The sequence below is a fragment of the Mauremys reevesii genome, linkage group 8 (genome assembly GCF_016161935.1).
Source record: "Mauremys reevesii isolate NIE-2019 linkage group 8, ASM1616193v1, whole genome shotgun sequence".
Lineage (NCBI taxonomy): Eukaryota > Metazoa > Chordata > Testudines > Geoemydidae > Mauremys > Mauremys reevesii.
In genome coordinates this window covers 25,099,292-25,171,380 of record NC_052630.1, presented here as the reverse complement: position 1 = coordinate 25,171,380, position 72,089 = coordinate 25,099,292, and the positions used below count along the sequence as shown (strand labels likewise).

The 72,089-nt window shown below is 40.8% G+C and overlaps 1 long non-coding RNA gene across 1 annotated transcript; it reads right to left on the bottom strand.

Moving 5' to 3' along the window:
- Positions 1–33,176: 33,176 nt before the first annotated feature.
- On the bottom strand, positions 33,177–44,854 carry LOC120370801. The gene is made up of 5 exons (XR_005583947.1): positions 44,801–44,854; positions 39,239–39,354; positions 37,427–37,569; positions 34,596–34,688; positions 33,177–33,818 (listed from the first exon to the last, which is right to left on the bottom strand). It is a non-coding gene; the product is annotated as an uncharacterized LOC120370801 (long non-coding RNA).
- Between the last annotated feature and the right edge of the window lie 27,235 nt (positions 44,855–72,089).

Below are 72,089 nucleotides of genomic sequence, written 5' to 3'. Positions count from 1 at the left end.
ACAAGATAAAGAGCGGATGCTTCTTGAATGCCAGCAGTCGCCGGGACCATACGCTGCTATGCTTTGCCACGCAATGATACCTGATTACTTGCTACATGCATGGCATGGTAAAGTGTCCTACCATGGTGGGCGGAACAAGGATGCCTTGCCCAGAAACCTTCTGCAAAGGCTTCTGGAGTACCTACAGGAGCGCTTCATCGAGATGTCCCTGGAGGATTTCCTCTCAATCCCCGGACATGTTAACAAACTTTTCTAAGTAACTATACTGTCTGCGAATGCATCCCAAGTCCTCAGGGCAAATCAATCATTAAAAAAGGCTTGCTTAAAAAACAATGTTTGCTATTTGCAAAGGTACACTCACCAGAGCTCCCTTCCATGGCGTCATTGTCTGGAATAGTTGCTTGTGAGGGCTGGGAGCAGGGTAATTCCGTCAGGGTGATAAAAAGCTCCTGGCTGCTGGGGGTCACGGAGTGCTGTGTGCTCTCTGCTAGGTCTTCCTCTTCTTCTTCATCTTCATCTTCCCCGTCTGCATAATCCTCAGACATGGCAGAGATTACAACCCCCACCTCGGAATCCACGGTCAGGGGTGGGGTACTTGTGGCACAGCCCCCTAAAATTGCATGCAGCTCAGCATAGAAGCGGCATGTTTTTCGACCTGCCCCGGACCGTCCGTTTGCTTCTTTGGTTTTCTGGTAGGCTTGTCTGAGCTCCTTAACTTTCACTCTGCACTGCACTGAGTCCCTGCAGTGGCCTTTATCCGTCATAGCCTTAGAAATTCTTTCAAATACTTTTTCATTTCGTCTTTTGGAATGCAGTTCTGTTAGCACTGAATCCTCTCCCCATATAGCGATCAGATCCAGTACCTCCGGAGCGGTCCATGCTGGGGCTCTTTTTTGATTCTCAGGAGACTGCATTGTTAACTGTGCTGATGAGCTGTGCGTGGTCACCTGTGATGATGAGCTCTCCACGCTGGGGAAGCAGGAAATGAATTTCAAAAGTTCGCGGGGCTTTTCCTGTCTACCTGGCCAGTGCATCCGAGTTCAGAATGCTGTCCAGAGCGGTCAGTGGTGCACTGTGGGATACCTCCCGGAGGCCAATACCGTCGATTTGCGGCCACACTAACCCTATTCCGATATGTTAATCCCGATATTAGCGCTACTCCTCTCGTCGGGGAGGAGTACAGAAACCGATTTAAAGAGCCATTAAAATCGATATAAGGTGCCTCCTAGTGTGGACGGTTGTGGCGTTAAATCGGTTTTACGCTCCTAAAACCGATTTAAACGCCTAGTGTAGACCAGGCTTCAGACTCGCGCACACACACACACATTATATATAAACTGCAGCTAATAGAGCTTTCCCCAGATGCAGTGGCATGCCTGCGCACAACAAAGTTGTAGGATCTTTGGCAGCCTTTCAAATATTTCAGTCAATGGGAATATGGTGTCTAAATCCTCTAGGAGGCTTTGAAAATCTCAATCAAATTTACCACTAATGGAAAACACTAGCTGCAGAAAGGACTAACAAAATCATGTTTATCAAAATTAAACCAGTTTTCCTCTAGCTCAAAAATGGCTGCAGTCCTTAAAAAAGAATATGGAGGGGAAACATATAGGAGGTTGAAAATCTACGTATGGAATGTCAACTGAATTTTTAATTGAAATCATTCCATTATTACCACTTCATAAATGGGGTTTACAGTGGAAGTACTCGCAAACTATTAATTAGAATGGTGATATTAGAATTCTTGATTCCTAATATTTAAAATTTTTCTCACGATGATTATGACAGCAATAGCAACAACATGCAATAACTATAATAAATCTTGTTAGTGCATTATAATGATGATGATTATTGCTATAGGTCATAAATTAAGACAGAAAAATATTGTACAAGATGTTCTCTGAACATAAATAGAGATGAAGAATGTTTTCCCAGCACAATGGACAAGGCAACAGCTGCTTCCTTGGTGCAAAATAGAGGGATGATCATATAAAGATGCAAATGAATATTCTTTCACTAACCACAGTGAAGGTTGGATATTGCTGGTATGAATTTTAATTTTTCTTAACATGGGAAGACAACACTCTCAGTCTACTGCAAGCCAGAGGAAGTTTTTTCTTTTCACACAGAAAAAAGTTCTAAAGCTTATGAAACGGCAAAGGAACACTTTTGTTATTATTTAAATGTTTTAAAATATACTTTTGCAATATAATTACAAAAGTATGTGTATGTGTGCATGTGTATAAATGATACACATTGTATCACATGTACACACTCACGCTCTCTATATACACAAACCCACTCCTGCATGTGAAGGTGAAATCCTCAAGAGAAGTTGCAGAATCATGTAATAATTTTTTCATGCACCTTTCACTGCCTTACTGCCTACTTATTCCATGTTCCCCTGAGTCTTTTTCTAATATTCCACTCAACTAAGCAGATTCAAACAGCCATCATTTATTCTAAAGCAACATCTTGAAGAAATATTCCTTCCTTTTCCCCCCTAATTTCACCATTCTTACCCCTTCCAGAGGCTCCAGTTGGGTAAGATTCAGGACTGAGCCAGTGCAAGATTTAAAGTCCAATATCCTTTGGACTTCTAAAATAACTAGAACTACTGACTTCATGCCCTTGGGATAGGAGATTCCCCCTTCTCAATGAGATCCAGGACTCATTCATAGCCCTGACAGACCCAAAATTACCAAGTTTAAATCATGGCGATTTATATATAGAAAGCCATTCTATCAATCCATCAATTCATGCCTTCCAGGCTTCCTTATTTCAAATCATTTGTAAGAATTAATCCAGACAACCTGAAAATGAAAAGATACAAAATGCAGCAGCTTGCTTGTTTAGCCACACAAATCACACATTACCTGAGTGTTCTGTTGTTTGCTCTGGCTGTGCATTCAATGGACAGTGCAGTTCAAGGTCTCTGTCCTGAAATTCAAAGCCCTCCATGGGACTGGCCCTAGCTATTTGAGAGGTTGCCTCTCCCTCTACAATGACAGTGTCCCATGCCAGCTATGTTCCTTCCTGTATGGAACAATGAATAGCTGAAGAGTTTCAGGGAGATTATTTCTAGGTGAGCAATGTGACCCACATCCTCTTAAATATTTCTGGATATTTCTATAGTTGTTATCTAGTCAGTTCCAATTGGATGCAAGCATTCATTCCTGTAACCCACTCTGATGCAGAAGTTGCCAATTTTTTTACCTGAAAATATTCTGTAATGAAACATAATTAGAGTTTACTGGGATATGCCCCAATACACATGCATAATGTCCACTATTCTCAGTTACTATCACTAGGAGTTACATTCACACATGGAAGGGATGCTAACCGCCCACAGAAAAGTACATTATTCTATAGTAATGTTACTCCTTTTTATAGCATTCCAAGTAACAATTTAGGCTTTGGAGAGACTACAATATTTTATAATTCACGCACTGTATTTTTTTCTACTCTATCAATCTAGGTTAATTCAAGTTGATGAGGACAAAACCGAATCTGAAATAGAACAAAATTATAATATCACCACAACTCTAAAAGGAAAATGGCAGGAAGCCATCATTTGAAAACATCTAAAGAAATACAGCGATAAGGTTTAAACTTCAATTGAGAAACAGCATCTGATTTGGCTTTCAAATGGAAACCCACAGAAGACACAAAACACAAGAGTCTAAAAGTATGCTAATCAGTCAGAGAATCTGTGGATGCTTCCTATGTATAGATTTTTTTTTCATATGCAATTTCAATGAGGTCTTAAGAAAAAGAAGAATGGTTTAGTCTTTGTTTTTTATTAGGAAATAATGAATAATTCAATTTTAAAGGAAGGAAGAGTAGGAACAATTGATTCAATCATTCCTTTTCACTATACCCTATTTATACTGGAGTCTCTTCTCATAGTTGTTTTCAGAAGAGGTAACTTTCCTTTTCTTTAAGGAATTAGTATTTTATATTTATATAAGTTCCTTTTCTTCCAGGTGTCAGGAGCCTGGCTGCAAGCATGCTGGTGAAAGGGCTGGAGCCTGGGTTGGATGGGATCTGAAACTGTGGTCCAAGTTCAGTCAAAAGCGTCAAGGCCAGAAGCAGCAGTCTGTACCAATGTTATGTCATAGGATCAGGTTGGAGTTGAGGTCAAAGAGCGGCACTGGGTGGGAGCCGAGTGAGTCAGTTGAATTAGGGTTAGTGGAACAGAGGCCAGGCAAGAAGTCAGGAGCAGGAAGGGGACCAAGAACTGTCATTGGGGTCAGAAATCAGGAGCAAGGAAAGGTATCAGGACTACACCACAAGATCTGTTTGCAGCAGCAAGCGAGGGATACACCTCGTTGCACAGACAGCCTCCAGGTATTTTCCCTGGGACTTAAATAGTGAGTGTGGGCCAATCAAGGAATGCAGTAGGGTCCACAATTCAGGATCTCTGTAGGCATGACACCCAGTGGTTCTTGAACCCGTAGGGCTCATAGGCTTCTGTTCCCTGCTTCACCAGAGCTGTCGTACAGTGGTGTGGAAGGCCCACAGATCCCCACACCAGGATCTCAAAGCATTTTACAAACATTAATTAACTCAGTCTCATCTTCTAAAGAGAGTTGGATGGAAAAATCCTATAGAATTTACTAAGAATAACCCAACAGCGTTCTATAGAAACTGAACAGAGTTCTACTGAAAATCCCCTATAGTATTCCATAGTGAATAATGTTTCCCTATGGTATACAGCATATTTTTTCTACTGAATTCTGTAGACAGGTTTACAAAACTCAAAAAAGTACAGTTACCATTTTCTGTTAAATTCAACAGGACTTTTCCTTAAGTGAAGTATTAATATACCCATGTTACAGATGGGTAAACTGAGACAAAGAGCATGATTCTTGCTTGAATAATACCCATTTATTTCTCAGTCGGTTTGTGTTTTCTTAACAAACTAAGCTAAGTTCACAGTTTATTTATTGGTGCACTAAGACAACCCAATTCTGCTTTCACTTACATCAGTGTAAATCCAGACAAACTCCATTGAGGTTTGTGGAGTTACACTGGTATAACACCAATGGAGAAGAGAATCCGGCTCATGATATCATTTATGGTTCTATAGTCTCCTTCATATGAAGTACTGTAATGGGGTTATGGTGCTGGCTGACTGAGTGGTTCTCAGCACACAGCTCCTTTAGGGTGTAGCTCCTCCCACAGAAGAAGGAACTCCTGGCTCACTGTACCACCAACCCCAAGCATTCAAAAGTCATGAATCAGGCCCCCAGAATCATAGCTTAAAATTAATGGGAGTTTTAAAATAATTCAGTAGGGAATTATTTGGGGTTCATTTGCCTTCTGGTTTTTGAGCCTTTAGGGTTCATGTTTTCAAAACAAAAATTCTCATGTAACTACATGACCCCAGGAATTGGGGCTATAAGAAAAACAACAAATATTGCAACTAATATTGGACTCAGGAAGAAATTCTGAGAGGACATTCAGGGGTAGGTCTGTTTCCTGCCTCTTAGAGTGAGGGAAATTGCTTTGTTACAGCAACACCAGCAGCAAGAGGGGAGCTGATGCTGTATCTTTTTCCACTAATAAATAAATGTGGTTCTATTGTTTACTGAACTCATGCCTGCATCATTATTCCAGGGATTTTGCCTGTTTGTGCTAATCCATCAATAAACAGACTGGAAAGTCATGTAAGAGTATCACAGGACCCCATCAGAATCCATTTCTGATATTCTCCACTTGTCCATTCCTGTTTAACTTGTGAATTGTTGTATTTAGTTGTGAGGAAGTGGCTGAGGTGGGAATACTTGTAAACTAAAGTGAGAAACACTGTTGTTACCAACATAGCATATTTGTAATCAAAATTGCAGATTATAATGATACTCAGTGTTTGATCCCAACAAGATGGCGGCAACTGTAAGTTTGTTCTAATATAAGCTGGAATTCATATCACAAGATATTTCTCCTGGATACTACAGTAATGGACATAGTAAGACTAGGACTCCTAGGGCCTACAGTAATACAAATATATAATAATAAATAGATACGTTAGACAAAGAGAATTTCATAAGCTACATATGGGTTTTTATCAAGCCTTACGAGCAAAATTCAGACTGCAGACTTTAAGAACATCTAGCCCAGGGGTCGGCAACCTTTCAGAAGCGGTGTGCCGAGTCTTCATTTATTCACTCTAATTTAAGGTTTCGCGTGCCAGTAATACATTTTAACGTTTTTAGTAGGTCTCTTTCTATAAGTCTATGACATATAATTAAACTATTGTTGTATGTGAAGTAAATAAGGTTTTTTAAATGTATAAGAAGCTTCATGTAAAATTAAATTAAAATGCAAAGCCCCCTGGACTGGTGGCCAGGACCTGGGCAGTGTGAGTGCCACTGAAAATCAGCTTGCGTGCCACCTTTGGCACACGTGCCATAGGTTGCCTACCCCTGATCTAGCCCAATAGTCTTGCTCCTATATGCATGCATATACAGAATGTGAATCACACCAACTGACACCTGAATAACTGTAGACAAGATTGTAATTTGAAGAGCTCTCAAAGTCTGCTGGCAACACCACAGCAGATCCATATTAAAGGGACATCAGGATTTGGCTGAAATTACTTATATGAAGGGGGTTACGTACATGGGATTGCCTTCACACACAATGCCTGAGAGATGTGTTTTATGTCACATAAAACAGATGTACAGACACAAGCTGTCTCCAATAACAGAGCTTGAAAACCTGACCCACTGAGCAAACTTTAAGAAAAGCTCTTTCAACTCTCATGTGTTAACATGTTTAAAGGACATCTAGCTTTGTATAGTATTTGAAGGCTATGTTTAGCTGCACAGTTATATAGGATATAAGTAAAGAGGGAACATTAAAACATGACGTACAAAAATATAATCCCTATTTTTTTCTTTGCATGTATAGTGGAATGGATGTCTAGGAACTTCTAAAAATACAATTCAATCAAAATAAAATGATTTCTTGTATATCAACATCTGACTGTCAGTGGCTCATATTTATAGCTGTCACTCCTGGATCCAGACACCAAAGTACAGTTAGATTCTGCTTTTACATTTGAATGGCACATGTTTGCCTACCTCCTGCTTGCCTACGTCCTGCTTGCTCAGGGCTTGTCTTCACTACAGAGGTAAGTCAACCTAAGTTACGTTACTCTAGCTACATGAATAATGTAGCTGGAGTTAATGCAGCTTAGATCAACTTACCCTGGTGTCTTCACAGTGCCGAGTTGACAGGAGGCTCTCTCTGGTCGAGTTCCCTTACTCTTCTCTGAGAGCTGGAGTACTGGAGTCGACCGGAGAGCACTCTGCCATCAGTTTAGCGGGTCTTCACTAGACCTGCAAAATGGATCCCTGCTGCATTGATTGCAGCAGAGTTGATTAGAATATCATATAACCAGTTTTGCTGGTCTCCCTACACACAAAATTAGGACAGCATAGCTCCCTTGCTAGGACTCTACCTGGAACCAATTGGAAAGAAAGCACATACTGTTACACCTTCTAGGTGAGGATCTAAAAAGATCTTCTGAATGTTAAACCTCTCTCTCTCTCTCTGTCTCTCTGTTTGAGTCATCTGCACCAGCTGAGGTCATCTAATGCTGCCCTGTCTCACCAAATGTGACACCTGGTGGCCAGTTACTTTTTCCCTCCAGCTCTTTGCCCAGAAATACAAGCTAATTTTTTTTTTAAGGTCAGGATACATAACTGATAACTATGGGCCAAATGGAGACTCTGAGAGTGTGCCCATGCAGGAGAGAAGAGTTGCTGGGTATATAAAGAACAGTACAGAGAATATAAATTACTGTACATAGTTCTGTGTAATCTAATACTCTGAATACAGCAAGTATTCCTCTTGTCAATACACAACATTTGGGATTTAACATGTATAGATTCTGGGATCTCACTGAGTGGGCAAATTATTGTTACATAGCAGAACAGTCAGAAGAACTGGAGTTCTGGAGGAGGACTGTATAGAACGCTGTTGCACAATCATACTTCTCTCACATGGATTTCACTCAAATTCCTTAAGACAAAAAAATTCAATTGCTCCTAACTACAGATCATAAATTATTAGAAACTGAAACAGAAAGAGAGGGGTATTATATCTCAAAATATAGCAACTATGAATGGCACACCAGGTAATTTTAAATAAAATTGAAGTCTCACCTTGTTCAATTGCCTTTATGAGCCTTCAGATTCACAAAGATGGACATTTTCAAGATGAAGATCTGCTAAGAACTAAGACTGATTTGCTTGGAAGACTTATGACCAAGCCACGAAATGGTCCATTGCTCAAGTTGCCTTCAAGGAGAAATACATCTGCTTCCCAACTCTGTAAATAACGGGATATTTACAAAACTGGCTAGAAGGAAACAATTGAGAATGACAAGAAGAAAGAGAAAGAAACAAGATGAACCTCACTGATGATTTTCAGATGTGACTAATGATTTTGGGTGCTCAATTTGAGACACTTTATATAAGTCTGATTTTCAGAGAGAGGGTGCTCAGCAATTCCTGGAAATTGAGGGGTCTCAAGTTGGCCACACAACAATTTGAAGCACCCAAACAGTCATATTTTAAATTAAAATCTTGGCTTTCATGTCTAGCATTAGTCTGCTGAGAGACCATCACAATCTGCTGTTGGATATGCTTCCCACCCTGTAATGGCATCCCTTGAAGATAAAGTGGTTACCTGCCTTTTGTATTTGTTGTTCTTTAGCCACCGAGGCCACTTTGGGAAATGAGGACTCTAGGAGATTCTGGGGTCCCCTGCTGCTCCCAGGAGTCAGAGGAGGATCCCTGGCTGGCTGGGGGATCCAACCCCATGAAGCCCTGGAGCGATCACCTAGCTTGACATAGGTTTGTTTCCTGAGGCCCCTTTCCCTTCCGGTGCTGGGGGCTCTTCTTCTTTTGTTGCGTCTTCAGCACTAGCGAGGTGGAACGGTGCCGTGCAGAGCCCAGCGCTGGCTATGCATTCCACTCCGATGCTGAAGTGCTCAGAATGGGATCCGAGCAGGGGGCTCTGACACAGGATGAAGTGCAGCCTCCATGAGGAGGGCCTTTAAGAGGATATCCCGCTTCTTTTGGGTTGTACGGAGAAAGTTCTTACAGATTCTGCACTTGTCCTTCCTATGGGACTCCCCCCAAGCACTTCAGACAACTTCTAATAGGCATCAGCCTGTTGCATGACGAGCATGGTTTGAAACCAGGAGAGCAGGGCATGCCTCACTCCCGGGCAAAGTCCTAGCCAGGACTCTAATGACCCAAACTACCTAACACTTAACTTAAAGGCTAACTAAGAACCTAAACTACACACAAAGAAAACAGACAATGGACTGTTGAAGAACCGCTAATGCTCTTGCGATTGCAAGACAAGGTGCTCCAACCAACCGTCATGGGCTGGAGAAAGGAACTGAGAGGGCATAGGGTTGGCGGCACCTATATATCAGTGCATAGGCACAGTACTCAAGGGGCACCACAGCTGACCCTATGGATACTGCTAAGGTAAAAATGTTGGACAGCTCTGCACGTGGGCGTGCACAAACCTAGAATGGAATTGACATGAGCAAGCACTTGAAGAAGAAAGTTGCATTTTGCATTCAGAGGGGCATCCCCAAGTTATCAATAAAATTCTGCAGGGTAAAGCAGACAGGAAAGGTTTAAAGGGTGTGGAGCACATGCAACTGCACTCAGTATTAGATCCAGGCATCCTTCATTAGTAAAACATGTTTTCAGAAAAAGGCCCTTTCTTGAAAGTGTATCTGTTCCTGATGTTTATTTTCCACTATGTCGATGGAATTCTTTTTTCTGGAAGTCAATTGGACCTAAGTCAATGAGATATGATCAAATGCTTTACTGAGTCCCCTATTCAGTATGTGCTTAAGTCCATTCCCATTCACACACTTATGGGTATGCTTAATTTAAAGCAGGTGCTCAAGTCCCACTGACTTCAATGAGATTTCATTCAGGAAAGCACTTGAGCATCTGCTAAAATCCCACTGGAGCCAATGAGAATTTAGTACCCTAAGTGAAACACATCCTTACGTGTTATCTGAATAAGGATGCGCTTGAGAACGTGACAAAGTGCTTACCTGACTAGAGTGGTGTGGCTTCACTCCTCTCTATATCTGCATACTGGGTTGGCGTGAATTCACAAGTGATGCAGCTATTTTTCTGCTCATTCATCCTGCTGAAGAGTGTTGTGGGGAAATTGACATGGACACTTTCATCTTTAATAGATTATCTTTGGGTTAAATGACAACGTTTTCCTTGAGGCAAAGGTGTGGTAAACTGTGATATTTTTCCATAATGAAATTGTACCATCAACCATCCATTTACCACTGGAAAGAGGGGGAATTGCACATTCATAAAAAACAAAACCCAACAACTTTGTTTACAGCAGACATGGTACTTTTCCTTCTTGATCAAATTCATGAATTTTGATTACGAAGTACCTTAACTTATGAACGAAATTCTGACAATTTTCATAACTCTGCTCTCTGGGAAGATATTACAGTTTAAACCTCCTCTCTCGAATGTCCCAGGTGCATATTGCAAGTGTCTACAGATACTATAAAGGTAGGAATTAATTTAGTATTTAAACTGCAACCCATCTCTAGTTGCAGGTCATTGAGACACAAAAGGTTATGATATTTCATTTTTCTTCTCTTAGAATACTAAATCTTCAGAATGGAAAGAATGCTGTATGAAATAGACTTGCATGAAGAATGTACAGTGATTAAGTAAGTAGTTTGACCTCAGCTGTTTAATCCTATTCACCTAGGATCACACTGAAAAATTTGGCTCCACAATGCAAGTATGAATATCTTTTTAAAGTTGGGGAAAGATTCAAAGTGAAATAGGAGCACAAAAGATTAAAATGTGGTTCATCTTTAAGTCTAAAATATTGGCCCTGAATAAAAACAAGGACAAAAATGCATCAGTGGCTTTTCCCTTACCTTTAGAATTGAAAGAGTGATTTTCAGTTTGGGATTATAAGAAACCGGAATCAGATTAAAAATACAATAGATTTGAAAGGGAATCCATTTTTCAAATAATTTGAAAATAGACTAGAACTGTGGGCCTGATTCTTATTTATATTAAATCCCCTGTACGCTATTCTATCTGTGCATACTGGCCATATATTACATTTGCTCTCACTTTACATCTATTTTACACTGCCAACATGGTACATACAGGTCATAGTGTAAATGAGAATCAGAGCAGCATTTCTAGTAAGATTAATAGAGTCATAAATTTTAAGGCCAGTAGGGACCATTATAATAATGTAGTCTGACCTTCTGAATGACAGACCACGGAATCCCACCCAGGGATTCTGCATCAAATCCACAATGGCCATTTCAGCTAGAATGTGTGTGTTAGAAATACATCCTATCTTGATTTCAAGACTTCAAGCGATGGAGAAGTCACCACATCCCTATGTCAACTGTTCCAGCCGTTAATTACTCTGATTAAAAATGCGTGCCTTGGTTCTAGTAAGATTTCAACTGGCACATTTTTCAATGGCTGCTAAATTTGCTCCAGCAGTTTTGCGACAATTTGTGCCAGGCAATGTCACGCTTATGTATCCAAGTGAAGGCCAGATTGTGAGCACCTTAGTGCCACTGGTGAGCACTTACTAATACAAGTAGTCCCATTGACTCAAATAGGTCAGCCCATATGAGTAACTGCTTACCAGTGCAAGTAAGGGATTCACAATCTGCTTCCGTGGCTACTGCTGGGAAAGCACAACATTTACTCTGTACATTATGTCATGATCAGGGCCCCATTGTGCTAGGAACTGTGCAAATACAGAACAAAAAGATGGTCCCTGATTAAAAAAGCTTACAATCTAAGTACCAGATGTGGGACAGCAAATGGAGGCAGACACACTGGGAAGGGGACACGCTGAACATGCCTACACTGCAGCTGGCAGGTGTAATTCCCAGCCCTGGTAGAGAGAGACATGCTCATTCGAGCAGATTGTTAAAATAGGAGTGTATCTACAGTGGCATGGGTGATGGCTCAAGCTAGCCACCTCGGTACTACCCCAGATAACCCCTTGGTACATATTTGGGTATCCAGCCCAATTGCTGCCCATGCTGCCCCAGTCACACTGATATTATCAGCACACTAGCTTGAGCAGAGCTAATCCAGGTATGTCTACCTGAGCTGAAAATTACACCTTCCAGCTGCTGTGTACACACCCCACAGCATAACTTGCTGCCCCCTTGCTTGGCTATTTGGAGCAAACCCAATATTTAGCCCACTGTGAGCCCTGGAGCAACATGTTGACAAACCACCCATTCCATTACCTACCTTCTGATTACCCGTTGGCTAGCATGTAACGTGGGATGAGATTTACTCCAAAATGTCCTGTGCTAGAAAGTGTTTTTCCAGAAGATAGAAGGCAGTTTACACAAGTGTGGATCCCCATAGATGCCTATGTATTCCTTTAAAAAAATCTGCTTTTGAAGAGAAAAAGCATTAAGCAGGTTGAAGGAGCTTTCAGCTTCAACTCTCTGTTGTCTATTCAACCCTTAAGACTAATAGCGCATTGTGACACTTCTTGGTTCTAGCTCTTTCCTTTCTCCACTGCAATCAATATGTTAAGTCCTTTTTCCACCAAACTCGGATTTCTTTTTTATTGTACAATGCTGTGAACAGCTGGAGGTGGAGCGTCTATTTTTGCCTATACATCTGTTATTGATGTTGCTTTAAATTATTGATTATGCTATTTATTTTATATATTCAAGCCTTTTAAAAAAAAAGGCTTGTCTCAAGCGACTTAAATTTATCTCTGTCTTCATCTCTGCTGTGAGCCGTAATTTAATCAATGGCTTCCACATACATTATATATTTCATTCATCATAGGTGAACATTACCTACAAATATGTTTAATTTCCCCTTGAATATATTATCCCCTTTGATTGTGTGTTGATGGTTTAACTGTTACACAGAAGGGTTAGCCATAATTTGTTACCATTAAAATCTTATTACAGAGGATTATTTTCAACCAGTTTTTGAAATGTAGTGTCTATGCTAGAAAGCAGGGAAAATGTGAGGGTCTGATGAACTTACAGCAAGGTGCTTGTCTGCATTCATACCAAGGGTATTGGATAGATTTACTACCTCAAAGAGGTGTTAGAAGTGAATTAGAGATAAAAGGAAGAAGATTAGCTAGACTCAGAGAGGCTGTGAATGATCATTTTTAACTATATTCAGCAAAAGAAAACAGAAATGTCTCTTATGACAAAAATGCTGTAGAATAATACATTAGAAATTCAAATTATTTATTATTGCAAAATAAGCTCTGTTAATTTGTGATTTGTTATAAATGCAAAAAGTAAGTCTGTGCTTTCATTTTGAAATGTCAGGCATATCTTTCAGTGGAAAGTTTATTAGCCCTAAAACAGCCTTTTTCTCCCCTTGCTTTTTGCAACCTTTCTTTTTATCTTGTGTCACATTTATGTGTAGCTAATATTCCACAGCATCTTCTTTATGCCTTGGAAGATTTATATTTTTTATATACATATATATGTTATTTAACTTTTTTCTTTTCTTAGTAGTTTAATGAGCTCTCTTCACCTCTACGAACGTTGAAAACCATTAGATCTGAAGCACTATGCTTCTAACATGGTAGTAATGACCCTTCCAAAGAATGCTAAGATTGGGATGCCCTTATTCTTGAAGAACAGTCTTATGCCATAAGTAGTCCCACTGAGTACTTGTGGAGTAAGGAACTACTCAGTGTGAGTAAGGGAATCATAATCTGGTAATGGACAAGAGTGAAAAAAAGAAAATATCATTACTCCCATTTTACAGAGGGGAAACTGAGGCAGAGTCTCTGAGGCCTTGATTCAGCAAAGCACATAAATATTTGTTAGTTTTAAACACTTTCTTAAATCACTATTAGCAAAGCATGTAAGCACATGCATAACTTTAAGCATATGCTTAAGAGATACTGAGGTTGAAATTAAGTGTGTAGCTGAATCAGGGCATTCCTGTTTTAAACAAGGTCTCTCAAAAAAGCTGTGGCAGAGCTGGGAACTGAACCTATGTTTCCTGAGTCATGATCCAGTGCCTTCATCACAAGACCATGCTGCTTTGAGAAGGGATCAGATTGTATTGTATTTATTTATTTATATTTAAAGTATGGAGGTCAGGCAATTTAAGTGAAAACAGCCTCTCTATACTCATCTATACACATACACATCTGAAGGGAGTTGAAGTCCTGTATTAGGACTAAACTATAGCTAGTGGTAATTTAGCATTTTCCCTTCTTATCCTAACTCTTACTACAGATAAGAGGGAGATAGTCTTAGGCCAAGTGAATCTGTGAAACACAGAAACCATAAAAGGAAAGTAAATATAGGATAAAAAGAGGGGTGAGGCGAGGGATTAATCCAACTGTCACTGAAGTTAAATGGAGTTTTACCATTGACTGGAATGGGAGCATAAGGAGAGACAGAAAGAGGCCAAGGCTGAGATTTTCAAAAAAGACTAGTGATTTTTAGGTGCTCGACTTGAAATACTTTATAGGGCTGGAATTCCAGAAGGCAGCTGTTCAGCACTTTCGGAAAATATGGGCCCTTTAAGTGTAGCATTCTAAAGGTGGGCACCTAGAAACCGAGCCCCCCAAATCAGTCACATTTGATTTTAATTTCTAGGCATATTTCTCTTATTAAAGGGGCCAAAATGTCAGGTCTGTACATACCGTCACCATTAAATTCTTTACAAATGTTTTTGTGAGTGATTAACATCACTGCAATGTTCATAGTTTTCCCTGTGAATTTCCCTCACACCAAGCTCAGAGAATAATAATACGATTAACCCTATTTTCTTGCAAAGGCAAAGTTGTAAAAATGTTAACAGTGAATGTGTGTGGGGCAGGACAGATACAAATTCTGCACCTCTCAACAGTCCGCTGTGCTTATATTTACACATTCATTCAGTCAGGATGCTTCTGTGCTACACAGTAAACCTTGCCGCCATTACCATTTTTTTCCCTATGGGTTCAAAGAAGTCAATAAGTAATTGATAAATTTTGTGTCACTCTGGGCAATTAATAGGAGTTTCACAGCATTGGCTGCATCAATTTTCGTGTATGTGAAGAGCAAAAAATTGATTTCACAAACTTACTGGTGCATATTGATTCAATGCCTGTCCCTAGGCCATTCCCATTTAGCGCTTTTGTGCAGTCATTGAAAAATCTCAAGACTGTCGAATAAAATTTGGTTCTTTAGCGTTATCTGTTACCCTGTTTTGCAAGTAGTTTTAGCCTCAGTAATATGCAGAGAGCTTCAGGTATCTGGGCCCTTAAATGTTTTTTATTTCTAGAAAATAAGGGCTTGTCTACACGCTGGGTACTACAGAGGCACTGCTCTCCAGCACACAAGCTATTCTGCTGTACAGCCCATCATGTAGACACTTCCTATATCAATGGAAGAGGTTTTTTCCCATCAAGGTAGGTAATCCATCTCCTTGAGTGGTGATGGCTAGGTCAACAGAAGAATGATGGCTGGATCTTATAAGAGAGAAGGGAATTATATCCTTAGCCACACACACACAAAATAGTGAGGTGTGACTATGTCCCTAAATAATCAGGCTTCACATGGAAGAAGTATGATAAGGGGCCCTGAGGTGCAGAAATCCAATTCCCTGACATTGGCCTAGGAGATGGGACTGAGTTGCAGCCTCACTGAGCCACTTGTGCAATGTGCTGGATGGAAACCATACATCATCATCACAACCTTGACAGCTGTTAAGCAGCAGTATCTCCATTTTATAGATGAGGATGTTAAGTGCAAGCACCATTCTAAGCCCTTCCTGGAGGCTTCACAGAGACCCTCCCTCAGCAGTCTTCACTGTTTTGTAAGGCACTCTGGGCTAGCCACTCTGCAGTGGTCCACTCTGTGCAGCCTCTAGGCTGGGCTTAGAAAGGTTTTTGCACTTAACATCCTCATCTATAAAATGGGGACACTACTGCTTAACAGCTGTCAGGGTTGTGATGAAGGACCATTTATTTATGTTTGTATAGTGCTTTGAGATCCTCAGATGGAAGATACTTTGAGTGCAAAGGATTATTAGCAGTATTTTTAATGGCACAGACAGTGACATGGTAGGATAATCACTGATATCAGTTACACATGTGTAAATCAGGAGGAAACAATGATTTACACCTGTGTAATTTAGATCAGAATCTGACATCTCAAAATCATGAGAGAATTTTAAAATTAAATTTAAATTAGATTTAAAGAGCTACTTGTTCATAAGATAAACTGTACACATGACATTACTCTGATACCAGGACATAGCCTTCAAGTCAATAATCCCACAGTTGCATAAGTAAGTTTTTTTGTTTTATTTTAAAAAAAAACAGTGATAATGACATTAATGTCCACATGAATGTTTCTATTTTTCATCAAAAGGTAAAATAATCTTAATGTATTACAGTTTCACTAGAAAAAATTGTCCTTAAATATTAGAGGAATTTGTTGTCTCAAATACTTTAAAATCAATATTAGTTTTTATTTTTGAATATTTTTCATTTTATTTTCTTGTTAACAGTCAAATATTAGAACCTGCAGAGTGCTTAATAAAGTAAGGTATCTTTTCTGCTTTTCAAAATCTAATCACAAAAAAATTGGCTTCTTTGCTAGACAGACCACTCTGATTTTATTAAAATAAGAGCATAAATTATTATGACAGAACAGTATAACAGAAATAGAGATTTTACCATTATAGATATAAAGGAAGAAAAGCTGAAAAAGTTGAAAAATCACTCACTAGCTGTACTTTAAAGTTGATCACAGTCAGCCCCAAATCTAAATGAGAAGAATATATTTCTTTTCGAAGTTACTTGGACACCTTTATGAATACAATTAATATTTCACTATATTTCTTTTTGTCCAAAATTGTCCTTGTTCTGTAATTTAAGGACTTATACTTTATTTTGAATACATAGGACTCATTTTATTAAAATATCATTCAAATGACCTACCAAATGAGTGCCTGGCAGAGTTCTGTTTCACTTATATATAGTTAAGATTCTTTAAGGACCAGTTCTACCCTGATAAAACAATAAAAAGCTTTTTTTCATGGCCACATGTAATAATCCTAATGTAGAACACAGGCAACATTTACTGCAATATGTAATTATCTTCTAAAGCATGCACACACGCCAGAAGTATAAGAGGGAAGGAATACGTTTTCAAGGCAAAGATTTGTTATTAAATTGAAATAGAAAATTAAGTAAAGGATTCCTAGTAGCTGGCAAGTGATTCACTTATTAGATGAATTGTTGTAGCATTAAAGTTGATGATATCTACTGTGTGAATGCTCTGTGACAAGCTGCTGGGGATACCCAGGGCTGAGACACACTGTACTAACCCTCTACAACTCAGTGCACAACACACCGGCATGTCTGCTTTGTCAGTAAACTCCTCAGGGTTCTCCCAGCCCAAATCAGAGAACTCCAGCCCCTCAGAGATGTGTCTCTGCAATGCACAGCCCCATCACTGTACATGCTCAGAAGATTAAGTTTGCTGTTCCTTTAAAGAGACAGAAACAAGAGCTTGTTATCTTGACTGCTGTTAACAATCACTTCAGTTGAATCAAAGTACTGGGTTAGTTTAGATAAAAAGTAAAATAAGTTTGTTTAATTAAAAAGAGAGGTTTAATAAGTTATTTAATAGGTTTATGTAATAAGGGTTGGGCTTCAGAGCCTGACCTCTAGCTCAAGATGCAACTTCAAAGCACAAAACTTTTCAAACTTGTTACTACCACAAGTTCAAATGCAAAATATGATCATGTATGTACACATACATGCAATCCTCTCGAGCTCTTCTCTGGGAAGATTTATCCTTCCCAGTCTTTGTGGAATGGTGTCCAAACTCTCTGTAGGACACGCCAGCTCCATAAGTCTGGGAAAAAATGACAGTCCCACTGTCTCCTTCAAACTCCCTTTGAGTCTCTGCAATTTCCACAGCTTGCAGCAAATTCTAGTCCTCCTCCTCCTTTTCTCCCACAGTCTAATCCAACAAACTGGCAAAATCCTTGGAACATCTCATCCCTGCACTGCTCCATTAGTGAGTTTTCCACTCTGGCTGCCACTCCTCTTATTTATAAACTTCTCCTCCTCCCCAAATCCATTCATTACATTCTCAGAAAGTGACTGTTGGTCTGTCTTTCCAGGCTGCTTGCCCACAATGGAAATCACCCAAGTAGCTTCAAACAACTAATAAGCACAGCTAGTGCCCACCACAACCAATTGCTGGATGATTCTGGCCTATCCAGTAGAGTCCCCTCCCCCCCACACACACCCTCAGTCTGACAAGTTTGAATGCACACAGATTCCCCTAAAACTAAAACAAAGAATGTCTCCTCCTCACTGTTTCTTCTCTTATTTACATCACTAAATGCTCCAGTGCAAACACATGACTTACACCTTAATTTTTGGGGTGCCAAATAAGAGACACCTTAATGGGGCCTGATTTTCAGAGAGTGCTAAGCACTCACCCTCTGAAAATCAGGCACCTTTCCAGTTGCTCAAGTTGGGTACCCAAAATCACTAGTCAGTTTGAAAATCTTGGCCTAACCCTGTATCGCACAGTCTTCCTCAGGGTGCATGTTACCCATCTTGTGCACCCAAAACTACAATGCCAAAGAGAGTTGTAGTGTGCAAAGGTCAGGTATCAATAAAGCAGATGTCAAAAGTATAATCAGATGTTAAAGTCATTAGTAAGTATAGAAAATTTCAAATCACACAAGCAGCAGCAAAAGGTCCATGTGAGTTTTAAAGGGACTCTACCGCCAAATGGTTCTACCCTCATTAATGGATACTAGGGCACAGTGTTTGCAGGGCTGGAATCTGTGATTATACTGGTCATACTCAGAGATGTTCCCATACTGATTCAACCTGTTCATGTTGTTGGCATCCTGCCCTATCAGCTGGATGGTGGACACTGTGGCTAGCTGAGCAGGTTATGAACTGATCTATTTATGGATTTATACTGTCACATGTTGCACCGTGCAGTGAAGCACTACAGCTCAATCTATTTCGATTTATTTATTCATTAATTAAACAGAGCTGATGCTTCAAAAATCTGTCTGTCCTGTCTATTTAGACTGTAAACTCATCAGCTTCCCTGTTATAACTCCATTGAAGTCAATATATGACTTAGAATTTTCTTTTATGTTTCAATATATATTGGCCATTTTTCAGTTACTCTTTAAAAAGTACAGAACATTCAGTCATTGTGACAGCATCAATAGCAGCTCCACACTAACCCTTGCATTCAGTTTCCCAATTGAAATGAGACTTAAATTTCTTTGTGAGGCATAACATTTACCTGCCGTTACCAAAATTACAACACTTACTCCAAAGGAGAAGACTCTGGACATGTCTACATTGCCCCGCAGTTTCGATGAATGTGAATAGCAGTGCACACTGAAGTGCTATGATGTTATTCCCCTGTGTGGATGCGGTTGCAAACAAAAGTCCCAAATTGAAGAAGACTACATTAATGCCAACTCAGGACCTTTTAGTTTGTGCCTGCAGCATCCACATAGGCGAGTTACAGCAAAGCACTTCGGTGCACATTGCTATTCTCACCCCCTTAGTCCAAACTGTGGAGTTCTGTACACGTACCCCCACCATCATATCCTCAGCTGGTGTAAATTGGTGCAGCAGCACTGAGATCAAGGAATGGGACTGTGTTGCATTAACCTCAATGGAACTACACTGATTTACACCAGCTGAGGCTACAGAACTTTAATTTTCTGAAATGTTACAAGTAAATTCCTGTGGTAGTTAAATTCAAAGAAGTTATTACAACTCCTTTATGAAATTTTAGGGCTAGGGCCCAGATTTTTATAGGTATTTTGATGTTGCTCCTCTCAGTGTTGCAAGGCTGCATTGTTTTGTGAAATAGACTGTTAAGTCCCATTTTCAAAAGTGACTCGGCACTTAGGGCCCTAAGTTTAACTGAAAGCCAATGAGACATAGGGTAGGATTCAAAAAAGGTACTATTTAGGTGCCTACTGCCATTGAAATCGATGAGAACTGGGTGCCGAAATATCTTTGTCAATCACACCCTAAGTTCCTAAGTCACTTTTGAAAATGGGACTTTGGCTTCTAGGTCACTTAAATGCTTTTAGAAATTTTACCCCAAGAGATTAACAAATAATTGGAAAATAATTAAATTCTAACACTCAAATAAGAAAAAAAAGTAAAAGTATTCTGTACCTATCACATAATTCACTCACGGTAGAAAAGAAATTACATTTTAATACTTTAATGTTATTACAAATATTACATTTACTCAGTGTGTATGATTTATAAATAAATTAAAACAGTCAAATGAAATATTCTGTTTAATCAAATTAATTCAAAATAACTTTCTTTTTAGAGTGATAAAACCTGCTTTTCTTTTTAGACTTTTATTAGGTTTCTTTCTTATTTTGTCAGTTATCCATGGAAAATTCATTTTTAACATATTGTAATGTCCACATGGCACCATTTGCTGTTTCAGCAAGCTGAGCTTCTGAATCAAATTTATTTAAATATTATCCCTGCTATGGAATTTATCCAAAGCCCAATGAAGACAATGGAAAGACTCCTACTGACTTCAACTGACTTTGAATCAGCCCTGTATCTCCAAAAAGGCAAGTAAGATTAAACCTCAAAAAACCATTGAACTCAGTGGAAAGATTCACATTTTCTTTAGGCTGGATCCTAAGCCCATTAAAGTCTTCTTTCAAAGTTCAAGGTTTTCTAATACAATTTAAAACTATGCCAACACAAAGTAGAGTATTTCAAATCTATTAGAACTGATTCATAGATCTCAGTTACACAATACAAATAGTATTTTTAAAGATGAAATATGCACACACTGTGAAAGGATTAATAGAACATTATTTTGAATATAATTCATCCTACCAGTGAACTTTTGCTGTCCACTGTCCTCCAGCACACAATACTGACCTTACTGAAATGCTCTTTTTAAGACAACTACACAAGCATGTAAATATTTTGTGTGTCGTTTGTGTGTGCAGACAATAGGCTGTAAGGCCAGCTCATTTCTTCTCTCAGTAATATATATGGAAGTCACTCCCATTGTACACTGTATCTTTAAAATTCTCATTCTCTAGCTCTAACTTGATTCTGACATTTTAATTGCCAACTTAGAGCAGGGCTCTGAGCCTAGTTCTTTGCACTTTCTGCTTTTACCCCTTGTCTCTGACAGATTCTACCTAGCTACAGTGATGATTCATAAATGTATTTCTCCATCACCATTTTTCTTCCAGCTGCCTTTTCCTTCTTCAGGTCTAGACACTCTGGCCCAGGGTCTTCTACTAAATAATCTGTCTAAAAATTCCTCCCCTAGAGTTTATTAAGTATGTATCTTGCAATTATAGATGGTTATTTTTTTATTTTAGTTAAAGAAAAATTTTGAAATTGCAAAGTTGTTTCTATTTTGCAAGGTTAGAATTCACCTATTTTTCATTTTTTCCAAAACTGTTAGAGAAATTTTAATCAAAATTTTAATTGGAATTTCTATTTTATCATCAAAATGGTTACCAAAATTTCCCCAAACCTTGGTTTTCATAAATAAAGTATTTTGATTATTATGGTAACAAGTTTCAACAAAAAAAAGTTAGGAAAAAATGTGGGTAAAAATAAAACATCTTCCAAAAAAACATTTCTGGTGATTTTTTTCCTTTTTTAAAAAAAAGTAGTTTATACCAAAAATGACCTAAGTTCAAAAATACCAGTTGGAATGGAAATTGTTTGGACGACAGAAATTTGGATTTCTGTGTTCCTGGAAAGATTATGTAAGGGAAGATGGATTGTTATGGTCAGAAAATGTAATTAAATAGATGTGTTTTTAAGAACTAGCAACAGTGAGATAGAAAATTCTGAAGAACTGGTGAAAGGTGAACAGATCTATTACTCTATGATTTATTGTAATATATTTGTTTGGCCTGAAAAATCTCTCTGCAATTTATAAAATGCTGATTAATAATAAATGTGTGTTGTTTTAGTATTAACTGAGTTGAAATCAAAGCAGTTAACTACTGTGTGTCTTCTCAAACAAGTTAATTTTTCAACTGAGATATAGTTAATGGTTTCTTGAGCATTTAAGGAGCTTTTAATATGCTAGCAAAAATTCAATTATAATGCAGGTGAATTAATTGGACAGCAACTGTTTAATCAATCCATGTATCCATATATATTGTGTCTTCATCAAAGTACAGTTCTCTATACTTCATCAACAACTAAGCTGAATAAAATGCAAACGCTTTGGGGGAGATTTTTCTATTCTCTGGTCATCGCTTCCTCCCTCTTCCCCCGTTTCCTATATAGATAAAGATTCTCTTCATTCATTCTTAACCAGCTTCTAGACTCTCAGATTTTCTATCTCTTTCAAAGATCCCCTATCCTCTACAGACCTCCTAATTTTCCCTCTCAAATTTTTGTCTTGGTGCACCGGATTTCCTGTCATGCACAATGTCTTCCAATGAACAGCCCTGAGCCTGTAACAGACACAAACTCTTCCTGCAGGAGAGGAGGATTTTAAAAGTCCAGAACTTCATACAATAAGATTAATATGGAGGCAGCTTGGGTCTGTGCTGGGTCCCAGTTTTCCCTTGTAATTGTTGCATGCCCTGTGCATGTTTTCTGAGGTTTTAGTAATAAACCTAAATATTACTAATAATATTAGTAATAAAACCTAATAGCATGTGTGGGAAGATAGGAATTATAGTGGTTTTCAAACTTTTTTTCTGGGAACCCAGCTGAAGAAAATTGTTGATGCCCGCGACCCAACAAAGCTGGGGATGAGGGGTTTGGGCTGTGGGAGGGGCTCAAGGCTGGAGCAGAAGGTTGGGGTGTGGGGATAAGGGCTGCAGGGTGGAGCCAGGAATGAGGGGTTCAGAGTGTGGGAGGGGGCTCTGGACTGGGGCAGAGGGTTGGGGTACAGGAGGGGGTCAGGGCTTTGGGCTAGGGGTGCAGGCTCTGTGGTGGGGCCAGAGATGAGTAGTATGGGGTGCAGGAAGGACTTGGGTTTGGGAAGGGGCTCAGGGCTGGGGCAGGGGATTGGGGCACAGGGTTGGGATGCAGGCTTACCTCTGGCAGCCCCGATCAGTGGCGCAGCTGGGTCCTGAAGTGGCCAGCAGGAGGTCCGGCTCCTAGGCAGGGGCACGCCAGCAGCTCCGCGCGACTCTCGCCTGCAGGCACTGCCCCTCCACCCGCTCCCATTGGCCGGGAGTGTGGAGCCAGTGCTTGGGGCGGAGGCAGCACGTGAAGCCCCATGGCTGCCCTGCCTAGAAGCCAGACCCGCGGCTGGCTGCTTCCGGGGCGCAGTGTGGTGTCAGAAGTTAGGCACTAGCCTGACTTAGCTGGGCAGCACGGCCAATGGGACTTATAACATCCCAGTCGACAGTGCTGACCAGAGCGACCCAGTGCCTTACACGCTGCGACCCAACACTGGGTTGCAACCCAAACTTTGAAAAATGCTGGCCTAGACTCCATACAACAGTTCAAAGGAGTGGTCCTGCACTGGGTCTGTATGCACATCTTGGAACTGGGACAACACCTTTGGGGAGGTCTGGGTTATGAGGGGAATCATCAGGCAGATAGTGGACAAGGCTAACTATACTTCAGAGAGGAGGAAATGCTTGTTTTCCTATAATTGGTCACTAGGACACCAGGATTCTCCAGCAACTCAAGACATTCTCAGAAGATACAGATGGCTGCTCAGGCTTTTTCAAAATCCAGTCTTCTTTTTGCTAGACCATATAACAAATCAATGGGGAGCATAGAAAAAATTATGCTGCAGAAAGAAGCTGACCTAATTGTACATTTTGCAGCTAGGAGTTAGTATAATTTTACTGTATAAAGAAACTACAAAGAGCAGAAAAGAAACATTAGACACTTTACTGTATCTAGTAACTTCAGCTCTTCAGATTTATCTGAACAAGCAAAGTTAACATTAATAAACAAACCAAAAGGTTCCGTTAAGTAACAACTGTGCTGGCTTACATGACTAGCCCTCAGCATGATAGCATTGTGATCTATTCAAATAAAAATGGGGAAATTTTGCTTTCAGTTTCACCTATGCCACCCTGCTGAAGGCAATGGAATTGCACAATTATATAGGAAGATGAAATATAAACCTACAAGATGAAATTCACTGACTCCTGCATAAAGCCTGAGTAATTGGGTCTACTATCAGGAACTAAGTCATGATTAGGTGGGGTGGAATTTTCTTCACAACCCACAGGAAAGCTTCAGATCTGTAATGCAGCCCTTCTGTGGTCATTATTTAGCCTATGGAAGAATAACATCCACTTCCCCCATGCACTCCCTACAGAGCGATCTCAGAGGGGTCTAAGAGAAGATCCTATGGTTCCATTCCATGATCCCACCCAATCTGTACTAAGCAGTACTGCACCCCCTTCTACGGCCAATACCAGGTAGAGCAGGCCCCATGTGGTACCTCCATCAGTCTTTCTGTCTCCCTGTACAGAATAGGGTGACCAGATGTCCCGATTTTATAGGGACAGTCCTGATATTTGGGGCTTTTTCTTATATAGTTGCCAATTACCCTGCACCCCCATCCCAATTTTTCATACTTGCTATCTGGTCACCCTAGTACATAGCTAACACAGTTCCTAAATACTGTAGAAGGCTTTTTCTATGGGCCCTGCTCTTTGGAGTGAATTTCATTCATAGAGTCTAATTCTGTCCTCCTGTAAACATCTATAGCTCTCACTAATTTTAATGGGAGTTGCACCCTTATATCTGAGAGCAAAATTGAACCTCTATAATCTATTTTAGGTACTGAATCTTGGCTGTTTATCCTGAAAACCATCTTAATCCTGTTGTCAATACTAGCTTTCCTCTATATTCTCACTCTTTAGAGATAAAGTAACAACACTTTTTTCTTTTCTATTTGTTCTCCTAGCTCCCTTTCTCTCACTCGATCTCACTCCCTCCCCCCACCCCTTTCTATTATAAAATAGAAATTCTCTCTCTTCAGTCTGGTCTGCCTCTTCATCAATCTAGCTTCAATGATGCACATGTCTGAAAAACTGATAACTGCAGATGGTCAGGCTTTGGCTTCTATGATAAGAGAAGTCTCTAGGTCTCATTTTTTAAGGATCTTAATGAATTTTGTAGCCTATGGTTTCATGCAATTTGTTTCTTTTACTGTTATAACAAATGCTTGTCAGCAAGGGGAATTTGCCAGTGAAACCCTGATAATGTTCTTTATTCTGAAATTCTCAACAAATGCAGAACTGGATTATACCAAATCTGCTCAATTAATGCTATCCTGCAACTCACGCTGGTCAGCCAGTTCTTGATAAGCTCTTCACTGAAATAGCAAGAGCTTAAATCATTTTCTCCTGCTTTATAATTTGATGATTTATATAGAAAGTTTGAAAGGCTTAATTCTGTTTGATCAGTCTTTGTGCATATTGTTTTCATTTACTTGATGCTAATCCAGCAATTTCCCTATCCTTTAAAAATATCATAATAGAATTGAACGGGTCATGTCCCAGCCTTAGACAAACAGATGTCAACTGGAGGTGTTCAAATGTTTTGCATTAAAAAATGAAACTAACAAGTATTGGCTTTTTAACATTTACCCAAATGGATGAACAAATATCCTCTGGATGGTGCAGCTTGCTGAAGTTTTGCTTTGCTAATGTTCTAACATTTGTGAATTTTGGGACATATAATTACAAAATGTGCTAAATGAGTGAAATTTTGCACTGCAACCTATTTGGCAGTATTTTTGACAATGACAGGAAAAACTGTGACCTAAACCTAGCTCTGGGTACAATTTGCTCACTTCAGGTATGCTCAGCCTCATTACAGCTACAAACTGAGAGAAAAACAAAACAAAACAAAACAAAAAACATATTGGCTTTAGAACATACCTGCTGCTGTTCTTAGTGACAATTAGATACAATATTAATGGGGCCTTACTAGTGAAAGATAGAGAAAATATAGCATATCAATGAAAATCATAAATCAGAAGTGGGAATTGTTTTATATTTGGAGTTAAGATATAGCAGGGCTTTTTCCTGTAAGGCTACTCTTGTGAACCATCAATTCTTCTAGGTAGCAAAGCAACTGAACTTGACACTGGGAGACATATTAATGGCCTACAGCCTTACAGAGATGAGCATTGCAACAGGGTATTAATCAGGCTGAGCTACTGTAATAGACTCACCCTTCTTTATTTTAGACATAAGGCAAATCTTCTAGCATCCTTCATATTTTAGTATCCTCCATGATTTTAACAGTACCACCACCTTGCATTTCTCTTCTGCTCCCAAATCAAACTGTGCTTCTTCAAACGATGTCACACAGATTGCAGAGTTTCATTCACTACTGTATGACTCTACAATGGCATAATCCATTAAAAAGTAAAATAACTTGTTCTTTTCTTTACAAAAAAATACAGAAAGATATGTTTCTCTAGTCAGCTATGATTAGTCCTAATCTAGCTCTCCAGAGGAGAAGGACATGACATTAAGACATTGAGCTGCTGTATTCCAAAAGGCTTATTCCTAATAGCATTGAGAAAAAAAATTGATTCTTTTGATCTTGTATTTTAATCTTAAATTTTAATTTGCACCATAAAATTTTAATAACTGTCCTCTAGGTTTCAAAGAGAACAGTACTAAGTATTTCATGCACGCTGCATATTACACATGTAAAGCCAGATCCCTTTGTATCTGCAAGAGCTTTGAGGGCTGCTTATTAAATTAGTAATGACCATCAGTCAATGATTGTCAACCCCTTTGAGCATACATTGTGTTCTGAGCCACTGATCAAAAATAAAGTTAGCATTGTCTACTTAGTGCTTTTATTTTCCCAAACACCATGACACTATAAAGTAATTGTACATATCATTTCCAATGGTATTTTCCAATCATTTAATATTTCCCTACTGGTTTACTTACCATGGTTAAGGAGATTAAAGTGCAAAGCAGCTGCCTGTATCCCTCCATGATCTGAAAGGATGATAATGAATTTCATACAGTACAAAAGAAACATGTGGAAGCCAGTGTTCTAATTTCACCATACAGCCAGTGGGCAACAAACCTTTTATATTCAATGAGCCCATGAGAAATGAAAGTTAACTCACATAAGAGGTAGTTATTACAACCTGAACATTGGTCTTGGCATTTGAAAAGTGACCAAGGGCTCTATTTTCCAGATCAGAGAAGCAATTATTCTCTGAGTAAAGGGAGACAAAAATGGTACTTTAGCTGCCTTGGATTCTGGTTCATAACATTCAATAGCCTTTGAGCAATGTGCTTTGGACTAAAGCACTTGCGTTTCATTCCCACATGGAGTAAGACAGGCCTGGGCAAAAGAGTGGTCTCAGTATATACAGTTGATGGCATATTCTGGAATAGCATCTGACTTTTTTATACTTCCCCTTGGTAGTAAATGTTATTCCTGCTGACAGCAGAACTACACCAAAGAGTAGGGACTGTTTAAAAAGTTGAACTCCATTTCATTTTACAATATAGGCTGCGTGTCTACAGAACTGAGTTTAAAAGGACAGGGAAGGTTGCTAATATTTGCAAGATGTACTACTGTAAAAGGCGAAGGCAAACTGGAGATTTCTCAAGCAATAAAAGTTTCTCTCATTTCCTATTCCCTTTTATATTAGTTACTATTCATTTTGAACTTACCTTACATTCTGCAGACAATAAAAAGGGAAATAAAACTTCTTTTCTGAAAATTGTTCTATCCTACCACTCTAATTTTAAACCAGATTTGTCTACCTAATAGGAAAGTGTGATGACTCTGTGCTTTCAGAGACAGTTCATGATTGAGCCAAATGCAGATCAATAAGGATTGTGGCAATTTTCACAAGTGACAATACTAAAGCTATTCTGGTTGCTCCTCATTTTCATAATGCTCCCAAACCTGCTGGATTTTGGGGAAGTGGCCAGAAATACTTAAGAAGTGAACAGCTCAGGTGACATTAACTTCATCCGCACAAAGCATCAGAAATTGGGCCAGAGGAAGGTGAAGTGCAGATGGGCTGGTGACGTGCAATCTGCAAGTCCAAAATGAGATTAATGCACTAGGCAGAAGTGCAGCTACCCTGAGGCAGCGACTCCAGCCCATGGACTGGAATAGCACTAATATCTCCAGGCTACTTCTGCAATGTACTGGGACCAGTGAATATGTTTAGGCAGTTCCTATATGGCCTTCCTGCGCCTGACCCCATTGACACTCTTATATTTGCTGACATGGAGACCATAGTGAAGAACCAACTTCCCTGATACTGAGATGGCATTGCTCTATTACCCTTCACAGGAGGAGGGTGCCTGCCTCCTGGAGAAGAATCACTTTGAAATGTCATAAACAGATAGTTAAGGGTTAATACCTCTTTTATCTGTAAAGGGTTAAGAAGTTCAACTAGCCTAGCTGACACCTGACCAGAGGAACCAATGGGGGGATAAGATGTTTCAAAAGGAAGGAGGGAAGTTTCCTTTGTTGAGAGTCAGTTTCAGTTTTGATCAGAGTGGGAAAGCTCCAGAAATCAGCCTCTTATCAAGTAGTGAGTATTAGTGAAGGGAATAAATAGGTTTATGTTTATTTTCTCTGTAACTTGTCTTGGGCATTAGGGAATAATCAAATTGGGTAATTTTTGTGTAACTAAGTTTTTGTCCAGGGGAACATCCTCTGTGTTTTGAATCTGTTGTCTGTGAGATCAGCTTGTATGCTATCTCCCAGAGTGCTTTCTTTTACCTTTCTTTTCTTTAATTAAAAGCCTTTTTTTAAGAACCTGATTGATTTTTCCTTGTTTTTAGATCCAAGGGGATTGGATCTGGACTCACCAGGGGATTGGTGGAGGGAAATGAGTAATTCTTCCTTGTTTTTAGATCCAAGGGGTTTGGATCGGTGTTCACCAGGAAATTGGTGAAGGAGTCTCTCAAGGCTACCCAGGGAGGGAAAGGTTTTTTTGGGGGGAAGACAGAGTTTCCCAAATGACTCAAACTATTTGGGTGGTAGCAGCCAGACCAGATCTAAGATGGTAATTCAGTTTAGGGGTTCACATGCAGGTCCCCACATCTGTACTCTAAAGTCCAGATTGGGGGTGAAACCTATGATAGCCCCTCACAGGAGAAGGGTGCCTGCCTTCTGGAGAAGAATCACTTTGAGAGAGTGGTCCCTGAAGGAGACTGGGAAGGGGATATGTGGGAAGGGAGAGAGATGGAATCTATTCCAGTCTACTCTATGGAGAACCCTTGATGGATAATTTCTAAGACCCAACTGTCTGTTGTGATGGAGTCCCAATTCTGAGTGAAAAGTGCAAGGTGCCCTCCAAAAATAATGGAGGTAGAGGAGGGTGGGCAGATCTTGACCATGACATCAAAAGTAGCCCTTAGCAGGTGGCTGGGAATAACCTGAGGTCATGGCAGTAGAGATGGCTGAAAATTGAGGTCTCTGAATCCTCTGTTGTTTACATGGGGGCTTGGCTGGCTGTTGATGGTAGAAAGCCTGTGGAGGGGGCAGCCTTGGTCTATACCTCTCTCTGCTGCTTCCTCCTCAAGGGCAGGGTGTAAATCCCCAGGGAGCACAGAGTCAACTTCAAGTCTTTCAACGCGTGAAGGGATTCATCCATTCTCTCACTGAACAATTGCATGGTGTGTTCTGGACCTCCCTGGAGGGCCCGAAGGAGTGAAGCAAAGATTCCAGCCTCATGACTGTGCCAGCAGCTAAGCCTCTGGATGTAGTATCAGCTGCGTCTACCGCAGCTTGAAGGGAAGTCTTACTTATTAATTTGCCCTCCTCTAAGAGAAACTGAAACTAGGCCTTGTCAGGGGGAATCAGCCAGCTTGGAATAACTGTTAAAGTCATATTTTGCTAACAAGGCCTGATATGGAATTGTAGGCTTGCAGAAGAAAAGACCTTTCTCCCTAAAAGGCCCAGCCTTTTTGAGCCCTTGTCAGCCAGGGTGGTCTTGGGGTACTGAGACCCTGCTCTCTCATGTACCACCATGGAGTTGGGCATTCAGTGGAAGAAGAAAAAGTCAACCTCCTTGGCATGGACAAAATAGCATCTCTTTGCCCTTTTAGGTGTGAGGACACGCGAGTCTGAGGTGTGCCAGACCTCTCTGGTTAGCGCCATGATTGCCTTGTAAACTGGGAACTCCACCTTGCTTGGACCTGTAGGCTACAGAACATCCAGGAGCCAATGCTGGGAGTCCTGGACCTCCTTTAATGTTACCTGGAGGTCACTGGCTATCCTCTGTATTGCCTATAGTCATCCGGTAGAGATGGTGAGGATGGAATGACATCTTCATCTGGAGATGAAGGTACTGCTGTCAGTATCTGCGGATCCGGGACTATGTCCTCCTCCTCATACTCTATTGGATCTGGTGGGTGCCGAGTAGGAGAAGTGTGGTATGTCTTGTGAACTGATCAGGGGGCCTCCTCCAGAGGGGTTCCCAGGGTCTCAGTAAGGCCAAACAGAGGGATCGACTGGATATGAGGAACCCCACAGCATCAGTTACCCGTGATGGGAAGTCATATCTTGGGAGAATGGCTCTCAGATCTCCCTGACTGTTTATCAGGGCTCATCTCTTTATGAGGAGATGAGAAACCAGCTGAAGCATCTGATGTACCCAAGTCTGACAACTGCTCTCTCTCCATTGGTGGGGCAAACACTACCAGAGAATGGATGCTCCTTCCTGAGAGTGGGACAGAGGAGGTCTCCAGCGACACCAATGCAGTTTCTGGTAAAGCAATGTCTCCTAGAAGGACTGGGCCAGAAAGTAGAGGAGACTGAAGGTAAGGGAGGAAAACATCCTCTAGTGTAGTGTAAGAATCCATATTGCCCAGCATTCGAGGCAGTCTGACAGACAGGGCTGACAGTTCTGACATGACCTGGGTAGTTGTAGCCAGGCAGTTCTTAGGAGGACGGGATGGTATCGAAGAAGCAGCATATCCAGAACTCCTAGATGGGGCTGGTGAGTGTCAGTCTTTGTGTTTTGGAGCTGGAGCCACGAATGGTACAAATGGATTCCTCTTTTTGCATGTTTTACCCTCCAAGTTGGGGGGTCTTTTGCAGTTCTAGGTCCATCAGATCTGTATGCAAAGGCTCACCCAGGTTGGAGAGAGACAGGGTTTTTTTTTTCTTTTATGGGCAGATCTGGATGGAGATCTATCTTTGCGACCATGAGAATGCCCCTTATTCTCATGGGAAATCCAGCAAGAAGAGTCATTGGGCTTAGCAGCTGTAGACTCTGCTCCTAAACTCATGCCCAGAGAGGCACTGCTCACCTGATTGGACTGATGTACAGGGGGATCTCCCTAGCCCAGATCAGAGTGAGGTCTCATAGCCTTCTCCATAAGGCATTTTCATAATTTAAGCTCATGAGCTTCATGAGTTTATGGTGGAAAAGAGCAGCAGATGCTGCACTTTGCAGGAATATGCATCTCTCCTAGACAGTAGAGACAGGGTTGGTGTTCGTCACACACTGAGAAGGAGTGAGGACAGGAGGCACAGTTCTTGAACACCAGGACCCTGGGCATAGTCCCAAGCTGCCAGGAGGGAATCCCCAGTAAGTGGGGGGAAAACTACTTATACTGAAAACTCTGTGCTAATATGAACTACAATCTACTTACACATTTATTTACAGAGTAATAATAGTAAAAGCTGGAGAAACCTGTGGACACAGGGATTCCAACTCAGGCCATGCAGTGGTAAGAAGAAACTGGAGAGGCGTTGACCTTCATTGCTTTTTATGCCCTTGGTCTGGAGCACATAGTGAGCTACTGAGCATGTGCGAGCCAACAGATGCTTTGGTTAGAATTTCTGGTCTTGGGCGCATGGCGCATCTGAGCACTTAGGTGTGGAATATTCATAGGGCTATTATTTGGTGGGATCGGGGAGGGGGGGAAGTAATCCAAATGTAATATTCAACCATTCCACCAGAGGTCACCAAAAGATCATCAAACTTTTTTATTGGCCGTCATCTGTCCAAGTACTCATACACATGTGTTAGAGGTAACAATGTACATAAATTAGAATAATTGCTTCTGGAAGCTGGTGTGGGTAATATTACTTCATTCCATTTGATCCATGTTTAGAAAAAAAAATCAGGAGCACTGCCAGGGGGCTGAAAAGCTACATAGATATGAATAAGAAAAAGATTAAGAAAAGAGCCTCCTTGTATTTATCACAGGTGGCTCTCTTTGATTAATATAAGAAAGCTAAATAACATTGCAATATTTAGAAGTCAGAGCTCAGAGAGAATGACTCAGGCACCCACCTTGACAATGTAATCCACCTCAAGAGAGGACCACTATCAGCTACTGATAAATAACAATACAAAGAGAGAAATATTAAGAGTTATAGGTAAAGGAGAGATGTTTTCAGATGAGATATCATTTGAAACAGCAATCAGACAAAGGAATAGAGAAAGGTGGCCAAGACAGCAGGAGCTGCAAAGGAGAAGGCCCTTGCACCATTAGTGGCAAGGCTGTTCAAAAGTACAGGGCAAAGGCTAGTTCTAGTACAAGAAGCTAGCTGAGGGTAGTTGCTGAAATCCACCTTGGGATTGTATGATGGATATCAGAGCTTCTTCCCTATCCTTCCCCTTTAATCCAGTTTATACATGTTCTTGTTCTACTCACAAGGGCTGCATGTGGATAAAACACACGGTTGCAGAGAGATGCCCAGCATCAAAGCTTGTCACAAATCTCTCTTTTCACTTCTGAACATGTTTGATTTTATTCTGCTAAAAACCTCTGACTTATGGGTGTCTCCATGTTCCTTTGTATGGGCAAGTACATCACTCACAAGACAGCTGTCGCTGTTTTTCCCACACACCGTAATTCAACTTTAATTAAATTGTATTTAATACTATACAAAAGAACATTCAGAACAATCACAGGTGAATAACTTCATCAGTTCCAACTGCCAGGAAAATAGTTTTTTCTTGTTAATCGGCCTCAAATAGATTCGGGGAATGGAATTTTGCATTTTTAGAGTAAACCACTGCATTTTTTTCCAAAGATATTCATACAAAGAGCATTTTAATTTTCCACACTATAGCTATGTTGACCTTTGAGACCGTGCAAAGTAAAGTATTTATGATCCTGGGCTTTTTTATGGTATTGTTTCAATATTTTTTTGTAACATTTGTATTTCTTGCTGATGTTTTTGGCATTAAAAATCACTCAAGCTGTGCTGAAATATAATGATATTCACTGAACCATAGTATGGAAGGATAATTCAGTTCATGGAGGTTATTCTAGCTCATCATGTACACAAAAGCCTCAAAGAAAATGCAGGGGATTCTCAGTTCTTACATGTGCACTATTCAGTCTCTCTTCTTTTTCTGAATAACTTGACCTAGAGAAGATTCACTTACATAGAGAAATATGCAGCTTTGTCTGCAGAGCGAGCCAGATAGAACAAAGATTCAAAATGGTCTGATAGAAATGACTTGTATTGTCTTCCTAGACACCCAATTTCTTTTAATCGTGATTACGGTAACCCCAGGTCTAAAAGAATCACCATTTCTATCTACTTAGAAAAGTACCAATTACCTAGTGAGTGCCCATCACTTCTCAAGATGCTATAACCAAAGTTACAATAGGTCAATGCTCTAATTTTCCTCTGCACTCTGTTTTGCTTTTCATTTATTTCCATCTTCTCTTTCTTCCTCTACTACTATGCCTTCTCTTCTCTCTTTCTCTACCCTCTTGACTTCCCCTCTTTTTCCTCCTCCTCTTCCTTGCTGCTTTTAGTTGCACCTGTGGAAAAGTCACATGAGAGAAGTGAGATTTGCACTTCATCGTGAATTCAGTCAGGTTTGTGGTCATTCTTTCCCCCTCCAGGAAGGAATCCTAAAACTGTGACCTTGTTGCCAAGAAAGTCCTGCCTCTTGCTGTTATAAGCTTTACCATTGCGGATGACAGCTTTGTAATTCCTGAGAAGGTGGGGGTCAGGAAGCTTTATGTCTTCTGTGAGATATGCTGCTCTATTCTAGAGAGGTTCATGAAGTTTAAGACTGAAAACTTCAATCTGACCCAGTATTCTGAGAGTCAGAGTGAGCTAGTGTTGCAAGTGGATACCAGGTTGATGAGCATTCAGCAGCTGATGTTGCTGAGAAGTCATATCAGCTGCATTTTGCACTAACACAAGCTTATTTAATGTCAGTGTTCAAAGGGTTAGTGAACTGCAATAGTCCAGCTTGGAGGTCACAAAGGCAGGGAGTTAAATTTTGCAAATCTCTATTTGTTGGTTGAAGCAAATTGCTGCATCTGAAGACCCTCAAATTCTAGAATATTTGAAAGTATATCCAGGTCCAAATTTAACACCTTGAGCTCTTCTTTACTCTACACTGTCACTACGTCTCTGATAGTCAGACATCCATAAAAATCAAGTCTGAAGGTTATGTTAATACTAGCTTTCCATTCTCCTAGCAATCGCTGAAACAAGACTAGACAAATGCAGAGCCATTTCGGTCTTGGCACCAGCTTCTATGCATTTGAGCTATGAATTATAATGGTGTGCTGTATTATACTGACCTTTTCAATATACTGCATGTTGATTGGCTAGCTATTCCACATCAGCCCCGATTATTCTCTATACAATGCTATGAAATGGAGTGCAATTTCTGGCTAGTCAAAACACAGAATATCTAGTAAGTTAAAATAGTGCAAAATGGTGATTCATTTCAAATATTACAATGTGTATAGATTAAAACATTTATAGTTCTGGCTAAAAATAAGAGAATATTATAGGAAATAAAGAAGAGGGAAACTTAATTCTGTCCCTAACACAACTGGATATAGGTCATAAGCTTTGCATTCTATCTGAGATATCACACCATAAATTTTAAAATATCAATGTCCACTAACGAACCAAGTATTAGATAAGGAGTCCCCAATGCACCTTTATATAGGGCACCATACATTATTAAAGGTCAGAAACAAAAGGAAAGTAAATATTTAAGAGGCTGTTCATTGCATTTTATGTTATGTTAATGAGGTCTGATTTCTGAAATATGTATTAATGTGCAAGGAGAAAATAACTCATCTGTTTTCTGGTAGTTGTTTGGAAGATTCACAGATTACAGATAAACACACAGATGGATAAAGTGATGTACCAGATGAAGCAATATAGACACTAAGACATTAAGCACAGAGCTGGTCAAACAATGGGTCCAAATTTTCATAAACATTTGTTAAATTTTAATTGGGTTTTGTTCATCTAAATTTAAAATTTCAATGAAAAATGTAAACACAATTTTAAATTTGACTTTGACTTGACTTTGGCCAAGACACTAAGGGTATGTCTACACAGCAAAAAAACCCTATTGCAGTGAGTCTCAGAGCTCAGGTCTACAAATTTGGGCTTGCAGGACAGTGCTAAAAACAGTTGTGTAGATGTTCAGGTTCAGGCCAGAGCTCAGGATCTGAAACCCATCCCCTTCCTTCAGCCTCAGAACTCAAGCCCGAATTTTTAGCACTGTAGTGCAAGTCCAAGTCAGTAAATCTGGGTCTCAGACTCGGTGGGACAGGGGGGCGGTTTGCACTCTAAACCCACAATTGATTTTGGTTTTGCAATAATTATGAGGCATTTGCAACAAATTGCATTGTGAAAGATTTAAAGAAAACATTAATTGGGGTCGGACTGGAACTATGAAGAAAGGTATAAGTCTAGACCCAATTTGAAGGCCTTTCATATGTAGATATCCCACTAAATTTCCATCAATGCAGGACTGGAAAATTTTGTATTTCTCACATTTCTAGTCAAGATGGTTCTGCTTTTGGTATGTTTGACATAGCTGAAGGGGTCATGAAAGATTTACTTATATTAGCAACAGTAGTTATGATTACTCTCACACTGGGGCTGGAAAGAACTTTTTAAAAATAGATTAACATTTGTAGAAGTGGATGTTATTAATAGGCAATACTTAGCCACAGTTACCACACCAGGGTATCTGAAAGCTCACACTTATTCTCGAAGAGAAATATGGTAGCTCCAGTACCGCTGTGCCGTGTAGCCAACACTCATGATATCTGGCATTTTTCTTGCAACCTCAATTCCATGGTTCAAGAGATTATGTCAGAATCTCAGCTTTAGTTGCAGACAACAGCTGGAAAGTGTGAACAGTACATGTTCAAAAACTAGAAAGCAAATGAAGAGAAACAAAAATGTATTATCTAAAATCTAAGGATTTTAAGCCAATTTTATTGTATTTTGGGGGCCTGAGTCATGACTCCTAAACATATGGTGTAAGCAATATTGAGGATGGTACAATAATAGTTGATAAATACTGAGTTTTAAATGATGACCCCTGTAGGGAACAAATTGTAAGTGTTCCTCAACATGCTGCATTGACAATAATTACCTGAGCAAACTGACATTTAAAGGGGCAGGCTGAATTTTAACTGGGATCTTGAGTTCCCACCCATCTTTGTGTATCATGTCTTGGGTCTCTGTCTCTTTTAAAGACCATCTTGTTGACTTTTCTGGATAATTCCAGCTAGCTCAATGAGTACAGGAAGTCCCTCCCGGGCAATCATGAACTAGGCAGGAAGTTCCTCCTCTCCATGTGTTATACCTCAATAAACACATTCCTGTTCTAACTCTGAAATGGACATGTCTCTGTTTCTTTGACAACACAGAACCTTTAGGCTTCACAAGGACAAACCTTTTCTTGCACCCCATAATCTGAAACATACCTTTAGAGAATTCACAGAAAGAGGAACAGTTCAAGTAGCATCTTGTGTTTGGTTTGGGGGTTTTTTCCTATTGGGATTTAGTTAGCTTGTTTTTGAAATGTGAAAAATGGTACTTATTATGTGGGGGAATAAGCTCACAGGTCACATGAAATACTTTCATAATTAATTTATAAGATTTGCTTTGTCACAGTTATTGACCCAGTTGTTACGAGTATGATTACACCATGACTATGAAGCTCCATCTCACCAGCAAATCCGTGCTATTATTTTTAGACTGAAATCTCATGGGTCACTTTGAATGTTTTCAGATCATTGCACCAGTTAAAATTAATGAATCTGTGGCATTTCTCACAAAGACAAAATGTGCACAACCTGGGGGCTTTGTAGGCTTAGAGTAAAATTTTCAAAAGGGTCTTAATGACTTAGAAGTCTACACCCCAGTTTCATGTAATGTAGGTGTTTAGAAGCCTCAATCTCATTGATTTTCCCTGTGACAGGCTCCTATAGTGTCTATGTTGCTTTTGAAAGTGGGATTTAAACACTTTTTTTTGGTCTAAATCTAATACTGTCCTATTTGGTAACCCCTGTGAAATTCTCTTTCACCCAGTGCACAGCTGTCTTGCATATCTGTATTTAAAACCAACATCAAAACTGGCAGCCTTACTAACATTTGCTTCAGAGAGACCAAGGATTAAATGGACACGGAGGCGGAACTCTCCTCTCATTTCAGGGATAGTCCCCCCATTAGAATCTGTTGGCATCTTGGCAGAATAGGGAAGCTTGAACCGCTGCTGCTCACGCTACACTTTTTCTGTGGATAAAAAGATGGCTTTGATGTTAACAGGCACCTTTCATGAATGCTCAGCTTGCTTAAAAATAAAAGTTCTGTGCAACAATATTATAAAGCAACTTTTAAACCCAAACTTGTATGCTGCCTAAATGTCTTTTGTGTTTCTCAGGCTAAAATGTATCTTGAAAGCAGGTTTCCAAACTCTAATCGAGCGTATGTTGTCCAGTTTCTGCTCATTTATTTTGGAACGCCATCAGCTATGGAGTCATTGCTTCATGGGAATACTTGAAGAAGAATCCATATTGAAAGTTTTGTGATGATTGTTTTACTTTAGATTCATAAAGGGACTGAACAGCTGCAAACTTTATGAGATCTAATCTAAATACCTGCTCCTTGTATTTCTGTGCTGGGAGATATTTATATTATCTATTCTGCTCTATACTAACCATCAGGCTGAATGCTCCCTGGAGCTCTGCTGACTCAAAATAATGACTTGTAGGGGAGCTCTAATGACAGAACAAGGGGCAATTATAGACACAGCATGAGGCTTGGAATAACTGTGTGATGTATTTTGTGCAGTTGATTGACCTCATGTTCAAGTTCATTTGTGCTTCACTATTGTAGATATGGCCTATGCCTCAGGGTATATGGCTTGTTAATTTCAATATAAGAAGACAGAACAGATTAGATCAAATCAGATAGCTCAGAGAAAAACAAAGCAGCAACAATGAAAGCAGGATAAGTGATAGCGAGATGTGGGGGCTCTGAAAAAAAATCCTTTTACTGGCTTCAGAGGACAGAATGGGAAGTTATAAGGATACAGATTATTCATTATTCTTTTTTCTTTAGATAGTCAGAAAGGCTGCTCTCAGGAACTTTTAAAAGTCAATATAAGCTAACTTTAAAAAGGGGGAAAGTTTCTGTGAGAATCGGTCCTTGGACTGTAACATTTCAGAGCAAAACCATTCGACAGTCCCTCTCTCAGGCTAGTGTTGCCAATAGTTCCATATAATAAAGGCTGTCTCTTATTTAAATAAAAAAATTCCTGTCCAATACTAGATCGGTACAAGCCACCTTTTATCCTCTATTTCAGAGCTGCCAGGCCCGGAGAGGTCCAGAGTGCCACTCTGGCACCTGAAATGCAGGAAGGAACTGTACTCCAGCACTTCACCTTGCAAATTGCCGCTGTTTGCCAACTTAATCTGGGTGCATGGGATTGCAGCACCATTCAAATTTGGCCTGGCCACCCTTAACCTGGCATGCAGCACCCAGAGCTGGAGAAATCCTAGGCTGAAGAGAAGGGATTTGCCCCCAGAGGCTCAAGTCAAAACTGGGGACATCTAACATCTGTTCCTTATTTTTGAAATATACTGTGCTGGCAGTTCTCCTCTCTCCTGATCTTGTCACTCTGAAATACATTCCTGCTGTGATATAATTCACTGGCTGACATAGAGGACAGCTTTTCTGATGGGCTGTTTATAATCCTGACTCCAAATATTTTTGCTTTAAAAAAAGAACAGAAAAAACTGTTGGTATACCCCCACCCCATCAATATTAGTGTATACCACTAAATTAACATAAATTCTCTTATGTGATTATGAACAAAATTACAGAGCGAGTCTAGGCATATAATCATATTGTTTGGAAAACACTGTTCAAAAGCTGACACATGCATTTCCCAGAAATGTACCTTAGATTCTGAATTGGTTGAATAGGGAGTTCAAAACCAGCACCCGTGTTGGTGAGGACTATTTATGAGCAGTATCATCCATCCACCTTCAGCAATCATTGTCAACATAGATGCGACTTGCAGGTATAAATCCAGGAAAAGCAATATGAGCAATCTAGTTACAAGTCAGTGCACCAAGGAGGAAATTCAAGCTTGATCATGCAAATACATACACACATCCATAACTTTATTATATGAGTAGTACCACTGTTGCAGTGTCTGAGTCTCATTTACACTAAGGCCCTTTTACATCACTTGGCAGTCTGAAGTATTTTTTAGTTAAAACTTACAAATCTATTCACACCCAGTTTAATACCACCTTACATTGTCAGAATTAACATGGAGATATACTTATCTCAGAGAGCTGGAAGAGACCTTGAAAGGTCATTGAGTCCAGTCCCCTGCCTTCACTAGCAAGACCAAGTACTGTCCCTGACAGATTTTTGCCCCAAATCCCTAAGGGGCCCCGTCAAGGATTAAACTCACAACTCTGGGTTTAGCAGGCCACTGCTCAAACCACTGAGCCATCCCTCTGCCAACTGAGTCAACGGGTTGTATTGTAAATGAGAATCAGGAACTACATGTGTGATTGTACATTTGTAGAATCAAACCTTAAGTTGGCTTAATATTCAAGTGCTAATGACCATGTTTTCAATAATATGCATCCATACTTTGATACATTTTGATTTGTGTGCATATATATTGAGATTTTGTTTACAAATATGGTATTACTCACACATAATCATGGCCAGCTAGGTACTTAGCTGGCCAAATGTGCTTTCAAATATCCAGTTTGCACACACAGTCATGGTATTTGCCCCACAAATTGGGCATGCACAACTGTATGCACACAAATGTGTGCACATATTTTTGAACAGCTGCCACTAAATGGACACTCTCAGGTTAAATGTGGCCTAAAATGTAGGTACTGGAAGAATAAACCCTTATAAAGCTAAATCCAATAGATATGTTTCCATGAAATTAATTTTAAAAATCCAATGGAATTTTTACCACATACACATTTTTCTGCAGTATTAACAACTCGAACATTGCGCCAACAATGCAGTGCATCTAATCAGAAACTGACTAGAAGCAAAATTGAAACTGACTACTTTATTTTCATGGTCCAAAACCAAACAAACAGCATGAGCACTGGAAAGTAAATTAGATTTTTAACAATCTATTTTAAAGAGCTCAAGTATTAAAAGTATCAGAGGAAAGAAAATAGTTGGGGATTTTAACAAATAAATGTTAAGCTGATAATGTATATATAAAGTTAAAAGTTTGAAATGCTATTATTAACCATAAAATAACATAGTCTAATTCAACAATTGTAAAATATTTAAATATCTTAGTTATAACCTACACTCACAATGCCAGCAAAAATTTAGGAATAAATTATTTAAACATCTAAGATACAGTTTGATATTTCCCCTTTTCTTGAAGTGCAACAGGGCAAAAACTCCTTTTATGCAACAGGTGTCTTTTTGTTTTTTTGAGGGGGAGGCGGTCTGTGGTTCTCTGTACCTGATCCTCAGGCCTGGTCTACACTGCGGGGGGAATCGATCTAAGATACGCAACTTCAGCTATGAGAATAGTGTAGCTGAAGTCGAAGTATCTTAGATCGACTTAGATTGACTTACTTTGCGTCCTTGCAGCACAGGATCGATGGCTGCTGCTCCCCCGTCGACTCCACTTCTGCCTCTCACCCTGGTGGAGTTCCAGAGTCAACGGGGAGTGCGTTCAGGGAGCGATGTATCACGTCTAGACGAGACACGGTACATCGATCCCCGATAGATCGATCACTACGCGCCAATCCGGTGTGTGGTGTAGACATACCCTCAGTGGAGAAGCTCCATCCTAAACAGGGCAGCTCAGTGGCAGCACTCAAGGGCATGAAATCCTAGTTAATTAAACCATTAGAGAGCATGTGCTCAGTTTGTTAACTAGAGAAACTAAATGCAGATGTACATTAAACCTAGTTTCTGGTTTTCCAATATGACAGGGATCCTAGAGAATTTAGTTTGTGGGTGGTTGTGTAAGAAATAGCCAGAGACAGTCTCTTTCCAGAAACATTGCTTTGTAATTTGGGTCTGTGGACTTGCACATATAGGAAGGAGAATGTATTTCTCCATAGGCTTAAAACCTAGAAAACAACATCTTGCTTTACCATCCTAAAACACTACCAAAGATAGCCACACTATCAAAATGATCCATGGAATGAGCATAGCATAGAATAGTGCATATCTATCTATCCATCTATCCCTCTGTCTCTCTTTATATGTACACATACACTGTATAAGAGAGTAAATATTTGCTATAATCTTCCAATGGATCATGCTCTATTACACAACATTGGAAAGTAATTTAAGGCTTATGAAAGGTAACAAACAGCTCTAGAGACTAAAATCCTCCATTTTTCCACAAAACAGGTACCATTTAGAGAGTGCATAGGGCAAACTTGCCACATGCTGCCAGTTCTGCTCCAGAGCAATCACTTTGAGAATCAGAGGATAGTTCAGTCTCCAGGCAACTTGGCTGGATCTGTCAATCAGTGCAGACTGATAGAGCTGGGAAAGTATGATATGCACGTAATACCACTATGAACTCTGGACTAAAACTACCAATATTTAAAATATATTACTGATGTATGTATGTATTTATTATAAGCAGGCACAGCCTGGTGGGCATTGTGTAAATAAAAAGAAATACAAATAATAAATCATTTTCAAATAAGCTACCAAAAAGCTGAGAGATGACAACTTCCAGTTACTTCTCTCTTGGGCCAAATTCAAACCAGTGACAAGTAGGAAAGGTCACAGACCCTGCACAGAGTTCTCATAAGCCACTTTGGCCACCATTTTATCATCCGAAAGGCTGAGCAGATATTCTGGACATTCTATACATTACTTACAAAAAATTAACTGCATTAAAAGAACATTCAGGTTGCACAATGGAAAGCTCAGAAGTCAGGAAACGGTGATAAAGATAATGCTGCCTGTGCATACTCAGTTCTTCTAGAACCCTGCCTCCTGCAGGGCGCAGGATGGACTGTGCTCACCAAAGGAGGCAACTATGAAATATTTCATTTTATCCTCAATGCCCAGTGAGTGGCCCCATATCTCATTACTGCATACCAGCCAAATCCTGCTCAGCATATAGAAGGGTTTTTCTTTCTTTATAGAGCTGTGACACCTCCAGCCTGCCCCCAACTCCCTAAGGCATCCCAGCCTGACCATGGGGGACCGTGTGAAGAGTCCCCAGGAGTGAGGGCAGTGGCTGCTCTGTTTTGTTCCAGACAAACTGAAAGGAAACATTTAGATCTTTCTTCAGAGTTACTGTTCTGTGGGAAATTTTGAATTTTCTCATTTTCATTCCATTTATTACTCAGTGTCTGGTTCTATTTAAATTCTGAGTTCTGACTAGCTCCCCTGGGAGGTCAGGATGCAGTTTTCCCTGTTTTACTGATGGATAAATGAGGCACCAAGAGATGAAGTGCTTTGCCCACAGTCACACAGCAACTCTGTGGCAGAACCAGGAAAATAAAGGCAGTGAAGTGCCTTAGTGGCATGTGAATTCTTCCAGTGTATTCCTGTCCCATTCACTACACACCATACAAGTTCTGCAGTGAGAGCCTGATCCAAAGGCCATTGAAGTCAGTGGAAAAAGTCCGATTGATTTTAATAGGTTATGAAAAAAATGGGTTTGTTTAGTCTGGAAAAGAGAAGACTGAGAGGGGACATGATAACTGTTTTCAAGTACATAAAAGGTTGTTAAAAGGAGGCGGGAGAAAAAAATTGTTCTTCTTAACCTCTGAGGATAGGACAAGAAGCAATGGGCTTAAATTGCAGCAAGGGCAGTTTAGGCTGGACACAGGAAAAACTTCCTAACTGTCAGAGTGGTTAAGCACTGGAATAAATTGCCTAGGAAGGTTGAGGAATCTCCATCAATGGATATTTTTAAGAGCAGGGTAGATAAAAACTTGTCAGTAATCGTCTAGTTCAGGGATCGGCAACCTTTGGCACATGGCTCGCCGGGGTAAGCCCCCTGCCGGGTCGGGCCGGTTTGTTTACCTGCCACATCTGCAGGTTCAGCCAATTGCAGCTCCCACTGGCTGCGGTTCACCGCTCCAGGCCAATGGGGGCTGAGGGAAGCGACGGCCAGCACATCCTTTGGCCCCCGCCACTTCCTGCAGCTCCCATTGGCCTGGAGCAGTGAACCGCGGCCAGTGGGAGCCGCGATCAGCTGAACCTGCAAATGCAGCAGGTAAACAAACTGGCCCAGCCTACCAGGGTGCTTACCCTGGCAAGCCACATGCCAAAGGTTGCCGATCCCTGGTCTAGATAATACTTAGATGAGACTGGACTAGATGACCTCTCAAGTTCCCTTCCAGTTCTATGATTCTATGAGCAGGCTCTGAATGACAAAAGGTTGCAATAGACACCATCGCATTCACAAAATACCATACAATGCATGAAGTTCCAGGGTGCTGTGGATCCTAAACCATTCACTACACAGCCATGCCTAATTCACTTTCCATCATGCAAACTGGATGAAACAAAAGGTCCTCCCACTGAAAAGCAGCATGACATCATGGAATAAAATACTTTATTTTTTGAGTGCTTCATTTTGTAACCTATAGATATTTTAATGGAGTTTCCTACATCTTTAAAAAAGAAAAATGAAGAAGGAAAGAAATTCCACCATGTATAACTGTTTGCTAGACAGCAGCAGAATGCCTCATACTGCCTGGAATGTGCAATTGATCAGACAGGAACCATGCAAGCTCATCTACACACAGCTGGTCAAAACATTTCCAATTTTGAATTTTTGGATGAAAAATTGACCTATTTTTGGTACACATTTTAGCCAAAAATGCATTCTGTTTCTCATTTTTTTTTACGAACTTCAGAGCTGGTCAAAACATTTAAACTTTTGAAACATTTTAAGAAGAAAAGGATACAGTTTTCAAGTAAATTTTCATTATCCCCCCCACCATTTTTAACTACCTCTACTTCCATATAATAGAAAAGAAGGCAGACTCATTTTGAAGCCTGTCTCCTACTTTGCACAACTCCACTGAGCATAAAGAGAGACACAGCACCACCTACAAACTTTTCTAAACTATGCACACATGCCCAGAACAAATAGAAGGTGTGACAAAGTTCCTCCTCCTTGGCGGGTCCTGTGCTTATTGGCGGATTTGCTTTCCTCACAGATTCACCCTGTGAGTTGAGACCTTCCTCTTTGGTAAAAGCCACAGTCCAGGTCAATTCTTCCTGTGTTTGATCAGGAGGTTTGGGGGGATCCCAAGCCCGCCCTCTACTCCAGGTTCCAGCCCAGGGCCCTGTGGACTGCAGCTGTCTAGAGTGCCTCCTGGTACAGTTACATGAGAGCTACAACTCCCTATGCTACTTCCCCATGGCCTCCTCCCAACATCTTCTTTATCCTCACCACCAGACCTTCCTCCTGATGTCTGATAACACTTGTACTTCTCAGTCCTCCAGCAGTATGCCTACTCACTCTCAGCTTCTTGCATGCCTCTTGCTCCCAGTTCCTCACATGCATTTCCTCTTCCCTGGCTCCCTTGGGCCTGACTGGAGTGAGCCTTTTTATAGCATCGGATGGGCCCTTAATTAGAGTTAGGTGCTTAACAGCCTCACCTGACTCTTAGCAGGTTAATTGGAGTCAGGTGTTCTCATTAGCCTGGAGCAGCCCCTGCTCTGGTCACTAAGGGAACAGAAAACTGCTTATCCAGTGGCCAGTCTACTACTCTGCTGTTTCCAACTGGCCTGGGTCTATCACAAAGCCTGGTAGACCATTGGAGACTGTGTCACAAAATCCAATAATTAAGCACAAAGAATATTTTTGAAATTCCCTATAACTTTGACAAATCACCATCAGTTTTTAAATCAACCCAACAAAAGGCACATCTGCAAACTAAGAACTACCTATCTGTCCAATTTGAAGTTTCTACCATCTACCATCTTCCTGCTAGATCTGTTCAACAACATTACAAACATTTTTATTTAGTTATACTGGAAAGCCTGCAATTTTTTCACTTTAATGAAAAATAGATTAATACAGTTTAGATTGAACCGCCGCCTACCCCCCCCCCCAAAAAAAAGGTATTCCAGGACTGAGAAATGTCAGCCAGGAAGGTGTAACACTAAAAAATGTTCTAAGAAACAGAAGAATGACCCCTTAGAATGGAAATGTTTGGCCATCCTTAGCTATAGGCATCACTGTGAACTTCACATATACAACATCTTTGAAAAGAAAGGCTGCACTTTAGTGAATAGTCCTTGCAATCAGGTTCAATTCTCCCCTCTTCTGCTTGGCAGAGGAGAAATGGGGGCTATCCAAGGAATGGTCATATCTCCCCGATCCAGTGGTGGCTCAGTCCTGGTATTAGTTACAGCAGCTTAGGAGCTCCTCTAATTTACTATGCTGGCATAAGGTTCCTCCTCATCCCCTCAAAACCCCAATACATCCCTTACATCAAGTGAACATGAGGTGACTGGTGTTGGAGCTGCCTCTGCAAATTTTATACCAGTGAGGAGTTTCCCTCATCCAGGAGAACTCAGGCCATTCACAGCTATAATCCAGCCTCTTTTCACTGGTGCACAATTCACAGATTCTTATCTGGCCCACCGTCTTGGATGCAGGCAAAACTCCCACTGATCTATGGGAACAGAATCTAGGCATAAATCATTCTGGGATTTTTCTGCTTAAAGGGGGCTATAGAAATGAAACATTTATTGTTAATTATTAAACATTGTTAACATCTATCAGGACCCAGAGTTTCATCTGATAAAGTCTCTTGCTGTTGTGTTTTGTTTTTTGTTTTTTTTATAAGAGGATTGATTGATTTATTGACTTGTATAATAGCAATTACACAGATAAACTGTACAATGCTGCGGTCTGAGACTGGATTTCTTTTATCCCTATCATGAGAATGTCAGCGAGCCTATTTCTCTTATTTTAAAGGTCAATTTCTGATTACAATCTGGATTGAAACGAAATAATTTAATGAGACATATCCCAAAGATATGAAATCCTTTTTACCTCTGTAGGGCCACTTTGTTCACTAATCTGACATATGCTGCAACATGCTACCTAAAATGACCTTTCTTACAGTTAATGAGGATAAGATCTCGTTATGTACAACTTTATTTATGTCAACACTGACTGAAGATTAATGTGAAAAAATGCCTTTGACTGTGGGTTTGAAGTCTGCTTTTTCTCTGCTTTCCTGCAGAAGCTTGTCTTTGGTCAGTTTCACCTACTCACTTACAACACTAATGAGTTGTTTCTCCCCTAGCCCAAGCTGCAACTTCAAAGCGCTGTCTACACAGCTATTTTTAGAATGCTAGTGCCAGCCCCACTAGCCCAAGTCTGTCAACCCATGCTGGAAGGCTCGCTGCCATGGGCTGTGTAGACATACCCTGAATGGCAGTAGAACCACTCTTCAGCCACTGTTGTCACCTCAGCTCTGGAGCAGCTCTGCACAGGGACAGCTTCTCACTTCACAGGGGAGGACGGCTGGCAAATCCACAGGCACCGAATCGCCAATCTAGGTCTGCTAGTCTCTCTCAAAGCTTTGTGCGGCAAGGTACGGAGAGCGCCCACAGAGCTGCCTTCCAGGGTGGGGATACGATCCAAATCCTGCTCATTCGATGTTCAGCAGCATGTGCCCCTTATTACACGTATGAAGACCATGTCCCCAGAGCATCCTTCCCAATATGTTTGTGATGGGGAGGGCAATGTTTTTAATTCTGTGGCTAATTTCTATCAGCATGTGCTGTTGGTTATGCAGCTAGGTCCAGAGTTTCAGAAGTGCTTTCCCTTTTTAATATGGGTGCCGTGTGGCAGTCTCATTTCTGTGCCTACTACTAATGATCTCTCCACACAAATCCTTTTACTTAGACATTTACATACCCACTACAATCTACCTGCATGCTATCAACTGCAGAATTAGAGCCTTGATTTGTAGAGGCCACCAGGTACGTAGAAGGTTAAATTGAAAGATTTATGATCACAGTTAGCTGCATGCACAATATAGGCATAAACACAAGAGAACACATAAAATGCCAGGACATCACCACCAGATACGATGGACGGCCATACAGAGGAGCATACAGATGAGCAATTAATAATGGACATATAGCTGCAAAAAGACTGGGTTAAATCCTAAATCAGGCAAATACATTGCCCAAATAGAGGGACAAATCTTGATCTTCTTACTAAGCAAGCAGCACATCTAATTTAAAAAAGGTCTGTTTGCCCATGAGACGGGAGCAGGGTTTGGTCCAAGAGGTTTAAGGGCCCAGTCTACTCTCACCTTTTTGCAATCCAGCTGCCAACAAATCAAGAATGCTGTGTCACCACCTCTGTGCACTTCAGCTTCAGCTGAGCAAGCAGGAAAAAAACACTGCTTGTACATTTCTGTACAGCTGCCAATGGGGAAAATCTGAGTAATGTCCAACTTTACTGACAGACAATGTTACGAAATTCCTTCACAACACAATTACAACACCAGTGTCCTGACACTCACCATTGTTGCTGCCATGTGTGGCTGTTTTTTTTTCAGTCCAATCTTTGGTAACTCAGTGGATTTGTTCTAGTGTCATTGTGGTGCCACGTGCTCAGCTTCTCGAGTCAACGTCACAGAGGTGAGAGGTACACTGACATTTGAAAATAACACCAGATCGTTGTAAGATCCAGCCCCCTCTGTGGGAAATCTCCCACCTGGTAGGGCTTGAACTGAGAAATCTCAGATTGTCAGAGTCCGGCCTCTTGAGCTAAAGAAAAATCTCCCTCATCAGTCATCAGGCACCCTCTGTGAACCCTCCTGTGGTTACAGGGTATCAACATTAAGCCTGAAAGCAAAAAACCAATAGAGAAAGATGTTAACAAAAGGTATAATTAGAGGGGAAAGAGTTTGTCTTTTGCCAACTACCCCACTACCCATTTGGCTATTTCCAAAGAAAATTACATTTAAAAATTAGAAAAGAAATCAACCGTCTCCACTAAAACATCCCCTTTGTTTCTTTACAAGGTGACTGAGTTCACTTCTTGTTCCTAAGGATGGCTGGAAGATGTCTAGGAAGGCAGAAGGTAATAACAAGGCAGTGACCTCTGTGTTGCTTTATAGATTCACAACAAAGCATCATTATTATCATGATTTTAAAGAATTTTCCGAGGCTCAGAATACAGTTGCTGTAAGGAATAAAAATAAGCATCCCTTTGAGAACAACAGATGGCATCCAAGGTGACTTGTCTCCCAAACAGCTATGTACTTGTTTTCACTTGTTTGAAAATAGCCATCATTTATCCAGGTTTGTTCAGCAGGTCCTTAATGGCATTGCCTCCATCAATGAATAAAAAAAGAATTGATGGCAAAAATAAAATGTAAAACTGCAGGTTTAACTTCTTTTGCCCCTCAGCAAATCTGAACCCTTAAGGGCTGCAAAAAAACCCTGTGAAAATAAAAAGTAACAGCACTCTTGATAAAAACTATGCATTTCAGTGGATTCTAGATTCAAGATAAGGGAACGGTAATGCCTTTGCCACCCCATCCCCCACCACACACGCACTGAGATTGCAGTGTAAAACAAACTTACCTCACTGCACCATCTGGGTAAAAATAAGTTGTGTAGTGTAACCAGCAAAGATGTTAAAAATGGGCATTACTGACACACAAAGAGAAGTGCCACTGCAAATGGCTTGTTACAATGCTTTGTCACTCACTGTAGTCTTATGCTGATTGCAGGACTGGGAAACAGAGCTCCTGGGGTCTATTCTGGACACTGCAAATGACTCTAGGCATTCAATCAAAGGCAAATCCTGACACCTCAATAACAGAGGAGCCCCTGGCAGTGGAACTGAAGGGTTTCCACTGATATGGGAGAGTGGTTAGAAATAAGAGGGTGCTTGCACAGAGCTTGCACTCCCTATGGGTTGTAGTAAGAAGAGAGCCTGAGACATAAGCCCTTGTATCAGAGGCCTGGTATGAGGCAGGACCTGCTCACAGAATCTGTCAAGAACATGGCTGATATTGCAGAAATACACATTCCTAAGAAGTGCTAGTCACAGAGTGCTCAAGCAAACACATCCCAATGTCAAGTGGTACATCCGGATATCAAGGACAGTACAAAAACATTCCCCAAGGATAACGAGAACATAGTGACCCCTCCTAAAAGATAAGGTCAGGATGACAGTATTTAATAGAGATGTTTTAATTCAACCAACATGTATAAGATGGGTGATAACTAGTGACATCAGGGGGCTGTAACTATGTCAAAGGGGCAGTACTAATTTGTTTGTATCGGGGTATAAAGATGTATCTCAGAAGGAGTATATTTGTCTGGCCTTAGGGAGGAATGGAACATCCCGCCATTCACTAGAGAGTGGCCTGGTAGAATCTGTGGGATACTAGTACAGTACCATGCTTTGTCGAAAATAAATCTGGCTCGGTGCCTTCGTCCCTTAATGGATCTTGTGGTCATTGGGTGGTTCGCTCGAGGTCTGCCGTGCCAGCTGTGTGTGCAGGACTGGGGCGGCACACAAAGGGAACACACACACAGCCAAACATCTATCAACATCTAACCACATGGGTAGTATAGAGCTTTGCTACACACGGACTTTCTGCACAGCAAGGGAGAACTACGGGACAGGACCAAAGGATTCTGCCCACACACTGCGGAGAAATGAGCTGCGGAGGCTACTTGAACCATTGAACTATGTGACCCAAGAACTATGTGATCCAGAAAAGGGCACAGGGGTACACAGAGTACAGGGATCCCCAGGGTTCACCAAAAGCTAGTCACAATGATAGCCTGTGTCACACTGGATATCATAACCACTGAGAGAGAGATACGTATGGAAAATATGTGAGGAATTATGGATTTATGCTGAAAATTCTGTCCTCTACATCTGTAGTTAAAGGCAGGCCAATCAAAGGAAGCATGTCTTGATACACACTCCTCCAAGACTGGGGATGGGAGGTACTGATCTCCTGGGTGGATGATTGTATATTGTATGTTATTTAGTAGGAGTCTACTTGCATTCTAAATCGTTGTAATGGAGAGCTGGTGGAGGCAACAGTAACCAGTGTCAGGCAGTAAACAGTGTCAGGCAGTCCGTATTTTGAGGTGAACATTAACAGTCTGTTTGGGTATACACCGCTTCCTCGATATAACGCCACCCGATATAACACGGTAAAGCAGTACTCTGGGGGGGGGGGGTGGGGCTGCACACTCCGGTGGATCAAAGCAAGTTCAATATAACATGATTTCACCTATAACGCAGTAAGTTTTTTTGGCTACCAAGGACAGCGTTATATCGAGGTAGAGTTGTATTAGAGGGTGCAGAAAGACAAAGTATTCTTTCAATCTGTGAGGACAAGCTGGTAGTGGGCCTGAGAAAGTATTTCAACCAAACTGGTTGAGAAAGCTGGAGGAAGAAGCTGGGGTAAGCTATCTTGTAGGCGATAGGGCATGCCTTGTTAGTTAAGTTTAATATTTAGAAAGCATGTCATGATGTTGTTTTATATGTAACAATTTGTTCCCTTCTCTTACAATGGTTTTTATATGAATCACTGTTCTTCCTTAAATACATTTCCTTTTGTTTTATATTGAGCTCCAGTGCTGTGTGTGATACAGGATGGGTGGTCTAAGGTTAAACTGGGATACACTGTTCCTTTGGGAGCAGAGGATCTGACATTTCTGTGGGTATCCAGTTATCGGGGGCTTTTTACCACATGGGGACACTTTGAAGGGACTTGGGAGCTGGGATGCACCTGGGTACATCTTTTGTTCAACCTGCAGGACAAAGACAGGGCTGGTGTAGCCCAGAGCACAGTGCATGAGTAGCTGACAGGCTGGTTCTGTTAGGGAGCTAAGACCCAGCTAGTACAGGCAAGACTCCCTTATACTGGAGACAGAAAATAATAAGATGATTCACGGTGCTGGGTGCCCCAAGAAGTGTCACAAGCTGCAGCAGCCTTTGTGCTATGCCTACTGGAGAAGTATTCCTTCCCCTAACTCCTCCTGAGCATCTGCTCAGTGCCAGGTCCAGCCAAATTACTAATGCTGCCTTATAGGGTTTGACCCTCAGCCTCTCTGTACCTCAACTTTCCCATATGTAAAGCACATATAGCAGTACTAAGCTCCTTACCTGACAGGAGGCAATGAGTATTAATTCTGATGAATCACTCTGATACCCTTGGATTGAGGCACTACTGTACATCGGTGCACAGTACCCTTCTTGAGTACCCAGGGAACAGACTAGTGACCAGTTATTGTGCACCTGAAACTTTGCACTGATCTTGCATTCACTGCTTAGAAAAAATTGCCTTGGAAGTTAACTCTAGTTAACAGTAGTGATCTGAGTACAATTTGCTAGCTAGATTGGGCCTAAATCTCTTAGTAGATTCAAAAGAGTTCAGTACTATTCACTGTGCTTTAATTTTAATTCTTTAATTCTTAGTTCATGCCAGTACAGATTGATAAGGGCTGAAGTCCTATGAGAAGAGGTTTACTGTTGCAGCCCAGAGACAGAAGTAACAGAAATCGCTTGAGAAAGTCTGCTTTTACGAGCTCTTCACTTTTGAAGACCAGAGAGGTTCAAAATGTCTCAAATTACAATGGATTTAAGATCTCTAGATTTTGGATACTTTTCTGATCCAAAAATCTGAACCACTGGAGTTTTATTATTCACTAAAATAAATTATAAATAATTAACTTGGCTGATTCTGATTGTGAAAAACCAGCAAGATCAGAGAATATGTAAATTATACCTGTATTCCTACACTGAACCCAGCTTAAATCAAAATGTGCATTACAGGAAAGCTTTTCATCTCCTGGATGTAAGCATGAAGCACAACAAGGGTGAATGACGACTCCTGTGGTATCTTTGATGTGGGACTTTTGTTCTGGGAAAATCTTTCACACGGTGGGTTTCAAGCCTTGCATGTAAATTCATTTACCTTTCACTTCTTTTCCCCACTTCTATATTTCTGACCATGTTTTTCTTTTATTTGATGCACTGAAATGACACAGTTAATCATCTTGATCTATTTAAAGGATGACCACTTGTCGGCCATTTGTGCCCAGAGTTTGCACAGATGTGCACAGCTGGAAGGTATAAGAAACCATGTAGATTTGATTGTTTTTCTTGTTTGAGGATTTCCCCAGTGGGGCACAATCACGGTCCTTTCCTCTGACCTCAGGGAATGCCACGTTTGCATCTTAGTGAGTGCCAGCAAAGTGAAAGATCTCAGGGATAGAAACAGCCACGGCCGTCCTTTCCCTTTTACACGAGACAGTCAAACTGGCCAGGTGCACAGGGAAGGTCATGCTGCACTGATTAAATCTTACAGCAGTAGGTAAGGTCTCCCTGCCCAAATATGGAACAGTGGCTGAAAGCCACAACCAGGCTCCACGTAGGTGGGCTCTGCTGTGACACTTCTTTCCACGAGTTCCCTAAACAGTTAGTCACCGTCCACAACTTCGCCAACTGGAGGTCACTGCTTATTGCATTATGCTCCAGCAGTATTCTTCTATGCATGCCCTCCACATTCCTGATGAATTGCAGAAGATCCCTCCACTTTATAGTCTTTAACTCTGATGGTCCCATACCATGGGTGTCACCCTTCAGGCCAAAGTTGGGGGCAGATGACTGTTATTTTCCTCCATCGTCGGCCAGAGTCTTGCTACTGAATGATGTAAGACATCTTTCAGTGGCATGAGTGCACTGCCCTGGCAGCAATCTCCATCATCATGAACCAGGGAAAGCCTCAAACATGCACGAGAATCCAACCTGAGTCTGGCACAAACCATGCTCAGCACCACCATGAGGCCACTAGGTAAGCCTCAACATCTGAGTCAGTTTAATCTTTGCATTTCATGTGCTATTTGCTTTCTGAGGAAGGGGTAGGCAGAAGAGGGAGTATAGCAGGAGAAATTTCCTTTCCTTTAACAAATTGTTAAAGTGAGTAGAAAAAAATAACTGTGTTTTACTGATATTAAGATGTATTTTGCTGATAAGTTTCCATACTTCACACAATGCCTCCTTCTCCCCCAAAATGTTATACTTGAAATATTAGCATTCAGATTCATCTGTCAGAATGATTGTTGATGTACTAGAGGAGGGCTGCATTATCATCTGCTCTGCAGTTTGCCTCAGAGCAATCTCGATTCAGAGATTTACATAACCAAAGATTATGACATCCTTTCCAGCCCTTTTGATACGTCTGTCAGCAAGATGTCAGTGGAGTCAGATTAATTCCAGCTAGATTCTTTCCTGATAACCAAAAATAGCTGTGAGGCATGAAGCAGTCATTTCGACAAGCAGAAAGTTTGTTTTCCAAAAAAACTTGACAAATTATGTGAAACAGAATGTGTGTGTGTGCATGCGCGCGCGCACACACACATACAGTAAAAACAATGTGTTGTTTCATTTCCCTGGAGACCCAACATAAACTGGTTTCAAAGGAAAATCCGACTACTGTTATGAATCTTTAAAAAGAGATTAAAAATACACGAACATTTTACCCCTTTTATATTTTATTGCCAGTCCCTGCATCATGATACCAGAAATGAAGAGTGAACTACAGCAGGTGGTTATATGCCACAAATCTGGGGTATGGTCTCATGGGACATGGGCCCAATTGGTGCTAAGATGGAAGTCCTGTAAAACAAAACTCCAGGTGCTATGGGAAGCAGTGTTGGAGATTCAGGTGGTGACATTCTCTGGCTTTGTCTACCACTGACCTTTATCTCTTAAAATTTTCCACCCTGCCAACCACTGATTCTGCAAGACAGTGGAAACAGTGGTTGGGGCATTAGCACAGATACTGTGCCTGGTGGCTATCAGTATTTTCACCATCATGTTTTCTAAACACTGCTCACAACAGGTCTGGATGTCACAGTTGTTAAAAACACCTGCACTTTGTCTACACTAAGGTTCCACTATTGCTGTCACCACTAGGGGAACTAAACTGGGTGGGACATTGCAGAAAAAAAGAACAATGTAGCAAAAATAAGACGTAAGGGATAATATCAAGGATCTGACTAAGTCATTACAGGATGATTACTTACAAAGATTTTATAGTTCAAAAGCACAAAGACAAAAGGCCAGGGGAAAGTCTCTAACACCCAAGCAATGAGATCAGACTGATAAGTGCAACACTTGTTAGTTCTTTTGGGGGCAGTGGAGGAAAATGTTAGGCATTTTTATTTTTATATCAATTATATATACCAGTGATAGATATTTATTATATATAGCCAGTTTCAGTGGATTGGGGAGGGGGGGATGTTATTCACAGTTGCTGAAGAGGTGGAAAGGATTTATTAGAGTAAAAGAGGGGGGTTGATAAAGAGAGAAGGAAACAGAATAGGAGATAGGTAGAATGGGAGAGAAGAGGAAGAGAACAAAGGCAAAATCACAATGCTCAGGAGAGTGAGGTTAAGCAGCTTAGTGGTAATGGGTAGGAGATAAAGGGGACAAACAAATAATTGGCAATACAGCAAATGAACAACTATAAACATAATCTCCTAAATCCAAGGTTCAGAGGTGAGCAAATGATGTCAGGTGAGGGTGAAGTTAGTTTCCTCTAAGCTCTTGTTCCTTCCTTAAACTGTCTCTGACTGATGGGAACCCTGGGGAAGGCAGGAAGGCCCCGTAGTGGCTCAGCCTTGGGCACAGAGATGTGATTTACATAAACATGAACCAGAGGGTGAGTTTGGCCTATAAAGTTGGTGGGCTTGGCATTCATTATCCACCATGCTGCTCCATTCTAAGTATTCTAGATGTTTCTGGATCTCTGTTGTGAAGGCCATGTATTGTGTTTGTCCTGTCACCTCAAATTGTAAGCAGTGATTAATTAACAATGACACATGACTATTCCTATTAATATGCACCTTATCTACCCATCTCATTTACTTCTTTATATGTAAACATATCACCCTCCAGGGTCAATTTTGTCTTCATAGAACCCGGCGTCTACAAGGGCCTCAGTTAAGTATTCTCTCAACCATGCCTGCCCTCTGTATACAATAACTATTGTCATTACCAATCATTCTTTAGCTGAACTGTCAGCTTTAAATCTTCCTCCATAATTTTAAAGCTTTTTTCTCCAATGTACCAGCACCTGACACTCTGTCATGTGTACAGATGAAAGACAAAGGGAGCTGACTGATATTATATATTGCCACTCAGCTGGGGCTGGGAGGTTGCCGACTAGCCAAATTCTCCAAAATTTTTGAGCAGATGCTGTGGATATTCCAGTGATTACTTCAATTTCACACACCCCCTATCTACACTGACAGTTAGTTTTGACAGTCTGCTCTTCTCTCCTCAGCTCTCATGTCAACTCCAGACATATAATAGCTGGGTTAGAGCTTAAACAATAGTGATTAGATCTGGGAGAGGAGGAAGTATAGTGGCAATAAAAATTAAGATGCTTCAGTAACCCTTCAAAATCTGGGCACTTCACCTGAAGGCAACTTTACTCAAACTCATTCTGCAAAGATAAAATTTCTCAGAGTGAGCAAGGTAATTTTTAAGGGTGACTTTTGGCATTTAGTTCTTCTAGTCATGCTAAAGACCCTGTGATTTCTTTGGAGCAGCTGGCCAGCCTACACAGTCTTCATAGAACTCATTAAAAAGTTTCTCTTGTCACATAAGCATTGTGGCCACCTCTCAGGCCTAATGGAGATAGTATATATAACATTTGTTGTAATTGCGAAACATGAGGATGCAGCATAGCCTTTGATGCAAGTTATTGAGATAAACATGAGATGTTTAGTGGTTGTGAAAAGTATTTTAAACAAAATAGGATGAGGGAAGCAGTTTACTTTATTGGCTCTTGATCTCACAAGAGAATAACCCTTCATACCTAACATGGACAGAGTTGAGAAGTTGGGAGACCCAATAAACAAGTAATATGGCCATTTTCCCAAACAGGTTCAAACTACAATATTATGAGAAAATGTTTGTAAGGGGTACTGTTAAAGTTTAATCATAAATACCTAGGATTAAATTTTCAAAAGCACCTAAGTGACTTTGCAGAAAAAGTCTAATTTTCAAAAGTAACTTAAGAGCCTTGAGGTCTGTCTGAAGACAGACATTTTACCGTATAACTAGCTCAGTTAAGGGGGTGATTTTTTTTTTTACCAACATAGTTATAACAGTACAACCTCTAGTGTGGATACAGTAATACCAGTATAAAATACTTATATCAGCACATCTTATTCTCTTTCCTTTGTAGGAATTACTATGTTGATATAAAATATTCATATGCTAGTATGTGTCTGTCCACACTAAGGGGGCCGTACCTCTCTAACTATACCAGTATAGTTAAAGTGGTACAACTTTTGTGTGTAGTCAAGCCCTTTGTCAGTGAATCCTAGGATCCTACGTGCCTAAGGGCCAGATTTCTCAAGATATTAGGCACCTAACTCTTACCTGCCTACTGTATTTTCTACTGTATTTTCCACTCCATGCATCTGATGAAGTGGTTTTAGCCCACGAAAGCTTACGCCCAAATAAATTTGTGAGTCTCTAAGGTGCCACAAGGACTCCTCATTGTTTTAACTCTTACGGATATTAATGGGAGTTAGGTGCCTAAATATCTTTAAAAGTGACTTAGGGCCAGATTCTTAAAGATGGGACTTGACAATTTTACACCTTATTTTAAAAGTCTAAAGTGTATGCGAAAGTCTGGCTGAGCTACAGAGTGCAGGTTACAACATAGAGGAGGGTCAGAAGACAAGAAAGGATCTGTTATGGTACAGCTCCTAGAATGTAGCAACCCAGGGAATGTCAAGTCCATATATTAACTTGAAAAGTCTCCTAGTTGCTTATAAAACAGAGTGAAATGCAGAATGTCCCCTACTATGATCAAACTGGCTTAGCACAGGTAACCCCAAGTGAGTACTTTGCAGAAAACACTTAGCATCAGATTCTGCCATCTTTATTCATGCTGAGTAGGACATGCTGTGAGCAAGGCTGGAAAAATCTGGCCCTGTGTAAGCAATGCTTTTCTCCACAGTTGGAAAATAGCATGGATGAAATACATTTTTGCCATCTGTTAAATAATTCATACAAACAAGAACTGCAGATGTACTTTTTTCCAGAAACATTGGCTGCACTTTCAACAGATTTAACAGTAACCTCTGCATTCCCCACATTTTCAGTTAGGTTTTGTGGATATACAGTAGAATAGAATTCAATTTTCAGAAAAGTTCAACAGATGGCATTTTATATAAAAGTGGAGGTATTTAAAAAGTGTTTGACAAATGGTAGATATGTCTGTCAGCCTTCTCCTGTGCTATTAATTTAACATAAAGACAGGAGTTTGTCTTCACACTTTCTCTCTCTCCAAAGCTCCTCTGCAGGTGCACCGCAGGAATTATGGTCTACTGGGTATCAGACTAAGGGAGTGACCCACTCCCCACTGAAGGATTGTCCCGTCAGGAGTAATACTGCTCCAAGAAACTTTAGCTCCTGTGTTGTTTCATTTTCAGCTGCTACTGCTGACCAGTACAGATTTTGGCACCATGGCTCTATAAGGGCAAGTAGAAAGGGCAAATGGCCAGCACAGAGCAGGCAGGCTTCCATATAGCCACCTTTGGTAATCTAGAGGTGCCCAGCCCTGCTCTAGTGGTTAGGTGCTAACTTAGGCCTGGTCTACACTAGGGGGGGATTGACCTAAAATACGCAACTTCAGCTACGAGAATAGCCTAGCTGAAGTCGACGTATCTTAGGTCGACTTACCTCGCATCCTCATGGAGCGAGGTCAACTGTTGACTTCGCTTCTGCCTCTCACTGAGATGGAGTACAGGAGTCAACGGCAGAGCGATTGGGGATTGATCACTACCCACCAATGTGGTAGGTAGTGTAGATGTACCCTTAGGAGACCTGGGTTCAATTCCCTGCTCCACTTCCTGTGTGCCCTCCAAGTCCTTTAAGGCTTGTCTACATGGTGGTTTAATTCAAGGGGAGTAATTCTAGTGCACCAAGGGTGCCACACACTAACTGAGCCATGTGAACCCTCCTGGGACACATTAAAAGTTCTCTAGTGCACATTAATGTAGTCCTGTTTCCAAGAATACCACATTATCATGGAGTAGGAAAACTTTTAGTCCACATGGGACAATTAGTTCACAATATGCCAGTGTGCACTAGAATTTACCACCCTCTGGTGCACTGTGTAGGCAAGCCCTTGACCTGTGTCTCCATTCCCCATCTGTAAATTGAGGATAACAATAGGAGTGCTAGATGGATAAATACATGAAAGGTAGCAAGGTGCACAGATACTATGGTGAAGAGAGCCATCTAAGATAGATCTCCAGGATCTATGGGGTTGGACAGCAGCATCCTACAATGCCCAAAGCCCTTCCTATTTGAAAGCATGATTCATTGGAGACTTCATGAGGTATTTTCCTGGCCCTCTTCCATGAATTTTTGGAAAATATTCTAGCCCTGTGTTTTTGTTAAACACTTTAAGACTCTCCATTCACAGGCACTGCAGCAGAATAGTATTATTGTTTATACAGTCCAGGACATCTGCAAAAAAGTATGCTTCTAAAATCACATTTACCTTCAAACAACTTTTTACTCAGTATCCATTCCTGCTCTGACTGAAGTCAGTCGTCATTAGTGGTAGCAAAGTTGGAAGCTCTACATAAATATTCTCTGAAACTGAAAGTGTAAAAGACTACAGCTAGGTAGCACAATGATGGGTGCCATAAAAACATCTACTAAAAACAGAAATCTCTTTTACTTTCAAGATCTTAAATTCATTTTCTCTTCTTTTTAGGAATCCCTTTCTAACAGTAAAACCCTCTAAAGAAACAAGTGCCCAGAACAATAAACCATGTCAATGTCTTCATAATGAAAAATCCATAATTTTTGGTTTGGTTGTTATGGAGTTAAGGTTTACTTATAGGCTTTGGTTTACTCCAAAACAAGAGCTTTGTAAGCAGTCTGCTTTCCCAAGAGGAATAGGGGAAATTCTGCCTTTTAGTACCGATTAGTGAGGAATCAAAGCCAGTTTCACACTCCAAAGCATTAGCCGCAGATTGGTCCCAGCGCTCTCTGACCTGCAATCCAGGGTTCAAACAGAGCTTCAGACAGAGAGACAGACAGAGACTATTCTTCATCTCCCTTATAGTGGTGACATTTAAAAATTTTAGAATCTTTCAAAAGGAAAGATTCTATCAGTCTGAGACATATTGTGTGTCTTAAAAATGGACAAAACCTTTGGAGTCAATGCCTTTCAAAGACACCTTACAACTGCATCCACTCTACAGTGGGTTTACAGAAGTTGTAATTCTGTTGGCCCCAATTCTGGGCCAAAGTCAAGCCCATTCTGCCACTCAGGTAATTGAAAGGGGGCAGAACTGAAAAAGATGCCCTGCCAGTGACACATGTGGTGCAGGGGCAGCACGGGTGACCCTACATCCTCTTCTGCCCTGCATCCATGGCTAAGGAGTATGTCAGGGTAGAGGCAGAGAAGGAGTGAGCTGGGAAGAGAAGTGAGCAGACTGTAACATGGTCACAGTAATGAGAATGGAAGATGGTTTTAAATGCCTCACATGTGATGGAATGAATGGGCGACAGGCACAGAAAGGGCAGGCTGAAATTAATGAGATTTATCCAAATCTATGCTTCTTGAAAGTACAAGAGGGCTGATTCTCTACTCACACTGGTGTAAATCAGGAGTATCTCTACCAAATTCAATGTATCACTGGTGTAAGTGCAAGGAGTACCTGTCCCACTGTGCAGCACACACTGAGAAACCTCTACTTGCACAATCAGAGCAGCAGCAGCTGATTTTTCAGGTGTCACAAATCAGAGAAACTGCACCTGTAGTCCCCCTTTATGGTCCAACAAGGGCATCCACTAAACTTCTGGCTCCCCAGCCATCCCCTCTTTTGAGCATAGACACCTCTCTCCACCTTCAGACTGGAATATTTCCAGACTGCTCAGCTTCCTGCCTATACTGTGAATTCCCCAGCAAAGTCAGACTGCCTCAGCAGGTCTGCTTTACATTTCTCCTCAGAGACACTGAACAGTGTAATTGGCCAAGTTAAGTTATCACACAGCTCTCCCAAAGCAACCCCATTTATTCTTATGGTAAAAGCATTACAGAGTTCACAACTGCTTTTTATCAGAACAAAACACTCCAAAATCAGGCCATGAATAGATAATCAGACAGACAATGGGTTTCCTGATAAGTAGCAACTTCAGAAGGACAGATCCAGAGTTTGGTAATGCACATTCCCTAGAAATCCTTCTTAACTTTGTTTGTCTAGCACATTGTTTCAAAAAGTTCTTTGAAGTTCACATTTCCCAGAATTTATATTAGCCATGTCTCCTCCTTAAAGACGTTATAAACCATACCATACATAAACATTGCATTCTGGATACAGTGAATCATAAAATACTTAAACTGAATTCAGTAAGGGTTGTCCAGGATATTGTGGGAAATTGCCAAATCTTTCACATGAGGTACGAAATGATAATTCATGAAGTAAGTGTGAAACTGCAATTCAGTTCTTTGTGTAAAGATGGGATATGGCCAAAAGCTAGGCCTTTAGGATTAGGTTGAGTGTTTACTTTTACACCTGATACAATCTCTGTCATGGGGCTATATCCTGTCTAGCTGGGTGATCATGGAATTAGGTCTTTTCCAACTCCAACAATTTTGATCCTACATTGTATATTTTCTGAGATCTCTGCTGAGACAGTTACATTTACACAAAATTCTCTTCTCTTGCTTCTCTGATTCATCACATTTTCACATTATTTGGCTATGTCTATACTACATGCTTCTTTCAGCAGCATATAGAGTATGTACTCAAGTAGCCCCCCAGCTTGGGTTTAAGTGGCAGTGTGGCACAGCTTGGCGACATGCCTGGAAGGCATGGGTATGAACCCAGGTACTTACCCCTACATGGCTCACTACTCGCCCAAGCAATGCATTCCTGTCTATCCTACCATTTTTAGCCATGTAGTGTCCAGCTGCTGGAGCCCTTCCCCACCACAGGAAAAGACTCCAGTAGTGGGCAAAAGTTCTGGTAGGGAGGCAGGCAGTGGGGAAAAGCTGAGGGAGTTAGAGGAGGCAGTGGGGAAAGGATTCTGAGTCTTTCTTTTCTGCCTCCTCCTTACCAGAGCCTTTCACTGACAAGTATCGCTATACACTGTAGTGTGTAGCTACTAGTACCCCACATGCCACCAAAGTGATATGTAGTGTAGATGTAGCCTTCGACTACTTATGCTGTATTGTCAAATCCAAGGGAGGTAAAAGGTAATCCTGAGGTAAAAAGGTAATCCTGCCTAAGGAGACAGTTTATCTTGAATTTTAGATAAGCATTTCTTTATATCATTAGACTCCGTGTAAAGCCATGAAACTGTGGAAGACAATGCTGAACACTTCACATTGTTGGGTTGTTTTTTTTCAAGGGAGTTAGCTCAGGTTTCACAATACGTGGCCAGGGAAAGGACACTCAAATGGCTCAATAGATGGTATCGTCATTATAAAATAGGCCTACCTTAAAATGCAGGACAATGGGCTTGCTAAGGCTAAAGAGTCTCAAGTATCATTCTGTGCAGTGCAGTTAAGCTTGTAAGCCCTTTGTTACTCTTTACTTCAGGGCAAACTATAAGGAAGGTAATTACTGTGGTAATCCAAAGATAACTTCTAGGAACATTATTTTCCTTTGACTTAAAAAAAAAGAAGAAGAAGAAGTTATACATATAACATTAAGTGATTGCTCTTTAAAACAGACATTCAGAACTGCACATAAATATGATAATTTCTTTCCCATTCTAGCATGGTGTGTTGAAATTCTGTGTGCTCAGCTGTTTTTGAAACTAGACCAAAGTACTAGGAAATATACCATGGGGAATAATACTCCAATGACAAGAAGTTGCATGGGATCCAATAGGTCTGTTCCGCATCGCTTTCTATTGTTCTTTGATTAGATTGACATAATAAAGTGTACGATAACAGCTGCTGTTAGTGCAGCTTCATAAGAAAAGGATAGTTAAGCAAGGTAACAGTAAGGAAACAGCACTTTCTGTTATGTGCCTGTAGTATGGCCTCAGATCAGTTCCCCTTCATCAATTCCATAGTCTCATAAAAAATCTGTTCTGTACTGGATGACACGGGGGGCTTGGCTGAGGTTCAGTACGGAGAAGACTGAAGTAATGGTACTAATCTGGGTAGAAGCAAAGGGAGGCTTTTCAAGAATGATGCCAGATTGAAGATGTGAAGCCCCCATATGTGACCCAGGTTCAAAATTTTGGGGTCTTATTAGAAGCAAGGGTGTTACTGTGTTACCCGGGGTTCTTTCAACCCAAAGCTCTTGGTAACGTTACTCTGTGCGAGGAGGTGTCAGGAAATAAATCAGGGGAGACACGGCCGTCCGACCGATAGATGGCTGGCACAAACAGGACAACACAAGAGTGCTTTCACTTAAAGCTAAACTTTACTTAGTCTCAAGCACTTACACACATCCGCAACAAGATTAGTAAAACACCCCCAACCCTTGATAATTAACAAAGCTGAGTGTGGCTTTCAAGTGATACAGTGGCAGGGAACAGAAGATGCATCCAGAGGGAGAGGTCAGTCCCTCTGTCTCAAGCTTTTTCCCCTTATTTATACATTAGTAATTAAAGAAACCTTGTTAAGAAAGCAGTTTCAAGCAAGAGGTTCCTTCTGCTTATTGATTAACCAGGTGTGGGTCTTTCCAGAGCCTATAGCCTTGAGACCTCAATAGACATTCCTGGGGCATATCCTACTCTTTGAAAACGCATGTATCAGCAATTTCAACCCAATTCTTATCAGGAAGGACACGGGGTCAAGCTGCCCTTTTGGTGACACCCTAAACCCCCCTCCCCTCCTGCCTTGGTCAAGCTGAGACTTGCTTTTAACAGCTTGCTGACTAGGCTGTCTTTAACAATAAGCCATAGTGGTTTCAGGCACTTTACTGGTTTTCCAAAGTCTCCCCGTACAACTGGATTCTCAGGTAGCATCCTTGGTCAGGAACACTTTTATTAACCATTCGAGACTGGAACATGAGATGGACTATTTCTTTCAGATCGAGAGCTTGCTAAAATCCTCTATGCCTTTTTCACTGGGGGACAAGACTACTGTAATGCACTGTACAGGAGGCTATGAAACCACTTGGAATCCATGTTAACAGATTCTATGGGCCCAATACTTGAGTCACATCAAGTGATGATTGTGGTATGAACCAACTGTGGCTGGAGGGGCTGGAGAAAATTGGCTGTATGCAGTTTTTATGACCTATCCAATTCAGGGCTTAGTGAACAGCCTGTACGGTCATCAGGGCAACTAAGAGCTAACTTAGGGCTGCTCTAAGTTACATCCAACTGCAATGGCTCCTAAAGTACAATTACAACAAATGACCATTAACAAAGTGCAGCAGTGCTTCAGCCACACTCCTCTGTCCCAGCCGCACCGCAATAAGTCCTACAGTGAGGGAGGGGATGGGGAGTGGTATAGAATTTGACACCTGGAGATATCCCCATATCAGAGGGACTTCTCAAATGAATTGTGCCAGCTTTACAGACCCTTTCTGTCACCAGCCCAACATAAAGGGCCACATCAGACTTGAGAATTACCCTTAGAAGCTAATTCTCTTTGTTTACATCACATTGAGATGTGCATCCTTCCTCAGAGCATATCAATCATTGAGGCACTTAAACAAGAATACTCCTGTGTAGATGAAGCTGTTCTGATCTCATTAATTGAGCAGGCAACTGAGAATTAAACTCCACTCATATCAAGACAAAACATAGAATCTATGCCACAGTGATAAGTATCACTTACAGGCTTAGACTGTGTGGTCCAGACAAATGCTGAACAGACTTGCTACTGAGGTATATGAGGCATTGACATGCTATTGAGGCATAAGAGGAATCCCTGACAGAAGCAGTGAAACACGTTAGTATGGTCGTATGGGAGAGATTTGCACTGTATCTGTTTTTTGGATAAGCAGAGGACTTTATTTCTCCGTCCAATACAGCCTCTTTCAGCTCATGCAAAATTTACCTGGACAAAACAAACTGAAAAGTAAATTGAAAATGTTTTTTCAGTTTCTCAAACTTTCAGGCAGGCTGTTCAGGTGGACTTTTAATTTTTTTTTTAAAAAAGATTTATATCTCCTATTTCAAAATAATATTACAGATAGAAAACTACTGATAAATCATACATCTACATGTTTTACAAGAATGAAATCCCTTTCAATAATTCCTGGCATTAGTTATCTGCCGAAATAGAACTTAAATCAGCATCTTTATACCTGTGCTGAATGCCACAATGACATACTGCAAGCTGACAGTGTTTGGGTTTGCTGCCTTTTTTTTTTATTTATTTATTAACTAAGCCACATTATACTACCTATTGATCCAGTGAATGGCATGATTGATTTCCTACTTCTTTATGCCTTTTCCCTTATACAGAATAAGCTCCAGAGAATGTATCCCTTTGTGTGGTACTTTAATACATGAGAATCTGTACCTATCATTGAGATTGTCAGTAGTTAGAATATTCAGGGCTAAATTCAGATTACAACTTATTAGACAGGTAGGAGCAATACACCTGATAGGTGACATATCAGATGCAAGCTTAATAAATTTACTAAGACAGTAGGAACTCCTGTCTAAACTGCAAGGCCTGGGCCAGGTGGACCCTTGATCCTTTCCTTCTTAAATTTTCTCTGAAGCTAACCAGTCTTTGCTGGGTTGGAATATTTTGCAAGATATTGCGGCAAACCACATAGTAATGATTAAGTGAATTTCAGTTCCTGTAATCTTTTGACTCTGCAATACTTACAGCTCATACGCATGGGTATAACTTTTAAGTAGCAGCTCTGCATCTAAGAACCTGTTCAGTCAGAGACAATAAAGACAGGGAGACCAGATTTCACTGGTGACATGGACAGTTTCTAAAAAGATTTGGACCACAACTAACATTAAGCTTTTATCAAAGATTTAACTGCCTATTAGAGTAGGTAAATACAAATTGTACTTTAGAATTTTTAACAAGGTAATTAGAATTTCAATAAAAACAAGGGAGGGAGGAAATAAACAGGTTTTTTTTTTGTAATTCTCCACCCTCTCATCCAACCCTCACACCCCTTTTTTCAACCAGCTATACAGATTGTTGATATTTGTTTTATATAAAAAAGGGAGTAGTTAACAAGAAAAAAAAAATCTCATATTCCCCCCCCCAATCCTCCTAGTTTTTTTGACAAGATCTACTGTGTATAGAATCAGCTAAACAGAATTTGTAAAACTAGCTGTAACCATGTCATCCAGTAACTCCTGATCATGTTATCGATGTAATGTAATGTACCCTGTTACAGTACCTAAGGTTCACGAGATAACTTTGAAGCCACCTATAAGTATACACTATTCTTCCTATCAAAAATATAACATGATTCATGGATTCCGAGGCCAAAAGTGACCAACTAGTGTTGCTTCCTATATAACACAGGCCATAGAACTTTCCCCAGAACATTTCCTAGAACATAACTTTTAGAAAAAACATCTCATCTTGATTTTAAAATGGCCAGTGATGGAGAATCCACCTCAATCCTTGGTAAATTGTCCCAGTGGTTAACTACTCTCACTGTTAAAAATTTATTCCTTTTTTCCAATCTGAATTTCTCTAGCTTCAATTTCCAGACATTGGATTGTGTTATACCTCTCTGCCAGACTGAAGGGTCCATTATTAAATATTTGTTCCTCATATAGATACTTCTAGACTGTAACCAAGTTACTCCTTAATCTTCTCTTTGTTAAGCTAAGTAGATTGAGCTCTTTTGAATCTATCACTATGAGGCAGGTTTTCAAATCTCTTAATCATTCTCATGGCTCTTCTCTCAACTCTCTCCAATTCATCAACATCCTTTTTTAATTGTGGGCACCAGAACTGGACACGGTATTCCAGCAGTGATCTACTAGTGACAAATACAGAGATAAAATAACCTCTCTCCTACCACTCAAGATTCTGCTGTTGATGTATCATGGGATCACATTAGCTCTTTTTTGCCACATATTCAGCTGATTGTCCACCACAACCCTGAAGTCTTTTTCATAGTCACTAATTGTCAGGGTAGAATCCCCCATCCTTCAAGTATGTGCCCTACATGGGATTATCCTTGAGTATTCAAAAATTTCATCTAGTGTAAAATAAGGCATATCTAGTGTGTGTGTGTGGGGGGGGGTCAACATAACTACTTGATACCTGCATTCTATAAATTTCAGTGGCTTTATATCTGCTTCTAGGCCCAAATCAACTCCTTCGACATTATCTAGTAGGCTTGCAAGAAAAATAATGGTTTACACCCAGCTCCCTTTTCTTCTACCTTGCTACTTTAGGAGTCTCCTGCTTCTCCTAAGAGAAGGGTTGGGTCACTGAGGGCTATTCAGTAAGAAAGGAAAGAGTAAAGAGTATATCTTGGGATACTAGTGGGCCTAATCCTCCAAACAATTATATGATTAGACTTTCATAGTGTCATGTAAAAATTTTCCAGATCTTGCTTCAACCAGATATCAACACAAAAACTTCTGAAATCCATGACAAAGCATGCATGGACAATATTTAGAGTGACAAGTCAAATTAACCTCAAGGTGCTAAAATGAAAAAACACACAGGATGAAACTGAAGACTCAGATCCTCTCTGTAGCATCCGATTAACTCTAAATAAGTTCTACTCCATCCTTAAATCTTTGAACTGCGCTGCACTCAGGTAAAGAGAGCAATGGTTTGTTGGATGGGTGTTTTTTTTTAAGTAACAGTGAATTATTTTAATTAAGCTCTCTGCAGGCTCACAATCTTGTTCTCTGTCTCCCTTTATAAAGATTGCCATCTTCCCAGGTGGAATATCCATGCTCTCTCAAGCTTTAATTATCTGGTCACTTAATGAGTACAGTAGCTGATCCAGATTTAATGCAGTAGCTCTAAGCTTGTGTGAATAAAATATCAGTTCTGTTTGTGATCTGGCAGCTCTCTTTGTTTGCAGACTCTTCCAATTACTTCAGGTCATTAGGCCCATCTCTAGTAGATATTTTACTGTCATTAGGAAAAGTGGTGTAATGACATTTGACAAGTCAACGACTGCAGCAGAAAACATCAGGAAAGATCAAAATAAGGCTTGAATATTTTGACTCAATGCTGGATTGCAGAGGGTAGAAATTAAAATTCATAAAGATTCTAGGTGTCTTGACTTGCATCCCATGGGACTCCATAAATCAGTACCGTTATACTGGGTAGACCTTACAGCAGAATTTCACACTAGTTGTCTCCAGTTTATTTAAGTCATTTGTTTTATACAGATTTGTGGATGTTAAATTATAAGAAGTAGTTAGCTGTCCATGAGTACATGCACAGACCTGCCAAAAAGCTACTGGTATTTCCAGGAAGACTGCAGTACTATGAAAACAGTGATATCTGTCCCCATATCTACTCCATTGACACCGTCATAGGACCCAACCACTCAGCCACACCATCAGAGGCTCATTCACCTTCACATCTACTAATGTGATATATGCTATCATGTGCCAGCAATGCCCCTCTGCCATGTACATTGGCCAAATTGGACAGTCTCTACGTAAAAGAATAAATGAACACAAATCAGACATCAGGAATGGTAACATACAAAAGCCAGTAGGAGAACACTTAGGTCTCCCTGGTCATTCTATAACAGATTTAAAAGTAGCCATATTTCAAACAAAAAAACTTCAAAAACAGACTTCAAAAAGAAACTGCAGAGCTACAATGCATTTGCAAATTTAACACCATTAATTTAGGCTTGAATAGGGACTGGGAGTGGCTGGCTCACTACAAAAGCAATTTTCCCTCTCTTGGTATTGACACCTCCTCATCAATTATTGGGAGTGGACCACATCCATCCGGACTGAATTGGCCCTGTCAGCACTGGTTCTTCACTTGTAAGGTAACTCCCTTCTCTTCATGTGTCAGTATACTTATGCTTTCATCTGTAATTTTCACTCCATGCATCTGAAGAGGTTTTTTACCCACAAAAGCTTATGCCCAAATAAATTTGTTAGTCTTTAAGGTGCCACCAGACTCCTCGTTTTTTATTAAAATTAGTGACAGCGGAGGACACTCAGCACTAAAACTGGGCAGGAAACATTTTCCTGTCCTGCAAATTTTTTTTAGATTTTCTCATTCTACATAAGGCTGAAACTGAGAGCTTTGAAGTTTTTTGTGGACAAACGAGTGTGCTCATGAGAGAGAGAGAATGAATGAATGAATGAATGAATATCCTGCCCACTAACCCACAATAGCCTGCTGGTTAGGGTGCTTGCTTGGGATAGGGCAAGTTCCTACTCTGCCATTCTGCTACACTCCAGGTGAGGGCTCTAACCACCTGATTGTTCCCTATTCTGGCGAGTCTCTCTCAGTCTCTCCTGTTAGGGCTGTTCCACTTTGTATAAATAATAAAGTATTTATTGGCAGAGGGACTTGAACCTGGGTCGCCACATGCCGGGGGCCTGCTCTAACCACTGGGAAGCAGAGTCACTCTCTCTGTGTGGTCTAAAGACTGTTTAATGGTTTATACAAAATGGAACTGCTCCACCAAGAGAGACTGGAAGAGCCCTGCCCCAGCGTAGCCAATAGCCCGGTGGCCAAGGCACTCACTTGGGATGTGGGAGACTCAGGCTCAAGTTCCTGATATGAATCAAGCAGAGCAGGGACTTGAACCTAGGCTTCCTACACTACCTATTGACTATTGTGGGTGGGATGGGCTCTCTTTCCCTCCTCCCTCTCTTGATATTCCAGCCTGGATCTGAGAAACCTTCCTTGATGAAAGAGTCATAGAAACTGGTACATTCCTGTAGAAAGTTTTAGTTTCAACATATCAGCATTTTCCATTGAAAATACATTTCATTGAAAAATTCTTGACAACAGCTCTACTCAGCACCTCACCGGAGTGCTTGTCACTTTGCACGACTGGCCCTTGAGTCAACAGATAATATGGCTTATGCACCGTCCTGAGACTCTATCCATAATGCTGCCCTGGGATGAAATCAGTGGAAGTTGCCTGTGCAGGCAGAATTTGGCCTTGTATGAGTTTCATCTGTTTCACTAGCAACCATTGGGAAGATGAAGTCTCGTTTAAAGAGATGGCAAAAGCATCTTCATTTGTCTCTTTAGATGGACTCATTTCCCACCTCTGCTCCCCCCCTTCCTGAGACACAGGCTGCCCTAATTGTCTGATCTTCTTGCTTGCTGACAGATTGCCTCCATTACTACCAATACTTTCTCATACCAATCCATCCAATATCAGCCCTTTCTTGAGTCATTTGTTTGTGATGTATAGGAAAAGAGTGTAGTCATGGGTATTTCAGCTTTAATTACATTCTGCCACTTCAGCTACCAAGTCAATGTCCATGATTGTAATTCCAAAGGAAGATTTCCAACTGCAAGGTCACAGAACAGCTAAAAAGTGGTTTAACCTACCTCTTCAACTGACCACTTAAATTGACAGCCCTAATTGTTCACCAGTGGACACAGCTATGCATTAAGATGTCTTTTCAGCACTGTTCTAAATCAAAGGATAATGTGACTTCAGTCATCTGGTTTGAATTAGGAGGCTAATTGCATCTCTTCCTTTAGCCTTTAACAGGAATTGTCCTTATAATTTAACAGAGTCCCCAACATATTATTTCAAACACAGCTACTCTATGAGCTATAAAATAACAAATGGAGGTTATTCAATATGGCTGAAAAGTGAGTAATACAACTACATATTCAGTCTCAACTTTCAAGAGAGTTCTGTACTTACTTATGGATGTATGATGTAACTTTTTATTTTTAATTCGCTTTGAGTGTAGTTCTAATTTGAAACAGTGAGAAACACAAGGCCAAGGTGTATGTTTTGCAAGCTGTCTGAAACAAGCAAGGTATGATGGGGATGAGCTATGGTAAGATTCACTTTCCAACTTTGCCTCATTTTATACTTATTGGAATAAAGCATTCTGGAGCTTTGATTCCAATGACTCTTCATGCTTTTCTAGCAAAGAAACATTAACTTCAAACCCGTAATCCTGTATTTCCCCATTGCCAGAAGAATATCTGCTAGAAAAGAAAACAAGTGTTTCTTTCTTAGCATAGTGTTTCTTTCTTAGCATTCATCCCAGTCTACTGGGCCTGTTCTCCCATATTCGTATGCAATAATTCCCATTCACTTCTTTTGGAGTTGTGAGCAAGTCAGTAGCAGAAGTTTCTACTTTCACTTGTTCATTTCCCAATCAAAGTGCACGTACATCATTGACAACACAGATAAATCCCTTTCTTTCTGTGCTTTAGTTTTTGTGTGTGTTATCCCTCTGACACATTCCTATTAGTAGGGAGTGAGTGACAGTAGCCACCATAATACAGATCCAACAAACCCGCCATTGACAGGCCAGCAACATCAAGACAGGATCCTAAATCCTCAGAGAAAGAGGAACACTTGGCCAATGCTTGGCATTTGAGTAAACACACTGAAGAAGTGCATATGCTGTATAATCCTGTATAATGGGAATAGCCACAGAGTTAATATTAGTACAGTTTCTAACTGAGCGGCCAAAATTCAGCATGTATGGAACTACCTCATTTGGATTGTAATCCCAATAGATTCGAACTCACGTTACCCATCCCCTGGAACATGTACACAAGCATTTTTAAAAAGGTGCTTTACTCTGTGACAGGAAGTCTAATGATTTAAGTGATGTGAGAGAGAGAGTCTCCTTCCTTATAGGCTCTACCAGGGTAGCCAGACCTTTGGTACTTATTATTTCTATCGAAGTAGTGTCTAGGAGCCCCAGTTATAGACCTGGAGGCCTTTGTGCTAGTTGCTGTACAAATGCAGAACAAAAGGATGGTCCCTGCCCCTAAAGAATCTAACTTAAACCCTGCACTGCAGCCTCTTATGGACTGGGGAGCAGGTAGGAATGGACTATTATTTAGTTATAATTCCTGTAACCCTGAAAACTAATTTTATTTTGCTGCATCTGAGACTAGACTGATCATCATTGCAAAGGCAACAGGGTACCAAGTTTTATACCAGCTTTCCACTCATAGGATGTGGCAGCAGCTGCTGGGACTCCTGCCAGGCCTGGGAACCTCTTCTCTGCCCTTATCCTCTCTGAGGCTATTTCAGAGCATCAGAAGCTGCAGATAGTTCATGTGGCAAGGGGCTCCCTGCACAGGGGACCAAGGAGCCACAGCGAGGAGCAACAGTTTGCTAAAGGAAAAAGAACAGAAAATAAGGTATGTGGAGCCTGCTCCTGAGGGTAATGTGATGGTGGTGGTTGGGGCTTACTTTTTAGTATGTGTCTACCTTGCAGGGGCGGCTCCAGGCACCCGTGCACCAAGCGGGTGCCTGGGGCGGCAAGCCGCGGGGGGCGGCCTGCTGGTTGCCGTGAGGGCGGCAGTCAGGCTGCCTTCGGCGGCATGTCTGAGGGAGGTCCAGCAGTCCTGCGGTTTTGGTGGCAATTGGGCAGCGGGTACACCAAAGGCACGGGACTAGCAGACCTCCCACAGGCATGCCGCTGAATCCGTGTTACCAGCGGACCTCTCGCAGGCATGCCGCCGAAAGCTGCCTGACTGCCGTGCTTTGGGCAGGGCCGCCCAGGGGGGGGGGAAAGTGGGGCAATTTGCCCCAGAGGCCCCCATGAGAGTTTTTCGGGGCCCCTCGAGCGGGGTCCTTCACTTGCTCCAGGGGCCCTGGAAAACTCTCACGGGGCCCAGGCC